This window comes from Bison bison, unplaced genomic scaffold, assembly GCF_000754665.1.
Source record: "Bison bison bison isolate TAMUID 2011002044 unplaced genomic scaffold, Bison_UMD1.0 scf7180017858048, whole genome shotgun sequence".
NCBI classification, from domain to species: Eukaryota; Metazoa; Chordata; class Mammalia; order Artiodactyla; family Bovidae; genus Bison; species Bison bison.
The window spans coordinates 27,943-100,031 of NW_011488621.1; the positions used below are offsets into that span (position 1 = coordinate 27,943).

General features: G+C 37.5%; 1 protein-coding gene across 1 annotated transcript; it reads left to right on the forward strand.

The window, feature by feature from the left end:
- Window positions 1-4,151: 4,151 nt before the first annotated feature.
- On the forward strand, window positions 4,152-19,076 carry TRIQK (triple QxxK/R motif containing). Its single transcript, XM_010861915.1, is given in 3 exon segments — window positions 4,152-4,209; window positions 10,619-10,704; window positions 15,953-19,076. Coding segments are annotated over 3 exon segments (258 nt in total). The 3' UTR covers window positions 16,067-19,076.
- Window positions 19,077-72,089: the final 53,013 nt, after the last annotated feature.

Here is a 72,089-nt window from a genome sequence, read left to right on the forward strand (position 1 = left end):
CAGCAGCCTGCAGTCACTGGAGAAGGTGGAATGGGTCTGGGGCCACCCCAAATCCCATCCTCTGAGAACTGTCACTATTTGACCCATCCAGCAACTCACTGCATATCCCCATTTTCAGAACTTGTCTTTTTTTTTTTTTAATTTAAATTTATTTATTTTAATTGGAGGCTAATTACTTTACAATATTGAATTGATTTTGCCATACATCAACATGAATCCTCCACAGGTGTACACGTGTTCCCCATCCTGAACCCCCCTCCCATCTCCCTCCCCGTACCATCCCTCTGGGTCATCTCAGTGCACCAGCCCCAAGCATCCTGTATCCTGCATCAAACCTGGACTGGCGTTTCGTTTCTTATATGATATTATACGTGTTTCAATGCCATTCTCCCAAATCATCCCACCCTCTCCCTCTCCCACAGAGTCCAAAAGACTGTTCTATACATCTGTGTCTCTTTTGCTTTCTCGCATATAGGGTTGTCATTACCATTTTTCTAAATTCCATATATATGCATTAGTATACTGTATTGGTGTTTTTCTTTCTGGCTTACTTCACTCTGTATAATAGGCTCCAGTTTCATCCACCTCATTAGAAGTGATTCAAATGTGTTCTTTTTAATGGCTGAGTAATACTCCATTGTGTATATGTACCACAGTTTTCTTATCCATTCATCTGCTGATGGACATCTAGGTTGCTTCCATGTCCTGGCTATTATAAATAGTGCTGTGATGAACATTGGGGTACACATGTATCTTTCAATTCTGGTTTCCTCGGTGTGTATGCCCAGCAGTGGGATTGCTGGGTCATAAGGCAGTTCTATTTCCAGTTTTTTAAGGAATCTCCACACTGTTCTCCATAGTGGCTGTACTAGTTTGCATTCCCACAAACAGTGTAAGAGAGTTCCCTTTTTTCCACATCCTCTCCAGCATTTATTGCTTATAGACTTTTGGATCACAGCCACTCTGACTGGCGTGAAATGGTCCCTCCTAGTGGTTTTGATTTGCATTTCTCTGATAATGAGTAATGTTGAGCATCTTTTCATGTGTTTGTTAGCCATCTGTGTGTTATCTTTGGATAAATGTCTGTTTAGTTCTTTGGCCCATTTTTTGATTGGGTCGTTTATTTTTCTGGAGTTGAGCTGTAGGAGTTGCTTGTATATTTTTGAGATTAGTTGTTTGTCAGTTGCTTCATTTGCTATTATTTTCTCCCATTCTGAAGGCTGTCTTTTCATCTTGATTATAGTTTGCTTTGTTGTGCAGAAGCTTTTAATTTTAATTTGGTCTCATTTGTTTATTTTTGTTTTTATTTTCAGTATTCTGGGAGGTGGGTCATAGCGGATCCTGCTGTGATTTATGTCAGAGAGTGTTTTGCCTATGTTCTCCTCTAGGAGTTTTATAGCTTCTGGTCTTATGTTTAGATCTTTAATCCATTTTGAGTTTATTTTTGTGTCTGGTGTTAGAAAGTGTTCGTTTTGTTCTTTTACAAGTGGTTGACCAGTTTTCCCAGCACCACTTGTTAAAGAGACTGTCTTTTCTCCATTGTATATTCTTGCCTCCTTTGTCAAAGATAAGGTGTCCATAGGTGTGTGGATTTATCTCTGGGCTTTCTATTTAGTTCCATTGGTCTATATTTCTGTCTTTGTGCCAGTATCATACTGTCTTGATGACTGTGGCTTTGTAGTAGAGCCTGAAGTCAGGCAGATTGGTGCTTCCAATTCTATTCTTCTTTCTCAAGATTGCTTTGGCTATTCGAGGTTTTTTGTATTTCCATACAAATTGTGAAATTATTCTTCTAGCTCTGTGAAGAATACTGTTGGTAGCTTGATAGGGATTGCATTGAATCTATAAATTGCTTTGGGTAGTATACTCATTTTCACTATATTGATTCTTCTGATCCATGAACATGGTATATTTCTCCATCTATTAGTGTCTTCTTTGATTTCTTTCACCAGTGTTTTATAGTTTTCTATATATAGGTCTTTAGTCTCTTTAGGTAGATATATTCCTAAGTATTTTATTCTTTTTGTTGTAATGGTGAATGGAATTGTTTCCTTAATTTCTCTTTCTATTTTCTCATTATTAGTGTATAGGAATGCAAGGGATTTCTGTGTGTTGATTTTATATCCTGCAACTTTACTATATTCATTGATTAGCTCTAGTAATTTTCTGCTACAGTCAGGAACAAGACAAGGGTGCCCACTTTCACCACTACTATTCAACATAGTTTTGGAAGTTTTGGCCACAGCAATCAGAGCAGAAAAAGAAATAAAAGGAATCCAAATTGGAAAAGAAGAAGTAAAACTCTCACTGTTTGCAGATGACATCATCCTCTACATAGAAAACCCTAAAGACTCCACCAGAAAATTATTAGAGCTAATCAAAGAACTTGTTTTTATTTGACCTTGTCTTTATTTGGCAGGTCAAATAAACTCTTCATTCTGTGTGAAGAGTCCTTTCCTGATGGCATTTGGGAAATACAATCCATGGCAAGCATTAAATATCACAACTGCCTGAGGCAGCATTACTAGCATGAGGCTGACCTAAAAAAAATTGTTTGTTTTTTTTTAGACCAGATAATGAGATGATCATAGTGTCTTTGAAAATCCCTGATAGATTCTTGGGGATCTAGAAGTCATGAACCTGTGGAGGGCTATGCCATGTCCAGTAAAGACCTGGGCAAGCTATAAACTCTCACTTCTTGCTGATCTTGAGGAAGCTAGCAGGAAGTGAAGGCTAAGGCAGAAGTATAAAGTCCTGTTAAAGCATGAAACATCTCTTCAACAAACCTGGAAGATTTACTGGTTCAAGACATTTAAGACAATATCTATCCAGTTTCTAGATGAACATTTAGGGAAGTGATTCCATATGACAAAGAATACAGACTCTATAGAATTAGCCCATTAAAGTCACTAAACAAACAGACAAACACTAACACCAACAAAAGAAGAACAAAGACCAGTAACAACAAATTCTAGGGGAGGTGTGTTTTGCAGAGTTGCCATTTTACATTATTTAACTGTTGCCACATAACATTATTTTGTAGAAAACTGTTTTCTACAAAAAGTATGAAAAAAAATTAGCAAATTATGGTCCATGCACAGAAAAAGGATAGAAAGTGTCCCTAAAGAAGCTCAAACTTTGAACTTACTAGACAAAGACTTTAAATCATTCATTTTAAATATGTTCAAAAAACTAAAGAAAACCATGTCTAAAGACTTGATGTATGTAAATGATGTCTCAATAAATAGAGAATAATATTATAGAAATGTAAATTATGTATAGAAGGGAATAGAAATTCTAGAGTTGAAAAAATATAATAATAAATATAAAAATTTCACTTAAAGAGCTTCACAGTAGGTTTTACCTTATAGGAGAAACAGGAAACATGAAGAGAGGTTATTGAGATTATCCAGTTTGAAAAACATTACATAAAAATAATGAATGAGATGTGGTTAAATAGGAACAGAGCCATAGATACCTGCAGGACTCTATCCAGACTACAAGTCTATGCATAATAATAGTTCTAGAATAAGAGGAAGAAGAGAGAGGGTCAAAAATAATATTTGAAAAAATAACGTCCAAAACTTTCTCTGATATGATGAAAAACTTTAATTTGTATATTCAAGAACCTCACAAAATTTTGAGTAAGAAAAACTGAAAGAGATCCACACCTGACCACATGATAATAAAATTGTTGAGAATCAGACATAAAGAGTGAATTGATGTGATGAAAGCAAAGGAGTGCCAATCAAGAATTCTGTACCAAGCAAAACTATCCTTTAAAAAATGGAGAAATTAATGTGTTCTTGGATAAACAAAACCAGAAAATCCATCAGTAGCACACTTGCCCTATAAGAAACACTTGAGGAAGTTTTGTAGGCTAAAATCAAAATCCATAAGACAGTAGTTAGAATCCACAAAGAAAAAATAAGCTAACATCAATAAAAGTGACTGCATAGGTAAATATATCTACAAGTGTTTTTGTATATATTTTTTTCTTCTCCTTTATGACTTATGAGATGCTGATAAAGCAGTATTTAGATGTAAATTTATACCTGTTAATGACATTATTAATAAAAAAGATTTAAAATCAATAACCTTTATCTCTATCTAAAAAAATAGAAAAAGAAGAGCAAACTGAACTCAAAGCAATGTGAAGGAAGGAAATAAGAAAGATTAGAGTGGAAATACAATACGAAAAAAAAATCTGTAGAAAGAAATCAATAAAACCCAAATGTTGTTATTTAGAAAGACAGATGAAATTGAAAAATCTTTAGTTAGACTATCTAAGGGAGGAAAAAAAAAATAGTACTAATACCAATAATAAAATAAGCCAGAATACTATCAATCTTATAACTATACCATGGATTATAAGTGAATATGAGCTTTCTTAATAGTTCAGTTGGTAAAGAATCCACCTGCAATGCAGGAGACCCCAGTTCAGTTCCTGGGTTGGGAAGCTCTCCAACAAACTTGGAGAGCTGGAAAGGGGAAAGGCTACCTGCCGGGGTCCAGACCCGGCTGACCCAGGGTATTCGAAGGAGAGACGGCATAGGCGACCTATTTATTTAAATATTTATCAAAGATATAAAGAGTAATAGGATGAGGATAGCTCAGTAGGAAAATTCAGTGGAGAAAAGAGGCTGAGTAGCTTGGTTTATGCGGGAGACCAATAAAACTTCAAGACAAGAAGTTTGCACCACTTACGTAGGCCGCAGGCGTCCTTCCGTTCTCCCGAAGGAGAGGAGACACTGAGGCCTCCCCGGTCAGATCTTAGAAGCCCAGGCATAATTAGCAAGCATGGCGGGTTCTGCGCTCCAGATGGAGACTCAGCCAGAATTTGGGAGAGAGAGCGACATGGGGAGACCAAGTTTTGGTGAACAAGGCCCGCACTTTATTTTCCAAAGTAGTTTTTATACCTTAAATTGTGCATAGAGGATAATCGGGGAAGGGGTGGAATCATGCAAGGATAGCAGCTCCTGGTCCTAGTCGAAGCCAGGCTTTCAAACTTATCATATGCAAAAGTTCAGGTGAATTACATCATCTTCTGGCCAGGAGGCCTGATAACATTTTAAGAACCTTATCTTTCTCTAAAGGTGATTATTCCAAAGTCAGGCACCAGCCTCCAAAAAAGTATTGGACAAAGCTGCATCCCTATAGGGCAAAGGTGAGGTGGGCTCAATCAAGAAAAGACAACTCAAGGGTCCAAGGTTACAAACATTGAGGCTACTACTTACATTTCTATACACCCATTCTATCAATCAATACACTGCCAAGGACACAGTAGGTAAGGAGTATGGAGACTTAGCAGCAAACATTGGCCCAATAAGTGAAAAACCCTTCACCAATACAATTTCTAATCAATCTTTTAACTACTCAAAGGAATCTGTTTTTAGACAGTTTAGAACATCTCCTGCCTCTCACAGTTGGGAGGCTGTTAACAATCACATGTGGCCGGAAAAACCTATTCAGGCAGGCTAGAGGATTTCCAAAGGAATTTGTAGGTTAAACACTGTCACACCCAGGAATTATTAACTGGAGCTGTAAGCTAACTCTTTTTTCAGAGAGAGGTAGTGGGGGACAGCTCCCCGTAAAGTCAGAGGTGTAGGTGAAAGCACAAAGCAGAAAGTAGGCAGACTTTGGTTTTGGGGGTAGATGCTTGAGAATTTCCAGGGAGACCCCTGAGGCTTGATCCCGCCTTTGCGTATGCCGAGCCTCCTTCCTCATGACCTTTGTCATGGGCGGAGTTCCTCACGCTGGCTCCCGGCAGTGATAGAATTCCAGTTGAGCTATTCCAGATCCTGAAAGATGATGCTGTGGAAAGTGCTGCACTCAATATGCAATATGCAATATGCACTCAATATACAATATGCCGGCTCCCGGCAGCTACCCATTGCAGTATTCTAGCCTGGAGGATTCCATGGTCTATATAGTCCGTGGGGTCGCAAAGAGTCAGACACGACTGAATGACTTGCACTTTAATAAGGGAATAGTACGGGCAATTATACACTGAAAAATTAGATAACCTAGATAAAATAATACCAAGTGCTAGTGGTGATGAAAAACTATCAGAACTCTAATTTGTTGTTGGTGCGAATGCAACCACACTGAAAGATGGTTTGGCAATTTTTTAAAAGGTAAATATGATCACTCACCTAGAGCCAGACATCCTGGAATGCAAAGTCAAGTGGGCCTTAGGAAGCATCACTACAAAGCTAGTGGAGGTGATGGAATTCCAGCTGAGCTATTTCAAATCCTAAAAGATGATGCTTTTAAAGTGCTGCGCTCAATATGCCAGCAAATTTGGAAAACTCAGGACTGGAAAAGGTCAGTTTTCATTCCAATCCCAAAGAAAGGCAATGCCAAAGAATGCTTAAACTACTGCACAATTGCACTCATCTCACATGCTAGCAAAATAATGCTCAAAATTCTCCAAGCCAGGCTTCAGCAGTACGAGAACCGTGTAGTTCCAGATGTTCAAGCTGGTTTTAGAAAAGGCAGAGGAACCAGAGATCAGATTGGCAACAGCCGTTGGATCATTGAAAAAGCAAGAGAGTTCCAGAAAAACATCTATTTCTGCTTTATTGATTAAGCCTTTGACTGTGTGGATCATAATAAACTGGAAAATTCTTCAAGAGGTGAGAATACCAGACCACCTGACCTGCCTCCTCAGAAATCTGTATGCAGGTCAGCAAGCAACAGTTAGAACTGGACATGGAACAACAGACTGGTTCCAAATCAGGAAAGGAGTATGTTAAGACTGTATATTGTCACCATGCTTATGCAGAGTAGTACATCATGAGAAACGCTGGGCTGGATTAAGCACAAGCTGGAATCAAGGTTGCTGGGAGAAGTATCAGTAACCTCAGATATGCAGATGACACCACCCTTAAGGCAGAAAGTGAAGAAGAACTAAAGAGACTTTTGATGAAAGTGAAAGAGGAGAGTGAAAAAGCTGGCTTAAAACTCAACATTCAGAAAACTAAGATCATGACATCTGGTCCCATCACTTCATGGGAAATAGATGGGGAAACAATAGAAACAGTGAAAAACTTTATTTTCTTTGGCTGCAGCCATGAAATTAAAAGATGCTTGCTCCTTGGAAGAAAAGCTATGACCAACCTAGACAGCATATTAAAAAGCAGAGACTTGACTTTGCCAACAAAGATCTGTCTAGTCAAAGCCATAGCTTTTCCAGTAGTCATGCATGAATGTGCAAATTGGGCCATAAAGAATGCTGAGCACCGAAGAATTGATGCTTTTGAACTGTGGTGTTGGAGAAGATTCTTGAGAGTCCCTTGGACTGCAAGGAGATAAAACCAGTCAATTTTAAAGGAAATCAGTCCTGAATATTCATTGGAAGGACTGATGCTGAAGCTGAAACTCCAATACTTTGGCCACCTGATGGGAAGAACTTACTCATTAGAAAAGATCCTAATGCTGGGAAGGGTGAAGGCAGGAGGAGAAGGGGATGACAGAGGATGAGATGGTTGGATGGCATCACCAACTAGGTGGACATGAGTTTGAGTAAGCTCCAGGAGTAAGTGATGGACAGGGAAGCCTAGCGTGCTGCGGTTCATGGGGTCGCAAAGAATCAGACATGACTGAGGAACTGAACTGAACTGAATTGATGCTGAATAAAAAAACCTTTGTCACATTATTGCCACATTATTGAAAAGACAAAGCTAGATAAATAGACAATAGATCAGTGATTGCCAGGAATTATGGGTTGGAGGGAGGTTGAGTATAGAAGGATAGTGCCAGAGAGTTTTCTGTAAGATGTTATAGACAAATACAAATGAAGGTTTTGGCCAACCCAATATAAATTTTCTATATCTAGACTGTAGTAGTAATTACATGAATCTGTATATAAGCATTAAAATTGATATAACTGTACACCAAAAGAAAAAATTGTTGACTTTACTGTATGATAATTTAAAAATAAAATGAAATAATAGGCTTATATTGGAGAGAGACATAAATCAGTCCATCAGAAATTAAGGAGATGCTTTTGTTGGGGGAGAAAACTTTTGCTACTTAAACTGTATCATGGGAAATTCAAATATGGAAATGTGATGAATAGTGAAAATGAGAAGAGAAAAGTGAGATGATTGAGACCCTGTATTAGCTTAGTGGGCTTAAATTTCCCTAATATAAAATATAATGAGCAATTGCTAAGTTGCTACTTTGATTATTGTGTTACTGATGTAATCAGAATCAGATCCAATTGGATTTCAGAATTTGCCTACATATAAAATCTAGATTATATAAAAGTGTTTTTTCCTAGATGTAAGTAAGCAAAGTCAAGAGCTTCTTTTTTATATTTTTATGATCATGTGGGCATAGGTATTTTTTGAAGCCATAAAAAAATGTTAAAATTCTCATTGGATATAAAGGAAAGATCTGGTTTTAGTTACAAAGAACTTAGCAGATGTCCCTGTAAATGTTTTCCCTTAGCAGAATGAAACCACATTTTGCAGTATATACTTTTGGATATCATAGTCGGCAAAGAGAATGCTACATTAATGACAGATGTACTTTTTGAGGTATGAGGTGTGCAATAATTTTTAAAACTATTTATTATAAATATAGCTTCAAATGTATCAACTTTAATATAAATCTATAAATATTATTCTTTAAGAAATTATAGTTGAATTGAAATAGAATGCATTATTTAGCCAACGGCAAGTGAAGTAGAATGATAAAATCCCACTTTAACATTAACTCTTTTAGGCATTTTTTAATCTATTTTATGACAGACACATCATCCAAAATACTGTATGTCTATGAAAAGCAAATGGGTTAAGATAATTCTTTTTTGTTTATTTATTTTGTCCCTCTTGCACCCAGAGTTTATTATAAGGCATATATAAGATAATATAAGAAATGACTCCTTGGCTTCATATACATAATAATGAAATTTCTTTTTAGATTCTCATTAAAAATTTGTTTTGTAACCATGAGTGGAGACATTTGATGTGTCACCAGTTTCATTGTTCTGAACTGTTTATATCTCAGCAGGAATAATGACATGAATAGTTTGACTACTGAGAATGTGAAATCTGAGTGAACACTTGTCAAGGTTTTTTTTCAGCAAAATTAAATGTTGCTAATTTAAAATGGGTCAGAGTAATATTTTTCTGTATTTTGTTCATTGTATAGTTTAAATTTAGATCATTTGATATGCATTCTTACAATTGGCTCATTTCTGGATCATTAAGCTCTATCATCAAATAATATTTATTAGACTTCTGCATGCTCATAGATCCAGAATGACTGCTATACCATACAGTTAAGAAAATAGCATACACTCTTCTTTAATAAAAACATAATTCTTCAGCCAAACAAATACTTTTCTGTGTCTAACAAACACAAATATGGCATTTCTTCGTTATTCCAGTCTATTTGTCTCACTTCTCCCTGCCATTTCTAATTCTAAAAATCTAATAGAATTTTAAAGATATTTTTGAACCATTAGCAAACACATTAAGAAATACATTGCACATTACACTTTGATGATATACTTTAGATAAACTGCTTTCAGGCTTACTTCAGTGTGGCCAAATAAGAGAATATAAAATACTCAAAGAGATTATTTGGTCAAATGTTAATTCCCACTCAGAATGACATATGCTTATATTTGACCCTCATTTGACTCAATTCTTAGCTAAGAGTTTGGTTAACAAAAATATGTATATTATTCTAGTCAGTGTTTTTGTTGTTGTTATTGTTGTTAAATCTATTTTCCTCACAGGCTGTGTAATAGCTCTTTTGTTACTCATTAGTGGGGTCACCAGATGGTACACAGCAAAAAGCAAATTTTGTGACTCTAACTCAATTTTGTTCATTTCTGGTTGTTAAATTTGGAAAAGAAGATTGAAACTAATATTTCAATATAGCTACCCTGGATCATTTATCAAGCCATATTTATTCTGTCCTCCATTGATAACAAACAGAAGTTAAATATTTTTTTCTAATGAATTGAAAGTTAATTATTTACAGATCAGTCTTCAATATCTTACCTAGAGAAAGCTTGAGAATATTTCTCAAATTGATTATTGAATATTTGATATATCCATAATAAAATTTCTAATAAACTGTTACTCTTCAGTTACCAAGACAAAATTGTTTCCCTGCATGCTAAGTCACTTCAGTTGTCTCCAACTCTTGTGACTCCATGGACTGTAGCCGCCAGGCTCCTCTGTCCATGGGCATTCTCCAGGCAAGAATTCTGGAGTGGGTTGCCATGCCCCTCTCCAGGATGAAGATGTATGACCTTACCTATTTGATGGGATCTTATGTATATTCATTTATTTCCATATTTGTCTCCAAATGCTCCAGATGGCCTTTGCTTTAAACATCTTATTCTCTAAAGGGATTTTTTTTTTTAATCTTTGTTGATATTCACTTCACAGGAAACTGAATATGTCTGTCAAGTCGTCTTCCTGAAAAAGTAGGAGAAAGAAAAGTTGACCTTTTAGGGTGACCAGTTTATGGTTTCTGTAACTGGGAATTACTTTGCAACTTTGTGTTCCAGGTTTACTCTACAAGTTCTTTGACATTTCAGATGCTGTTAAACTTGAATTATAGCTCATTGTCTGAAATTATTTCTTTTTAGGTAAACAGGATTATAAAAAAACCAAACCTATTTTACGAGCAACTAAATTAAAAGCAGAAGCAAAGAAAACAGCAATTGGCATAAAGGTACCTATATTTGATAACTTTAAAATTTGATATATTGCCTGCCACTTCATTTTCTAAAATGGATTGCATAAATATTGAATTCTAAATGTTTTATGACATTTCAAAATCTAAGTCAAATGCCGGAATTAAAGGCTTTTGAAAAGAATTTACTTAATGAGAAACATCCTTCCCATTCTAAGATTTTATCAGGTCTTAGATTAAGACCCAATATCACTTAAGAGAACCAGTTACACTTAAAGTTGCAACTTACTTTTTCTGTAGCTTCTGTTTCACTTCAGTGATATATGTGGCCTGGATCAAAAACTTTTCTCATTTGCAAAAAATTGCACTTTATGGTTGTTTATATTTCAATTATAATTGTATACACTTAGGTCACTAATATATGTAATTTTGCTCATGTATTGGTTTAGTTGTCAGTACTCTCGATGATGAAATTCTAATGATGTTCCCAGATGATGTTCTTTTAAAAAACCAGTGTTTTTACTGCTTAAGAAGGATAAAAGCTATTGAGAATGATGTTAACAGATAATCCAATGTGCTATCACAATGAAGTTCAACAAAATTACATTTACATTATTACTCATGTCAACTCTGCCAAGTATTTAGAGTAAAATTAAACTATAAATAGAAAAATTATTTTGGTGGCTCCACTGTCAAATGTGTAAAAGTGGCTAGTACATATATTTTATTTAAATATTAAAATGTTAAAAGGAGATTTTGGTTTTTATCTGGCAGATGAAAAATCAATTTTTCTAAGTTATAGCTTATAGCAAATGCCAAGGTATTACTACCAAGCTGTAACAGCTGTTGAACTGCCAGATGATATATTTGGTTGTCTTCCAGAATTTGCTATTATAATCACAAAACACGGCCTTCTTTTTACTCCTGGTTGCTGATTTAGATCAAGCATTGCTGTGTGCTGTGTTGTGTTTTCACAATAGTCTCCTCAGTTAGTTCTGTGTGTCGGTTTTTAATGAAAAAAAAGAAAAGTGAATTACCTTTTTATTTAAAAGAGAGAGATTAATCTTTTGACATTTTCTTCTAATTTCACATGAAATTTCATTCATCTTTAAAATTATTTCTATGACATGAACTTTCTAAAACCAGTGCTTATTTCCTTATTTTGCAGTTAGTTACCTGATGATTGTCTTTTGTAGTGAGAGCATGGTCTTGTCATTTTCCAGGAAAGGAATGTGTCATTTACTTTTATCTTTCATAATACAGTACTTTGCTTTTGTTTTGTCAGAAAAATATCGGGATAGCACACTCTACTTGCGGCACAATATAATGAGAAACTAAATTAGAATTTGAAAAACAGTGCAGCCCTGCATTTATTGATGTATACCACTTTCCCATACACTTCCTTTTTCATTGGCTCTTATAATTTTTGCTATGGTTTTACCCGGAGGAAATAACCATATTTCTAGTATAAGTCTACTTTACAGTACAGTCATTTAAAGTATTTTTTCAAAACAATGTAGAATTTATCTCTTATGAGAAAAAAATTGTTCGTAGATTTCATTTATGATTTAAAGCACGTACAGAAAAGTTTTTGACCTCAAAAACGTAGCTCCTTTTTAATAAACTAGCAAAGCATTTTGATTTGTAAACCTGTGAAAAACAAAAACCTTAGCCTTAAACATCATTTACTTTGCTTGAAAATTTATGTGAAAACCTCATTAAAATGATAGGAAACTTTTTAGAATCAGAACCATGGAGGTGTTTTACATTTCAAATCTAGCATCCTAATTAGCTTGCCCTGTCAAACTTTGATTGCCTTGTCATTTTAGTATAGTATTTTAAATAACGAAGTTTCTTTCAGGATTGCCATTTAATGCTATTTAATTTCCCTGGTGAGTGATTTTATCCATAGCGATAATGTCAGAGAAGCAACTAAGGACTAACGAACATCAGACATGTTTGACTCTTAGCTGGTTAATACAGGATGACTGTAATGGTATCTTTTATCACTTGACTACTTAGTTTTTAGAGGGAATCATAGTTACGTTCTTCAAGTAATGTAAATCTATAGAACATATGAACAACTGCATGGAATAGAAAAATAACAGCAATGATAAAATTGAACACAGAATAAAGAGGCCTAGAATCACTTGCTTCTTTCCTCTACTGTTATAGTGATGCAGACTCTAAGATAGCACATTTGTAAAACGGATTTTATGCCATTTACCTCACAGAATAGTTGGGAGAATTAAATAATACAATGATACAATGAAAACACTTAAATATGTGTTTGAAGTAGCTATTACTGGTTTGCATAAATAAGACTTTCCTTGGATGCTTGTCATTGGCCTAAAGATCCCCTACTTCAACTAAGTCTGCCTTGTGTGACTGTACTACATATTACAAAACGTTCTTAGTTTTGTTGTGAAGATAGTATTGTGGATGTTATTGCGGTAAAGTTTTCAAAGCAGTCTATAATTTTAATATATACCTTGCGTATGAATTATATAAATCTGACTCAATCCTTCATTATTTATTTAGAAATTGTATTACCACATTGTAGAACCTGTGAAAGGAAAGAAAAGGCATCATTGTTTTGGAGAAATTTTTACAAGAAACCACTTCCAGATTTCAGTACCATCTAAAATCAATTGATTGAGGAATCATGGATATGAGATATAAAAATTACACAGTAGGGTACCTTACCCTCAGGGGCTTCCAGTGTGTTTTAATAAATGAATGTTTAGCAACAGAAAAATTCAAGAAACAGTAATGATTTAGAATAAGACATGAATATGGCTACTTCAAAATGTGAACTAATTTCTATTGTGAAGCTATTTTTGGTTCCTGTCTCTTACCAATGTAAACAAAATAATTAATGACCCAGTAAAGTGTACCACCTACAAAATATTTGCATGACTAATATTTGCTCTTTGGTTGCTGTTCAACTTGAAAACTTTTTTCAAGAATTGCAAATTAGTAAAAAAAAATTTTAGAATGCAAATACCTGTTTCCTAGTATTTACAAGGAAAAAATCTATATTTATTAAGTGGTTTATTAAGTTTATTTGAAAAATAATTATAATAAAATAATAAGGATCAAAATTTGATTTATCTGTTATATAAATGACATATTCAAATGTCAACCAGATCTTGCTAACATGAGCCACCTGGAATTATTATTTTTATTCTTTTTTGTTATTTCTGATCTAAAGCCAAAAATGGCCAAGGGCAAGGAGAGTCATAAATGTCTTAGGGGTACAGGTTATGATTAGCATAACCAGCATTCTGAAGGCAGTGTTTTCCAATTTTACCACAGTTTTAACCTTCCAAACATGCAGTCCCCACAGTAATAACCTCTTTAACAGAAAAGGGACATTTTGACAAAAATGACTTGCTGTACTTCCTCATCCAGTACTTCTTGAGCCTCACCTGCATAACATAGTATAGTGAATAGACTTAATTGAATTAATAGGTCCTTTGAAGTTGTATTCTATGAATGTTCTCCACTTTCTACCTTTAAACCTCTTTTTTATGCCTCTGGATATTCTAAAAATGTACAATGAAGGTGAAACAGTGTTGCTTGAAAGGATAAGGAGGAGTTGAAAAGCAGCAATTAGAGGTGATTATTAGTGAGAATGAGAATCATGGCCTCCAATCAAGAGTAAAAACTTTATTCTTGTGTTAAGCGAATGTGAATGGTGACTGCTGTTGAACAGTTCTGTTGTCCACTATACAGAACAGATGGAGTTTGCAGTTGTGTGTCACTTGTTTATTACAGCCTCTTAAAATTAGTAGCTGTGTAACCAGATGGGTCTGGGAGCACAGCTGTGGATACGAGAAAATAAATGAAACCTGTCTGATGCTGCCGTGCCCTTTTGAGATGCCAAAGTATTCCAACTGCAACAGAGAAACATTCACTTTAATTTGACATTATATTGATAGAGTAATTTTTGTTTTGTTTTGATTTCATTAAAGTAGATTTAAAAATCAAATCTTAGCAAAAATAGTTGACACTAAATCTTTCAACCCCATGATTTTCATTAATATTTATTTTTATAGTTTTCAGATCCAAAAAAATGTAATTATAAAGCTAAAAATTTATATAAAATATCCAGTTGTAATTTCAAAATTCAGGTAAAAATGAAATGTTTATTATAAACCAAATTGATTTTGTTGTCTTTAAAGTTTATTAAGTGGCTTATGAAAGCTACATTTGTATTAAGTGCAAATAAATGGTTTCTCCATAAAATAGTATCAGGAAGGGGTGTGATATGAAAGTGAAAATTAGAAGGGAATATTTAAGCCCTTTAGGATACTGTACTGGCATTATTTGTTCTTTTTTCTGTTTAGCCAAGTGATATGCTAATATTGAGAAAATTCCTTCATGATATGTCTCTATATCAATACAAAAAGTTTATAGATTTTCTAAAAAATAATATGATTTTGCTCTTGTGTATGTGGTAAACTTCCTGGCTATTATTTCAACGTAATCAATATAATCTGCATCAGATCACTAAGTGAAGTACCCAGGACCATCCTTCATAGTTGTGATAATTCTGTCATATCATATCATGCTTCATGACCCAAGAGTATTCAGTTTTGTTCTGCCACATTGTAAACTATAGAAGTTAAAAATAAGAGTTTTAACAAAATAATATTTAATAAGGATGTTTATGGGCTTCCCAGGTGGCACAAGTGCAGAGACATAATCTAGAAACTTGTTATAGTTGTTTCTTTCCATTAGAAAAGGAGTGATCATTTTAGAATCTGTGTCCAATTGCTATAACTAATATAAATGTGTTGAAGCAAGAAATACAGAGAAAGATAAACTGTGTAGGTACAAACTACACTGCTTGCATCCAACAGTTTGATATCTAAACTATGAAAATATATTAAAATTGTAAATGTTAATGTTATTATTAGAAAGACACAAGCTAAATAAAAGTAATAACAAGTATGAATATACTTCTGTTATTATACCCACTGATGTTGTTGTTTAGTCACTAAGTCATATCTGACTCTTCTGCGACCCCATGGATTGTAGCCCACCAGGCTCCTCTGTCCGTGGGATTTTCCAGGCCACCAGGGAAGCCCACCCACTGATGTACTTGCCATTATAATAGGTGTCCTCAACCACAAAATAAGTTTCTTTGCTTAATGACAGAAAGTGTTAAACAAAAAGAATGTGATCATTCTAGACTTTTTTTTTTTATGTCATGAAACTGATAACATTAACCAATCGCATTTCATGAATTTCAAATCTACTTTTTTTTTTCCTTCCTCAGGAAGTTGGCCTTGTGCTTGCAGCTATACTGGCCCTCCTGCTGGCTTTCTATGCTTTCTTTTATCTCAGACTGTCCACAGATGTTGACCCTGATCTGGAACCAGATGAAGAATAGTTGAGCAGCAATCAATGCATGAAAAGGAAATAATTTTATAAAAGCACCTCTAGGGACCAATACTTTCTGAAGTACTGAGACAGCAAGATCTTGAATTTTTTTCTGCTGGTATTTTCAGTTTGCAGAAATATCTTTTTAAGTAGTTGCGTAGGATATCAAGAAAAGAACCTTACCTAGCAATGTAGTATAATATGTGTGCTACCAGATACTCCTATAAATCTTTCTACTTTGACAGGCAACCTATTCATGGTGCATTTTGATAAAATGGGAAACAGATCCTAAACTCTTCGGATGTCTTAGGCAATTTATGTGTATAACTCCATCACATGCAGATCACCAAATCTGTTTCGTTCCATATACATCATGAGTGGGAGTATATATCCTCATTTCCAGAAGCATTCTCTAGTCACACTGAGCGCCTAAGAAGGGATGAAAAGTCATGGGAAATTTTTCATTTTACAGAGAAGCCCTGCTTTCTTTCCAGACGTATTTTATATCATTAGAGAGACTATCTGCACATACATCTCCCGTAATCTTTTTCCTTCCTTGCCAACTGTTCAGTGCACATGTGCTCCATCAGAAATGGCACCTGGATGACAGAAGCTCAAAGAGTCACATATGTCTCGAAAATAGAGTTCCTTTCCTCTTGGGCTGTCTGAACTGGTGTACATAGAAAGTTCAGTTGATCTTGATTTTAATTAACTTATTACTCTACTAATATAAACTTGGAATCCTTTTTTAATTATGTTGTTCTGGCTGCTTGCTGTATCAGTTTGCCCCTCTCGTTAGTGAGTAACAATCTGTCATCTAACTGTGCAGTCTTTTTCATACAACAGTCATAGCAGAAGTCCTACCTACTCAGAGGCACTTTCTTGGGTTGTCTCATATCTGAACAATGCAGACTTGTTTTACAAAATTGTACTTTGCCTCTTGGGAATTAAATCAATTAAGACTCTTGTGAAAAGCAAGTAACAGAAGAAAATATGTGTCTTATATTACCTGCATATGGAGTTTTTTGTTTATATGATTTTTCAAGGTATTTTACATTTGTTGGGTTATAATGACTAATGTATTCAATATTTTTTACTGGTAGTGGATTTTTAAAATATTTTTACAGCACACAAATACATTAAGCTTATAAAATGGAAAAATATGTGTCCACAGCAGAGTCGTTAGTTACTACCTTATATAAATGTGTATAGAAAATGAATAGTTTGCAACATGTTCTTAAGGTGTTTTATAGTGTATTTATAAAGAGTAAATAAAATGTTAAAGATTGTTTCCATACTCACCAAGAGAACAAAGTTTTGATAAATATCTTTGAGACTTTTGCAGATTTGAATGTGGCTGTATAGCATTTTGTTCTATAGAATTTTTTCAAGTGGTTTAATTTATTTCATTAGATGCAAATAGCCAAAAGATCCAGTATCCTCATAGATCCTTTTTGTCAAACAGCTGAGGGCAGAATTTAGCCAATGCTATTTACTGGATTCTTCCCCTTGAAATCACAAACTTAAGAGACAGACCAAGAGTTCCTATATACTCACCACAGTGGACCAATCCAAGTGGCATTTTTAGGAAAGGTTGCAGCATTTAATGCCATGTGGTATGTCTGTTTGTGAAGTGGGTGGCAAGGGAATATCCAAGCTGGCATTTTGGATATGATGGGTCTTTTACTTTCCTGAGTGACATGCCACATGTCAAGAAATACTGTTTTCCCTTACTCCTATCACATTTACGTGAACAATTTTCATTTAGTTTTTTTCCCTCCCATCTGGTGCTAAATGCAGTTGTATTAAATAAAGATTATTTCTAATTTCAGTGGTAATTTAAATGCAAGGATATGTAATACTTGTTTATTAGATACCTATCCAAGTGAGATATAACAGAATTTATAGTATTTAAAATACATGATTATACTCTTAGAAATGTTTGAAAATTCATTACCCTGAAAATATAATTTATTATCCTGTTCTACCATTGAGGTATTCTTTGGGAGAAAATGTTGTTTTTGATAATAATGAATATTAGGCTAAACATAGTATGATTATAGGCAAGTTTCATTACATAGTTTTACCAATACTCTGAGTCTATGGCTGGTCTGTTTGTATGACTGACTGACTTATGGTAAGTTCTAAGAGCTAAATTCTGATTTTAATAAATAGCAGGTAAAGTGAGACAGTGTATGTTTACAATACACTATTTTCGTGAAGTCCACATTTTTCAAACTCACCTTAGTTAGAAAGCAGCAGTTTTTTATAGAGAAATCCCCGGTTGAAGTCTAGTTTGAATCTTTGAGGTCAGAGAGGTGTTATCCTGCTTACGGTTTTCAGGGCACTACACTTTTGAATAGTGAGGGGTATTTGGTGTAAGTCTGAGACTGGCACCAGACAGATTTTAGGAGTGGGTTTTTCCCCTGCAATAATTCATCGCTCAGAGTAATTCAGAAGACAAAAACAGAAAAATTTAATTACTTTTCAGAATATTAGAATCTGTTAACATGCTGTTTCTGCAGGAAAAAATAATTTCAACTAATGCAGCTGGACTTAATGTACAACCTAGGAAATGTTGTGAATGAAGTGAAAATGGTTACTGCATCTTATCTTGCATGCAAAATAAAGAAAATGTAAATTCATCTGAGAGGAGATGTAAAAATATTACCTCATCTAGAATTTCTTTTGAAACAAATGTACTAAAAGCCTATTTTAGTACTAGTATGAGGTTTGTTGTTTTAAGGTGACAAAATACTTGAAGATTTTCTAACCTTTTTCAATTTTTCATAAAATAGAAATATTTCCATTTCAACTGATGATTACAAAGTCCTGAGAATATATTCTTATTTTTCTGTAATTTCAGTAGTGTGGTGATCTGCATATATTTAATAAATGCATGTTAAAATTAATCTCTTTTAGTCTTCTCAGAGCCTGGCACAGTTTTTGCATGTGATATATGGTCAAAAATTATTTGTATTTAATAAATAAAACTTAAAATTACAATATTTTTCAACTCAGCACTTAGCGTTTATGATCTTTGCTTGTATTGGGGCACATATACATTTAACCCTAGTTTTCTTGAAGATCAAGACAACTAGCATTAGATCTATTGTAAAACAGAAATATTGCTCTTTTCCAGGAAGTCAAATACGTTATTCTGATCTTAATTATCATTCAAAATCATACTCATTGTTTGAAATTTAACTTAGTCTAAATCTTCACTCTTACTGAAAGTAAAACTAAATTTTCATTATAATGTTTATATTTATGTGAAAATGAAGATGCTTTATTTTTCCAGATTCTGAAATTATATAGTCATGATAATTCAGTAGAACAAGTTATACTTTAGATAAGCTTCAGAAATAAACTTCTAGAACTTAAACAGATTTTAAATGTTAATGTATTTCATCTATAAATAAGGTTGTTGAGCCAGAGGCTATCTAAGATAAGCTTTTATTTTCTTGTTACCAGCAATTAGGCTTCTTTACACTTACCTGAGGCTTCTCTGGGGAGATTCACACCGCTTCTCCCTTAGCAGCACTGCCTTCTTTTATTAGAATTGCTCCAGTGCAGTCTGGTTAGGATGTTTGCTAGATTTTGTTCCACTGACACCATATCTAAAATCAGTATAACCTACAGAAAATATCGTAGCAGATGAATCCAGTGGATACAGAAACACTTTGCTATTTTGTATAGGTTTTAGCTATATAGGTAAATATAGAGGGAACTGGGAGAGTTGCTTAAAGAACTATACCAATGTGGAAATATCTATAGTGGGTCAGTAAATGTATTTAAAACAATTGAACTGCTGTCATATTCAGCACTGTGCCTCCTTGTTAAACAAATTTTTTTTTATCCCTAGCAACAGACATGAGATCGTATTTCAAGAAAAATAAGATACTTCACTTGCCAGAAGATTTTTTGATGACAGTACCCCCTCCTATTCTTCATTTTTTAAAACAACAACCAAATTGGTGGGGAGGCAGCCAAAATTTGAGGTACCAATGCCTCTCGAACAGATGTCGCACCATTATTTTTTAGCTCGTTTAGATGAATAAACATGTTAAACTGTGAAGTATTACATTTTAGATTTTTTCATTAAAAAAAGAGACAATCTGTTTACTGTCCTAATTGAGACAACAATCCTTGTGGTTGCCAGTTTTGGCAGTCATAACAATGAACTATAAATATTTGGACCTACCAAGTAAATGGTGGCTATAAAGGCTATAGCATGTGTAAAGTTCTGTTTTCATGGGCACCCGTCTTAGTATGGCATTTTTTTTTCTGACTTCTTCAAATACAATTGTTTGTGTAAATGTGAAGTTTCATGGTAAGCCTAAAAGAAATTGATTTCAATATCTAATTTTGTTCCAGTTTATCATCCTTTTCAGTGTTCAACTATCCATCTGCTGGTAACAAATTGCTTCTGCAGTTGCTCTATTGAATGTGACAAGGCAGGTCTTCATTGGCTTGTCTTCTCTGTACATCCTAGGATAACACAAAATTCAGAGGCCTCTTTTTTTTTCCTATTCTCATATTTATAAAGTGAAGGTAAAGGCATCTTTAAAACTCTCTCAAATTGTAGCAGTTTTTTAAAAGAAAGTTTTATAAATAATAAAACATGACCAAATATAACTCTTGGTATAATGAGCAATGATGGAGGTCATAGTCTTAGCCCATATTAGTATGCTGTACATAAAACAACAGGAGAGAGAAGCTGGTGGACCAAAGAGAAGTGACCCAGACATTAAAAACTTATTTATTGCACTAGCTCCTCCACATCTGTGATCAAGATAGTGCCCGTCTCGGCATCTTATTTGAGTTCTCTTGTTCACTTACTCTTCACCGTCTCTCCTATCTGCCTCAGTTCTAAATTCTTGGCAGTCTTGAACATTCCTTCTCTGTTTGTATGAACCTCACATGTACTTTGTCATACTTGGTGCGTACTATATTAACTGCCTCTACATATCTACCATTTTACTTAGAAATATCACTGATCCTTCACTTTTTTTTTCAATTGTCTTTCTTCTTACCTGCTTTCTTTATCTGTCGCTTTCTTTATCTGTCACTAAATACAAGTATTACACAAAGCTCGAGAGAAGAGTACAGTGAACCTCAATCTACCCATCACCTAGTTTCAACAACTACCAATGTTTTGCCACTCTTTTTATATACTCCACCCATTCTCTTCTGTAACCTGAGGTATTTTAAAGCAAATTTCAAATATGCTGACATTTTTACCTGCAAGTATGCATTCCTGAAAGTACTTTGGTATTTTGTTTTTGTTTTCTGTTAGGTTTTTTTTTTTTTCTTTAGTTACTAAGAAGCTAATCAAATTAAATAATTCGTTCCTCATATCACTTAATACCAAGGCAAGAGTCAAATGTCCTTAATTGTCTCTAAGATAGCTATTTAAGGTAGGTTTTGAATCAAGATCTGTATTACCTTTGTTTGCATGTCTCTTAAATTCTTTTAAAGCTGACCCTTGAACAATATGGGGACTAATTGCCTCTAACTTATAGTCAGCCCTCCATATTCCTGGTTCCTCCACATCTGAAGATTCAGCCAACCATAGATTGTGTAGTAGTATTTACTTTTGAAAAATATCCGCATGTAAGTGGGCGCCTGCAGTTCAAACCCACGTTGTTCAGGAGTCAACTGTATTCAGCAACAAACCTCTCTTTCTTTCATGCCATTGATTGTTGAAAAAACCAAGTTATTGGTCCTTTTGAACATTCAACTTTCTAGATTTGGCCTTTTCCATTTTATTATTCATTTTTTCCTTCTATTTTTCCTATTTTCTGTAAAATATAAGTTAAGTTCTAAGTTAGGTTAGATCCAGACAATTTTGTTGTTGTCATTTGTTTTTAAAGCAAGGGTATTTCATAATTCCTAATGAGACACATGATATCTGCTTGTCTCACTTACAGCAATGCCAAAATTTGTCACCGGATTCATGTGCTAGTAACCTGATTCCCTCCAAAATAAGGTTTTACATCAAAGTTTTACCTAAAGCTTTTTAATCCATTCATAATTGTTTCCTAGGTTATTAATCTCATTAGGCATTTCAAACTGGTGATTTTCCATCATTCCTTTAGCATATGTTAAGTGAAATTATTAAAAACAATTTTTACCAATTATTTGGTTAGCTTAAACAGCTTAAAGAAATCCAAATTTCAGAGTAATGATTTAGTACTCTTAACTGTGGCCAATGAAGAGGTACCATTGTTGTCCCTGTTGTTTATTTATTATCATTATAAAGGCACAGATTTTACATATGTGATATGATTCAATCCATTGCAATCTTTGTTCTCTTCAGTACTGAAATGAGAATTACGTTATCATGCTTCATATTATTAAAATCATGAAAGCTTTATGCTTTTATACTATTTTAAGTTATTCTGAAAGTGAAATTAGTTCGTCAGATTTTAAAAACAACAGGAATAAGTAGTAAATGTGGGGAAAAGTATAATATTTGCATATTATATGATGGACTAGAAAACTAAGAAAATATTAAGATTTATGTAGCATGCTCTTTTAGAAAAATATTTGTGAAATAAATAGCTTTATCTATCTATACAATAATTAGCTAAATAGCATAGAAATATCTTTTACAATTGCAATCTAAACTATAGAATTATCTAGAAGAAAATCAGCAAAAGTATGAAGAGAATTCATTGGATAAAACAATGTTACAGGGTGACAATAAAGCTTTAGAAAAGGAATTAATAAAAATAGTCTTCTGCTCTGGAAATAGAAAAGAGAACCTTAACCCATCAGATATTAAAGTGTATTATAAAGTTATAATACATAAAATAATATCATTGTCAAGGAAAAGTAGATAAACCAATAGAAAAAGTGCAATGTCCAGAAGTAGATCAAAACATGAATATTCATTTAATGTTTCCTATACGTCATGAGGATAGGTAAGTTATTTATTAAATACACTAACTGAATATCCATCTGGAAATTAAAAGATGCCTAGACCATGACTTAAAGTTAATTTCTGATGGAATTTGATTTCTGTATGAAAATGAAATGATAAAAAGTATTAGAAATTATAGACATTTTTAGAAGCTCTTAGTAGGGAAATTATTTCTGGGCATTGATTTATGAATCAGAAGCCATAAAGGAAATACTGTTGGTTTATAACACATTAAATTAAAATCTAACACACAAGCCAGTACCCAGTGTTAATTAAAGATGTGAAAAAACAGTCTCTTTAATATACTGCTTGGGGGAATAGTAACCTCACACACTTTCTGGAAGGGACTTTTGCAGTGTACTTTAAAACTTCTTAAATTTGATGTATACTTTAAGCATTCTTCATAATGTCAAAAAAACAAAGAAACAATTAAAGCTATGTAAATGTCCAATATAGGAGTCTTTTTACTTATCTTGTTACTTCTATAAAATAAAATGTGATGGATTCACTAAAATAGCATGTATTATACTTAACTGCAGAGAAGGCAATGGCACCCCACTCCAGTACTCTTGCCTGGAAAATCCCATGGACAGAGGAGCCTGGTAGGCTGCAGTCCATGGGGTCCCTAAGAGTTGGGCACGACTGAGTGACTTCACTTTCGCTTTTCACTTTCATGCACTGGAGAAGGAAATGGCAACCCACTCCAGTGTTCTTGCCTGGAGAATCCCAGGGACGGAGGAGCCTGGTGGGCTGCTGTCTATGGGGTCGCACAGGGTCGGACACGACTGAAGCGACTTAGCAGCAGCAGCAGCATACTTAAATGACATGGAGAGAGGTCAAAAAAGTTATAAAGGATTACAAGTGATTGTGATACAGTTCTCTTCTGTTTGAATGTATGTCTTGGGCTCCCCTGGTGGATCAGTAGTAAAGAATCTGCCTGCAATGTGGGAGACACAGGAGACACGGGTTGGATCCCTGGGTTGGAAAATCCCCTGGCAGAGCCTGGGGGACTGTGCTTCATGGGGTTGCAAAGAGTCGGACGTGACCAAAGCAACTGAGTACAGAACATGTCTCTGTGTTGTACATGTGTTTGTGTGTTGGAAGAATATTTAGCAAGAATTAAAGAGTATTTCAGAAAAGAACTGATACTGTAATAGGCAAGAATATTTTGTATCCCTTTACCAGTTAATAACTAGAGATATTGCCTATAAGGTTAAGTTATACATAATGACTCATCTCTGGGAATCCTGCCTCCCAGGTAACGAGTGTTAAGCTAAATTACCCTTTGTTTAGCTCATAGTTTCCCTGGTGGCTGAGATGGTAAAGAGTCTGCCTGCAATGCAGGAGATACAAGAGGCAGGTTCAATCCCTGGGTTGGGAAGATCCCCTGGAGAAGGAAATGGCAACCCCCTCCAGTATTCTTGCCTGGAGAACTCCATGGACAGAAGAGCCTGGTGGGCTACAGTCCATGGGGTCACAAAGAGTCAGACAGGACTGAGTGGAAAGATTTTAGCTCAACAAGAAACATCCTGACCAGACCCACCTGTGAATGACTAGACAAAAGAAGAAATTAACACATCTCTTCTGGAGGCTGATGAAAAAATCAGGAAATACTGCACTTTACTCCTTCCCCTTTTAGTATAAAAGAAGCCTAAATTCTAACTCAGGCAATGTGGTTCTTTGAGGCATGAGCCCACCATCTTCTTGGTTTGCTGGCTTTCCAGATAAAGTTGTTGTTCCTTGCCCCAACAACTCGAGTCTCCATTATTGGCCTGTCACGTGGCAAGCAGTATGAGCTTAGACTTGGTAACGATTTGGGGTTTATTCACTTGTTCATTTGAAAAAAATGAACATTTGCTACATGCCAGAATTGTTTTTGTGCTTGCAACATATCCGTAAACGTTAAGAAGCAAAAAGAAACAAAAATAATACTCTTGCTTTCGTGACATGATCTTGAGAGATGGAGATGGTGATGGTTTCATCAAACAGAGTGGAAAGTGTCTTCTAAAGCAAGAGAAAACCACTGAAAGAGGATAAAGATATACTAGCGCTTGGCCTGTTGCAGCCAAGAGTGGCTGGAACACAGAGGGCATGAGGTAGATGGAGTGAGAGGTCATTTGTTAACGTCCCTTTGTACTCACTGTCACCTTTCTTTCCTCTGCCTAAAACTATTTCCTTATATTTAATCTTGGAAAATGCCTACCTATCTATCCTTGAAGACCTCTCTGTTCCCCGATTTGCCTGGCCTTTCCCCTTCCAGTCCCCATCCCTTCCAACTCACGGATAGGTGAGGTGATGATTCTTTGTCTTTCAGAGAATTTATTCCATGACAATTATTCATTTATATAATTCTCCAACTGGACTCTGAGGTCATTCAGTGAGGATTCTGAGTTTTATTGCTGTATCTCAAATGCCAAGAATGCCTGTAGACCCATGGTTTTTGCCACAGTAAATATTTTTGAATGAATAAATACTACACCCCATTCCCTAGAATAGGGTTTCTCAGTGTTGGCACCGTTGACATTTTGGGCCAGATCATTCTGTGGTGGGGCTTCTGTCCTGTGCATTGGAGGATGCTTAGCCATGTACTCTACCCTGTATGCAAGTCTATGCCAGTAGGACCTCCTCCTGCCATAGTTATTATTGGAGGACGTCATCAAGAAGGTGTGACCACTCGTTGATCCATCAGTTAGACTAGGGCAACTTTGTATTTTCTGTTGTTTTTGCTTTTTGAGCATGGTTGCTCTGTTATCTGGTGTCTTGTTATTTGGTGTATTGATATTCAAAGTTATTAAATCTTGATTATGAGTTTTGGCTTTTAGCATGTCTTTGTAGACATGTCTTTGATGCTTTTATATCTGAGTTCTGCAGTTTTTTTTAATAAAAATGTCACGATGCTTGCAGACTTAGTTTTTTTTATATATTCTTTCTATAACTATAATTTCAACCTTCTGAATCACTGTATGTTAGGTGTGCCCTTTACATAGAATTAACAATCGCAGAGTTCAGATTTGTTTTATGAGCCGATTTGGAATTTTTTTGGAAATAGCTAAGTGAAACCCATTCACATTTTTCAATATTATCAATGCTGCAAATAATTTTATAACTTTACAGTCATCAAATGTATTGACATATATATGTTACTGTATTTAATGTGTCTTTGCTTCTAAAAAATTTGGTATTTTTGAACATTGGTATTTTTATCTAGAGATTTCACTTATATTCATACATTTTTAATACACTTAATATACATTTTCACAAATAATCTGTTACTCAGTGGACGGTCAAGCTTACATGATACCCTTGACCTTCGTCTATTACCTATACAGCAGTCAGTAATCTTAGACTGCTTTCTCCTTTGTCTTTCCCTTCATCCATCTCTAGTTGTTTTCTCTCTACTTTTCTAGAGTGTATTCATCTACCCTTTTTGGTATTTTACTCTTAAATTTAACTCTAGAATTAAAAATGTATGAAATGCTTATCATCAGTTCTTTTGCCAAAATTTTCTAGGTTATCTCCTAGTTGAATGAAGCTCAGCCAGCTAAGGAAGGGCTCATCTATAAAGTATTCCCTGGATCCATGAACCTTTTAAGTATTTTTTTTCTATTGCCTTTACACTTGAGGCAATATGGTTATTATAAAATACTTGACTTGCACTTTTTTTCCTTCAATTTCTTCAAAATGTTGCCACAATATTGCTTTGTTTTTGTTGTTGTTGCTGCCCTTGAAAAGCTTAATGCCATTCTTTCCCAGTTCCCCCTCCATGGGCAAGTAACTTGATCTTACTGCCTGTATACCCTGAATTCTAATTGTTTTTCTAGGATATGTCTCTCTCTCTCTATTTTTTTTAGTTTCCTGGGCACACAGTGGGCCCTTTAAATATGTAAAAATAATATTTTCTTTGTTCTGAAAAGTTTTCAATTATACTTTCATGTCAGTTAGAGAATGTTTTGTTTTCCTTCTTCAGACACTTCAACTATATGTATTTTGAATTCTCTTTTCACGTCTTCCATTTCACCAGATTTTCCTTTGACCCTTTTACTTACTACTTTATTTCACTTTTATCTTCTTGGTTTTCCTGCTTTTCTTGAGTCTCAGTAAATTTTGCTACAATCTATTATATACCTTGGGTACCTTTCAATGTATTCTCTGTTTGTGAGTTGGGCTTTTTTTTCCAGTTTCTTTGCTGAGATCGATCAGCTCCTACTGCATTATTCCACATTTTGTCACTGTGGTCTTAAGCTTTAAAATTTCTATTTCTAGTTTATATCTGCATCTACATTTACATCTGCATCTCTACATATCTACATCTAATTTCCAAATGTTTATTTGAGCATTTTTAGTTCAGTTAAAAATTGTGTTAGCATTCTTCTGATTTGTGTTTTGTTGTTGTTGTTTTTTGGTATGGAACAATTCTTCAGCTGAAGTGTTTTGATTTGAATTTTCTGTTTTATTCTTCCATTAGCTTTGTATGTAGTTGGCTTGATTTTTTTCTCTATTTCTAGTCATTTTAGGAATTGAGTCTGTAGTCCAGGATTCTCTCTTTACAACAACCTGCTGAAGACAGTTTCTTTGATGAATGCTCTCAGTGGTAGGGGAGACAGGCAGGATTGGCATGCCTGATTTCTTTTTCATTTCTGACAGATCCTCAGTTTTTCTTTTACCTTCTTTCTCATTTCTGCTACTTCCTCAAGAGCATAATCTTTTCTCTACTTTTATGATTCTTTATAGGAAGCTATGCACTTTTGATGCTGCTAACTTCTTCCAGTATTACTCATTTTCAAACCTTTCTCCTATAGCTGGTACTGTGAAGTGCCAAATACCAGACCTCAAATGTTGGCACTTAGTATTATTTCCTTTCTCTGGGGTCCATGACTTATTGATGTGCTCCACTTTTTAATGGTGTGTCTTAAGCAATCCTGAAGGAAATTAGTCCTGAATATTCATTGGAAGGACTGATGCTGAAGCTGAAACTCCAATACTTTGGCCACCTGATGGGAAGGACTGACTCATTGGAAAAGATCCTGATGCTGGGAAAGATTGAAAACAGGAGAAGGGAACGACAGAGGATGAGATGGTTGGATGGCATCACTGACTCAATGGACATGAGTTTGAGCAAGCTCCTGGAGTTGGTGATGGGCAGGGAGGCCTGGAGTACTACAGTCCATGGGGTTGCAAAGAGTCAGACATGACTGAGTGACTGAATTGAAGCTTCCTAATTTTGGAACCCACAGGTTTACAGTAGTCTTTTTAAAAATATTTATTTGACTGCACTGGATCTTGGTTGTAGCATGTGGGATCTTTCATTGTGGTGCACAGACTCCAGTAGTGTGCAGGCTCAGTAATTTAGTAGTTGAGATTTAGTTACTTCACAATATGTGAAATCTTAGTTCCCTGACCAGGGATCAACTTTCATCCCCTGTATTGCAAGGCAGATTCTTAACCACTGTATCACTAGGGCAATCTCTTACAGTAGTCATAAGATGCCTATTGGACTGTGGTATTTATGTTTCTGTTTGATTTTGGTATTTTCTACTTCCTAGGAAGGCTTAATGCTTGAGCCATTTGTGATTGTATTTGCAGTCATATTTTGATATCATTGGGTAGAAGACTTGAGAAATTTCACTTCAGGAGGATTTCATTATCTCAATTCCCACGGTTTTTAAATAAATCTTGAAATTGCTCATTTTCTAGGTTAAATGTGCAAAGCCACCTTTGATTTGGTTTCTATAGACCTTATTATATTTTTATTTTTAAAATGTTTTTGTGTCTTCTAATTGTATACCCCTAAATGGACTTTATAATTTGGACTTTTATAATTTAATATAATTCAAATTATATTCATTTGAATCTGATTCATCCTGATACCTGGTATACTTTTCATACACATAATAGTTTCTCTATTAACTGTTTAGTTATTACAACTATCATTTATCAATATAAGAAAACCTTTTTATATAAGAAGTTCTAAGCAAAATATTTGGGTTCCCTATACATCTTTTCAAAAAGATGTGTTAGATAAACCCGAGAAATATCTTCTAAAAGCTATTACTTAAAATATCTTGAGAATTTCTCTAAAAGAAGCCATGTTTTAAAAGAAACACAAATATGTTCACATATTCTCACGAAAAAGATGGAAATAATAGAGACTAAGTAGTTTCTCCAATTTATTTTTTTTCAATAATTTCTCTGTAAAACATAAGTGGAAACCTATAAATTTTGTTCATTTTAACATGTGTAAAAATTAAAGCAGCAAGCAATAAGAAAATATAACACATTTTTGTAATCTCTGCTATTTATTAATTCATTTAATTTAAATGCAAATTATATGTTTTAATAATCATAAATTTCTTGGCATCAGGTTGTTCCTAGTAATGAGCAGTTCAAGAGATGGCACTTTTTTGAAATTCTAATAAAGCATTCCACGGAGCCCTTTTCCTTTGTGAGCATGGTTGCCCCCTTGAAACATCCTGCAATACAGAGCTGAAATAATTTAAAACCTCAGAAGAAGGTTTTTAAGGTTGGAATAGGAAGCCACTCTTGGCTTCATGGCCAGATCTGAACCACTGAAGTTAAGAAGTAATTTCAAATCAATCTGTAGAAAGATTTTACCTCTGATCATGAGCAAACAGAAGCCTTCTCTCCAGTAGGTGTCAGGAGTCATGTGATGGACACTAATGATGTCTGCTGCCTTTTATCATCTGTCAGGGACGACGCACATTTATTTCCACACAGGCAGTGAGAACATTTAATGAAACAAAACAGCATTATCGAGCTCCAGGTTTGCCAATTCTCTTTGGTGCTAGAAATGAAGCTCTAGGTTCATTAAATTGTGGCTTGTGGAGGTATACTACAATTATAATCCACCGAACCAAAAATTATAATAAGATACCAAAGCGAGGCTTTAATATACACAGACCTCCTCTATTTCAAAAGTTTAAGTTAATTCAGCAAATATCACAGGCTTAGAATATATATATATATAGAAAAAATAATTATAGGAAAAATGCAAAAACAAAAAACCAAAATCATATTGTCCATAAATATACCCTAATAACATCTATTCATTAATTAGTTTGCTTTTAGCCTTCTAGACTTTATTCTTTCATATTATAAAATATGCAATATATTTGTTCACAGATCTCAATAGCCTGTAACTACAGTAATACCCAAATTTTTGCTGTCTTTAATGAAAAGATACACAAATGTAGACATATACAGGCCTGCCATGTTGCTTTATTCTTGTTTATTCATTCTTTCAACAAATATTTACTATATTTCTACTAGAAGTAAGGCACTTTTTAGCAACTGGAAATATAGCAGTGAGCCAAAAATGATAAAATCTAGGTCCACATAGAGCGCATATTCTGGAGGAGTAAGTGAGCAGAAATAGAAAATGAACAAATTAAAAAATATGTACAAATATATAAACATAATATGCCAGGTGATAAGAAGTGCTGTGGAGAAAAAGAAGGTCAGGGGCTTGGCAAAGGAGTGTCTCTTCACTCAACTTGCTCTACCAAAGCCACAATTCAGGCTCTTCCTGATTTGACCAAACACACTTCCACCAGAGGGCCTTTGCACTGACTTACGTCTATTGACTTTTTCCTTCATCTCTAATCTTTGCTCAAATGACACCTTCTCAATGAGGCCGACCCTAACTAGTCTACTTAAAATTGCAACCTGATACCATATCCTCTCCCCAGTGCTTCTAAACTGCCACTGTATTTGGTCACTCCCTAGCCTACTTTTTCACCTCTCCTGATTTTTTGCAGCCTCCCCTTTCTCTCTCTGCCCTTAACAGGCCAGTGTTCCTCAGAGGTCCATTTGTGATCCTCTCAGCACTCCTCTGTCTTTAATCTGAGTCCCTGGTTCCAATCTAATTAAATTGAATGAAATTCATTCATTCCCCAATGCTCACCTATGTTTTTCTTCTCTGCTTTTTGGCCACACTGTCCTTACTTTCTGGATTCTTTTTCTGCTTTCACCATCAACCCACTATCAGATCTGTAGTACTGATTCTTTCAGACTCAACTGGAATAGCCAGTCCCTTCCTCCCCAGAGCATCTCAGCTTCAGTAAGGTGCTGACCACAGCCCAGCAAGCATTAGCATTCATCATACATTCTATCATCCCCCTGTAGGCTGGCCACATGTCTGATTCATCTTTTCCTGCACTGGCTTTATATAGCAGAGATTCAGTAAATGGGCTGATATTATAATGGCACAATAATAATCACTAGGAAAATGCCACTTAGTTAGCAACTTCCTGAATACCTAACATACTCTGAAATTAAGAAGTGAGCACACTAATTCCTGTCCTGTTGAAAACATTGTGCTTGATGAAACCACTCAGTGAGTGATGGGTACAGCACAGCATCACTGAGAAGCAGGTATCTTTTTCATATTCTGTAAAACCAGACATGAAAATATAGGAAAATATATATATTTATAGAAAATATATAAAACAGATTTACAAATATGCAAATTATAGTGGTTATCTTTTCTTCAGTTAGTTTCAATGAACTATATGTACATCAATACTGTTATTTCACATGTTTTTATAATGTTTTACACATCTATTATGTATGACTTCACAGTTCTCTGAGTACCTTGGAAGAGCTCACTCTGAAATAAAATTAACATTAATGATTACTAATAACAATTTAATGAGGCATTATATTAACGTGAGAAGATTAGGACTTATTACTAATAGTCCTCATATGATAATTTCTTTGACGGTTTTAAAATTTGTCATGTTATTGTATTGACCCCTTTTCCTTAAGCATTGCTTTGGCTTACAACTACCAAGATGGCAACATTTTACTAGCTAGTTATAATAGTAACAATAAAAGCTACCATTTACTGAGCACTGTGCCAGTGAAGTCTACTGGTAGGCACTTCGTGTGTATCATTTTCTTTGATCCTTACAGAACCCCAGGAGGCAAACCATATTGTTATCCCCATTTTGCATTGAAACTGAGGCTTAGAAAAGTGAAGTGATTTTTCAAGGTCGTGATCTGGAAGTAATGAATCTAAGTTTTCAAAATAAAAATGTCTGATTTTAGAGCCAGTCTTTAAACCGTGCTTATTCAGCTTCTAAATATCTTTGCTGTCAGTAAGACATATTTGTATAAACAATGCCACTTCTACTGAGTCTGCCAGTTTTTGTATTTAACATCTGTAAGGTCATGCTGTACTTTGCTCTAGGAAAAAAACAAGTGTTCCCAGATAAGGAACTTATTAAACACATTATGGTATGAGATATGATTACTGCATTTCCATAATATTTTATAAATGAAAATAAACCTGATATAAGTTCTTATTGTACAATTTTGCCTTCACTTTCAGTTCAGTTCAGTCGCTCAGTTGTGTCCGACTCTTTGCGACCCCATTAATCGCAGCACTCCAGGCCTCCCTGTCTATCACCAACTCCCAGAGTTCACTCAGACTCACGTCCATCGAGTCAGTGATGCCATCCAGCCATCTCATCCTCTGTCGTCCCCTTCTCCTCCTGCCCCCAATCCTTCCCAGCATCAGAGTCTTTTCCAATGAGTCAGCTCTTCGCATGAGGTGGCCAAAGTACTGGAGTTTCACTTTAAGTGCTCACAAAATACATTTTTAAACAACACATCCTAGACTCTTGACTGGAGTCAAATTCTCTGACCTGCTTTGAAAGAGCAGAGCTAAGTCTGTCCACCTCAAGTCTCTCAAAATTTCACATCTTCATGATTCCGTGTGTGTGTGTGTGTGTGTGCTCAGTTGCTCAGTCATGTCCAACACTTTGTGACCCCCATGAACTGTAGCCTGCCAGTCTCCTGTATTAATGGAATTGTCCAAGCAAGAATACTGGAGTAGATTGCCATTTCTACTTAAAGGGATCTTCCCTACCCAGGGATGGAACCTGAGTCTCTTGTGTCTCCTGCATAGGCAGGTGGATTCTTTACCACTGTGCCCCCTGGGAAGTCTTCATGAGTTCATTGTGTATGTGTGTGTGTGTGTGTGTGTGTGTGTGTGTGTGTGTATGTGTTCAGTTGCTCAGTCGTGTCTGACTCTTTGTGACCCCATGAGTGTGTTAGCTACTCAGTAATGTCCAGCTCTTTAGGACCCCATGGACTACAGCCCACCAGGCTCCTCTGTCCATGGAATTCTCCAGGCAAGAATACTAGAGTGGGTAGCTATTCCCTTCTCTCAGGAATTTTTCCAGACCCAGGGATCGAACCCAGGTCTCCTACACTGCAGGTGGATTATTTACCATCTGAGCCACCAGAGAAGCCCCATGATTCCATAAGGATATCCAAACTAGACTGACGAATTCACACTAAATTTCCTTAAAGTTTTAAATAAGTGATACATGAAAGCTAAGAGACAAATGTAGTTGAGACAAAAATTCTTCTTATGGATCGAAGGCTTTGATTTCCTCTTACAAGCATATGTCCCAGCTTTCCTATCTGAGGATCATCTTCCTTCGACAACCAAGGCAGAAAGAAATGGTTAGCCTTTACCAGGTCTGTTCTCTACTTGTCATCTGTCAGTACTGATACAATAGGACCCAAGCAGCCAGCAATGTGGAACTTCCTTGCTCTTATTTGGAATATAAGTGAAACTTTTTTGTATTTGTCTTTATCAATTTGCTCTCACTTCAATTCATTTAGGAACTTAGAAACTTGAACTTCTTGATGGCATTCTTTAAAGTCTCTGCTACTACTTTTTTGGTATCTGTTCTTTATTTGTGGTAGCAAGTTTTTTCTTTAAAATTTTTGTTGTATTTTTGTTTGTTTTGCTTTTATTGTCAAAACCTGTTTATATTTACAGTGTTTTAAGAAGAAAGATGATGGTAGCATTTTTTTCAAGTGAAGATGGTTAAACTGTATAGTAAACATTAAAAGAAAAAACCTACGGCTTAACAAATCCAACCAGTGAATGATATAAAATATCTTTAGTTTCTCTGGCGATAATATTTCATATTGACAATATTCACTTTAGACAGCCTTCTGGCACATCAAAGAGTAAGGATGGCCCTATTTTCAGGGCAGCAATGGAGATGCAGACCTAGAGAAAGACTTGTGGACGCTTTGGTATAGGAGAGGGTGGGAAGGACAGAGAGAGTAACATTGAAGCTTGTTCATTCAGTCGGTCTAGAACCATCACTTTAGAAGTTACATATGCCTCTAAAGAGAGCTTTCAAGATGTATTAAAGAATAACAAATATTATTTTCAATTTATTCTTCTTTAATATACCTTTTTACATTGAAATCCACCAGAAAGCACCCATTAGAGGTATATGTAACCTCTCAAGTGATGGTTCTAGACCAGTTGAATGAACAAGCTTTGGGGACCTGATGAAAGCTCAAGACACCCACACTCCTTGAATAATGCACCTACAGACTCAAATCTGTAAAGACTTTTCTCATTTTTATCTTTATCAGGATTATCATAATTGTATTGAGGCAGTGAAAATGTAATATAAATAATTTAACTTTTTCACTTTTCCTTCTAATTAATATACAGCACTGTGTAAGTTTGTGTACAGCATAATAATTTAACGTACATACCTCATGAAATAATTATCACAATAAGTTTAAATACCCATCATCTTATACAGATATGAAATTAGGGAAAAAGTTTTTTTCTAGTGATGAAAACTCAGGATTTTCTCTCTACTTTTATATTTAAAACATATAGTGGTATTAATTATATCAACCACATTGTATATTACACCTGTTAGTATGTATTTATCTTATAACTGGAAGTTTGTACTTTTTGACTTTCAACATTATGTTAATTCCTGGTATATAAACAGTGATTCAATATCTCTATTCTATGCATTATAAATGATAACCATGCTAAGTCTAGTTACCATGCAAAATGTCACATTATTTTGGTTATGTTCCCCACATCATGTATTTCATACTCCTGACTTACATATTTTGTAACTGGAAGTTTGTCTCTCTTAATCTGCTTAATCTATTTCCTCTCCTTCAGTCCCTTCCCCTCTGGCAACCACCTGTTTTGTTCTCTGTATTGATGAGTGTTTCTGTTTTGTTATGTTTGCTCATTTATTTTTCAGATACCTTATATCAGTGAAATCATTCAGTATCCATTTTTCTCTGACTTACATTATTTAGCATAATACACTCCAGATCCATACATGTTGTCACAAATGGTAAAATTTCATTATTTTTTATGTCTGAGCAATATTACATTGTGTCTATATATGTATCATATCTTCTTTAGCCATTTATCTATTGATGGGCACTTTGGAGAAGGATATGGCAAGCCACTCCAGTCTTCTTGCCTGGAGAGTCCCCATGGACAGAGGAGCGTGGTGGTCTGCAGTCCATGGGGTCACAAAGAGTCAGACATGACTGACCAACTAAGCACAGATGGCCTTTAGATTTTGCTGTTATTTTCCTTTGCTGTTCAAAAGACTTTTTGTTTGATGTAGTCCTATTTATTTTTGTTTTTGTTTCCCTTGCCGGAGGAGACAGAGCGAAAAAGCAAATATTGCTAAGGCCGATGTCAAACAGCATGCTGCTTGTGTTTTTTTCTAGGCGTTTTAAGATTTCATGTTTTATGTTTGAGTTTTTAATCCATTTTAGTTTATTTCTGTATGTAGTATGAGAATATAGTCTAGTTAAATTTTGACAGCATGTAGCTGTCCAGTTTTCCCCAAACCATTTGCTGGGGAGACTATCTTTCCCTCATTGTGTATATTTGCCTCCTTTCTTGTAGGTTAATTGGCTATGTAATTTTGGATTTAGCTCTGGGCCCTCTATTCTGTTCCATTGATTACTGTGTTTGCTTTTGTCCGAGTGGCATATTGTTTGGATTATTGTAGCTCGGTAGTATAATTTGAAGTCAGCGTGCATGATACATCCAGCTTTATCCTTCTTACTCAAGATCGTTTTGGCAGTTGAGGGGCTTTTGTGCTTCCATACAAATTTTACAGTTATTTGTTCAAGTTCTGTGAAAAATGCTGTTTGTATTTTGATAGAGATTTCTTGAATCTGCAGATTGCCTTGGAGAGTATGATGATCATAATATTAATTTTTCCCAATCACAGGCAGGACATATCTTCATATTGTTTGTGTCATCTTCAGTTCCTTACATCAGTGTCTCATAGTTTTCCAAGTACAAGTTTCTTCCTCCTCAGATTTATTCCTCTGTATTTTGTTCTTTTTGATGCAGCTATAAATAGAATTATTTTCTTAATTTCTCTTTCTTATAGTTTTGCTATTTGTGTATAGAAATGCAACAGATTTACAGATATAAATTTTGTATTCTACAACTTTTTCTGCATTCCTTGATGAGCTCTAATAGTCTTGCTGCCTCATTAAGGTTTTCTATATAAAGTACCATGTCATCTGCAAACATTGACAGTTTTTCTTCGTTTTCAATTTGGAATTCTTTTGTCAACTAAAGAAACACACAATGTGTTGGTTGTGAGTCAAGTTTTATTTGGGACAAAATCGGGACTATAGCCTAAGAGATAGCATTTCAGATAGCTCTGAGAAGCTTCTCCAAAAAGATAAGGGGGTAGGTCAGTGCATATGTGATTTTGGTAAAGGGAAAATACATGAAATTAAGCACACTGTTTTGCAGAAGTCTGCTGCTTGTCTTATGACAGTTACTGCTAATCTCAAGAAATAGACATTACCATTAAAGATTTTAGTACTTTTCTAGATATGAGGAGATGTAAGAATTGGGCTCATAAAATCTCCTCCTGAAAATATCTATCTGAATTCTCTTCTGTGAGCTTTTTCCAAGGCACAGTGATCTCCACCCTCTCCTCCTCTCAGCCTGTGTTGAAGGTCAGCAGTCACAGAAGCTTATGACCTGATCCTTGTAGAGGTAAATGGCAAGTGCCAATTTGTAGTTGATATTTTTATTTCTTTCTCTATTTTTTGTCTGATTGTTGTTCCTAGGACAACATCAATGTGTTATTAGATAACATATTAAATAAAAGTGGCAAGAGTGGGCATCCTTGACTTGTTTCTGTTTTCACCATTGAATACAATGTTAACTGTGGGTCTGTCATATATGACCGTTATTATGTTGAAGTATATTCCCTCTATATCCATTTAGCTGACACTTTAAAAAAAATCACAAATAGATGAATTTTGTCAAAAGCTTTTTCCAAATCTATTGAGACAATCATATAATTTTTATTCTTCAATTTTTAATGTGATGTATCACATTGATTGATTTGCAGATATGAAAACATTCTTGCATCCCTGGGATAAATACCACTTGATTATGGTGGATGATCCTTTTAATGTATTGTTGAAGTTGGTTTTCTAATGTTTTCTTAGGAATTCTTGATCTATGTTCATCAGTGGTATTGGACTATAATTTTTTTTCAAGTATTTTTGTCTGGATTGGGTATCTGAGTGATGCTGGCCTTGTAGAATGAATTAGGAAATCTTCCTTCCTCTGCAATGATTTAGTGTAGTTTGAGAAGGATAGGTATTATCTCTACTCTAAATATTTGGTAGAATTCACCTGTGAGACTGCCTGTCCTGGACTTGCTTGTTGGAAGTTTTTAAAGTTACTGATTCAGTTTCATTACTGATCTGTTCATGTTTTCTATTTCTTCCTGGTTAAGTCATAGAAAATCGTACATTTCCAAGATCTGGTAGTTTTTTTAGGTGGTTCATTTTATTGATATGTAATTGTTTGTATGTCTTTGTCTTTCTGTGGCGTCAGTTGTAAGTTTTCTGTTTTAAATAATTTAATTTTAAAAATATTTATTTTAGGGTCTGACACCACCAGTTTACAGATGTCTAATTTTGAAGACCGTTCTCATAAGATTTGTTTACCACCTTAATTTTCTCCCAGAGCTGTTTTTTTATTTATTCAACTAAGGCAATGTATGTAGTGGAAAAATACAAGGCTTTGATATATAACGTTAATCAAGGTATTTAATATCTCTAAGCTACAGTATTTCCATGTGCTAAATGCGATTAACATCTACTTCATTGATTGTTTGCTTTTTGTTGGGTGAGAAATAGATGAGAATCTCAGCTCCTCAACAGAAAAAGTGTCATTGATTTTGTTAATTGTGGTTCCTCAGCACTGGTTCAGAACAGCACCTGGCACATAATAGTTGCTGAATGAATATTTACTTAAAGACTCAATAAAGTATGCAATATTGGACTTGTGTTGTCATGATGTCATTCTGAAATTTAAAATTAAGTACTAAGGACATACCATCTGCTAAGAATATGAGAGAGGAGAAACAAGAATAAGAAATTAATGAGAAAGACAGAAGCTACAAAAGAGACTATGAGAGAGAATAAAAAGACATCCAGAAATAAGAGAAAGGAGTATGTACATAAAGTTAGTCACTCAGTTGTGCCCGACTCTGTGACCCCATAGACTGTAGCCCACCAGGCTCCTCTGTCCATGGAATTGTCCAGGCAAGAATAGTAGAGTAGGTTGCCATTCCCTTCTCCAGGGGATCTTCCCAACCCAAGGATCAAACCCAGGTCTCCTGCATTGCAGGCAGACTTTACTGACTGAGCCACCAGGGAAGCCAGTGTGTACATAAAGACTAGTTAACTGAAAAGACCAATCTCTGTACTATTTTACAAGCATGTGAATTTTTAAAAAATTACTCTCCTTTGGCAGCAAGAAGCTTCCTGCAGAAGCAGTACATTCGAAGCAAATTTTTATACCTGCTGCTTAGCATTGACTGGATATATAATACAGGTTTATTCAATTTCTTAGACTATCTTAGAGTCCCTAAGTATGTCTTCAATTATTTACTGATAGAATTTAACCAACAAGCTAGTATCCTAGAGCTTCCATAGCATTTTCTTTGGTTGTTCTCAGCATCTATTTGCATGGCATCATTATACATTCCCTGTGAAGCACGCCAAGGAACGGCCACAGGTGCCTGGCACATTCTGACTATGTCCAGGAGACCCATATCATTAGGATAATGACCACGAGTCATCCTGCCGGGCTATGTGTTGGAAATCAAAACAAGAGGCAAAATCAACATAAGTATAGTTAATTTAAGGTACTTTCTCTCTATTTATTAAAGCTAATTTCAAGTCTGTTTCACATACAATGATTGCCCAAGGGATTAAAATGTCCACGTCATATAACAGAGTTGCTCTCACACTGCCCCTGGCTTTAGTACTTCCAGGAACGGATTTCACTGCTTGTGACATTATTGCTGGAAAGAGTCCTACTGTAAAATAAGTATCAATGATGTCTTGGCAATGCCAAAGCAATTTATGAGTTTTATGACCATCTATACTGGTGTCTAGTATTAAAGCAATACAGCTGGAGGCTAATTAATGGGTACAGGTAGGATGCTCCATCCTGTAAGAGGGAGGCCGCCTGTTCCCTCACCGGCTGCTGGCTGCAGCTCTCATACTGATAGCATGTTGTTGCCAGTGTTGCCACCTCATTAGAAAATTAGCTTTTAATTAACTTTGGAAGCTGTTGCATGGGTTTCAATAGGAGGCATACATTTGTACACATCTTGTTGCAGAATTAAACCGCCCCTCCATGCTTCTAATGGGCCTCTCCTGCCTCGCAGAAAACCAGCAGTCTAGCCGCTTGCAGGCAGCAGCTCCATGGGTAGCAGTGGCCACGCAGCTCCAGCTTGCTCCCAATTACAAAGAGATGTCCCTTAGTGCCCTTGTGAGCAGCCCCTTACGCCAAGGCCACTTGAGACATTAAGCGGCAACAGAGAGGACCGCGATCCCAGATGCTCCCCTTTCATGCTTCTGACCCCCAACCTGGCTTTAATGGCACATAGTCTGGCAAAAATGTGCCTTACCTCATTTTTATATTTAAGCATCTCTGCCTGAGCGCAGTGGTGATAAACCTACAGACAAGATAAATAGCTAGATGATCACTCTTCTCCCCAGGGGAAAGTCATGCTGTCAATTAGGCTAATGGGGGTTCCAGGTTCAGCTTTGGCATGCCCTAACACTAGGGAAGGCTTTTTGCCCTGCATCGCTGCAAAGCCCAAAGATGGATTTGAAATGTAGCTACAACCCTAGGGTGGCCAGTCAGCAAAGAGGGAAGTCAAGAATCTGATGATTAATCATCTGCCGCAACAATAGCAGAACAGAGAGGATGAGGCCCACGAGACCAGATCTTTTGAGCTCTATTATAATTATACACCGTCTCTTTGAATTCTATTTGGTGGCTTAAAAGGAGATATGGGTGTTTCCTCTTGAAGTGAGGCTCCATCCTTTACTAAAAATAAGTGTTCTTTTGTCATACTTTTTCAAAGCACTTACTCTGACATCTCATTTGATCTTACTACCAATCTTGGAAGGACTTAGGGCAAGTGGCATTTTTCTCATTTTCCAGCTGATGGAACTGTGCAACACAGCAGAGTTTAGTGATTTGCCTGTGATCACACAGCCAGCCGGTGATGGCGTCAGGACGACAAGCCAAATAATCTAACTCTCCTAAATTTTTATATGGTTCTCTACTGCATCATACCTCATTCTCCAGTCACAGAAATTAAATTATGAACTGCTGACAAATGATTTTTTCAATTGTATCTGTTACATTATTTGTCATGCATTGAAGTATAACCTAAAAAGTAGCACCTCTTGGCAAATACAGTCTGCTAAACAAAGAAATAATTTATTTAATCCAGAATTAGAAAGCATAGGGTTAGCACTGATTTATTGAACAATTGGGGGAAATTGAGATCATATTTTTTTTAGATACTAGCAGAAAATGACAGACTGTGCAATATTGGGATTTTCCATTCCAAAGACTGCCTTTTTGCAGTATTAACGTTAAATTATAAGCAGGGCGACCATGTAGTCTCCTGATTTACCTGGGCAGATCCCAGTTTTCAGCTGGGAAGCTCCGGGCTTCCCAGGTGGCGCTAGTGGTAAAGAACCAGCCTGCCAGTTCAGGAGACATAAGAGACTCAGGTTTGATCCCTGGGTTGGGGAGATTCTCTGGAGGATGGCATGGCAACCCACTCCAGTATTCTTGCCTGGAGAATCCCATGGACAGAGGAACTACAGTCCACAGCATCGCAAAGAGCTGGACACGACTGAAGCGACTGAGTACGCACAGCATGCAAGCCCTCTGAAATAGTTACCATTATTACCCATAGTTCACACAGGAAGACACTGAGGCTCACAGTAACCAAGTAACCAGCTCCAGATCCAACAGTAAGTAAGGGGCAAAGCCAGGACTTGAGTTCAAGTCCTCCTGGCTTCAAAGCCCAGACTCGGAACAGCGATGATCTTTCAGCGTAGGCAAAGTCTCAGTCCAGGTATGTCCACAGCGTGTCTGACTCCTAAAAAGGGGAAAGCCCACAGCACTGTCTTAGGTCTCCCAAGTCCTTTTCATTAACCTAAATATTTTCCTCTCATGCTTTAACAGGAACAAGAATCACGTGAGGTGCTTTGTTGAACTGCTGGGCCTTGTTTCAGAGATTGACTTGGTAGACTATAGGAATTTTCCTTTTTATTAAACTCTTTGGGTAATTCTGATGCTCAGTGACTTTTTCAACTATACTTTGGGTAACATTGATCTATATACTTTTACCTATTGGAAAGTTTGGATCTGAAGAGAGATCACCAAATAGGCTGGGAGAAGCAAACGTAGACCATCTATTTCACTGAAAATCCCTGAAAAGGAGAACAACTAAAATGGCGAATATTAGCTACTGGGTTTGCACCAGACACATTGACATTTTATTGCATTTAACCTTTATAACAATCTGGTTGTGTGTGCAAACATTGTTTACCAATAATAAAATTAAGATGGCTAAAGGTGAAATGTCTAAATTACTAAATTATGCATCTTGGTGATGGTAGTGTCAGGATACAAACTTGAATGGTTAATACAACTCTAATACTTACGTTTTTTATATGGACTGAAATACATCAAAACTTTAAAAAATGTAATAGTATCTACTGCATCTACGTTCTGACAGTTTTTGTCTTTTTTTTAGTAGCTTATATTTTCTAAGTTACTTTCAGTAGGCAAGTGTGATTTTTATAATCAGAAAACAGTAGCAAAATAAAAATATTCTTTTTTCACTGGTTGGCTCTCCCACCAGTACACTTTAAAACAAGGATTTGAACACAAGTAGTTTATTTAAGAAGTGACCACAAGAAGCACTAGCAGGGAGTGCAGAAAGGAGGCAGGAAAGAGACTGATGCCCACACAGGGTACGCATGGACAGATAACCACGTGTGCAACTGGGACTCAGTCCTCCTGGGGACAGCTGGAAAACTGCACAGAGTGTTACTCAGGGCTATGCACCAGGGGGTTGAGAAAGTGAGGCTTTTCATCTTCCAACTGCTGTCCATCATTGTTACTCAGCATTTCCAATCTGCCCATCACACACAGTATGAGAATGCTCCTGTGGTCAGCTCAGCTACTGGGCAAGGAGCTGCAAGTGTTTCCACTAGAAGGTCATTGGGCTCAGGGAAACTGACTGAGTAGGCTACATTATGGAAGCAAAGCAGATGAAGCTCCAGTAAATAAACAAACAAACAGACAAACAACTAGTGTGTCTCCAGAAAGAATTATAGTTTGACTTATTCCGGTGTTTCAGAAGTATACAGCTCTCCTGATCATTCACTTTTCCTATTTAAAAATGCATAGATAAGATAAACTTAAGCTTTGACTTTTGTCTAGATTATAGGCTACACATAGGTTTATTTTTCTGTTACTAAGATTTTTATTTTCACTATCTTGTTAAAAAGATATACCATCATTTTAAGAAAGGAATCAGCTTCTATTCATTGTGTTGGCTTTCTGCACTGCACAGGATAAACTTACGTTTGAATTCCCAGGTTTCTTAGGACCATGAAAAAATGAAGCGAGGGAGATCTGGAATGTTGCATGTGATATTTCTTCCTCGTAGAAAAGGATGGAAGATCTATGCCACACCCACTGCTTTGGACACCCCAAAGGAGAGCTCAATATTATTGATCCAAGGAACTGACAGTTAGAACCTGACAATCCCCATCCGTCATAACTAAATCAGCTGAAATGCTGCCACTGCTCTTTGGGGAACAGTAGTCCAGCAGAGAAAATCACCTTTGCTAATTGAGCCTCTTCTGGGGGAATTGCCAAGTTTGTGCTAAAAGCAGCTGTCCCTGTTCTTCACTCCAGAAAAGGACAAAGGAGGTGGATCAGAGGACAATACATAGTGGGTTGCCATCATGTCCCTGTATGTTCCTATTGCCTGCACAAATTCACATCAAGGTAAACTCTGGGCTGTATAATAGGAAATAAAACTCCATCTCTTCATTCTTCTGTTTCTAGCTATAGAAATTCAAAGATAAGCAAAGGTTAAAAACTAGCAAAAAATGACAATATTTTCGAAAATTTGTCTAATGTGGAGAAATGAAAATAGGAGCAAAAGAATGTGAGGTAGTCTGCCTCAAAAAGCTGCTATTATTTTCAGCTGTGCAACAGGAAATGTCTACTTCTCTTCACTCTGTATTCTGGTCAAAGGATAAAAGAATACTCTCTATAAAAGAATACTCCTCTTTGCTCCTGTCCAACATATCCATTGCTTGAGATCTCTGAGACTGTTAACTAAAACATTTTCTTCTTGAGATTCATTCTCTTTTTCTAAGTCTCTCAGATGATCTGCTATAAGGAGGAGGTGTGGGTCCTAAATACCAGATCCTTAAGGCAACATACATACAACTGGTCCTAGATAGGAGACTGCATATAAATGCTTAAAGAATAATAAATAAGGGTAAGGGGAAAGTCCAAAGACAGAAGAATATGGAGATGCAGATCAGGACTTCACATTTGTCCAAGTTTCTCAGTAGTTTTTTCTGGGCTGGGCTCCTCAACAGCATGCCTACTGCTTTTGGTGTGGAGGACCAGAGATTTTTCAGAGAGCAGCCTCCTCTGTTGGCTCTATATTTAACTCTCCCCATGTGGATTTTTGTCGCTGTTTTGTTGTTGTTGCTTTAATTTTTCTGGAGTATAGTTGATTAACAATATGTCTGATTCACTTTGTGTACACCCAAAATTTCAGTTCAGTTCAGTCGCTCAGTTATGTCCGACTCTTTGTGACCCCATGAACCACAGCATGCCAGGCCTCCCTGTTCATTACCAACTCCCAGAGTTTACTCAAACTCATGTCCATTGAGTCAGTGCCATCCAGCCATCTCATCCTCTGTCATCCCCTTCTTCTCCTGCCCCCAATCCCTCCCAACATCAGGGTCTTTTCCAATGAGTCAACTCTTCACATGAGGTGGCCAAAGTATTGGAGTTTCAGCCTCAGCATCAGTCCTTCCAATGAATATTCAGGACCAATTTCCTTTAGGATGGACTGGTTGAATCTCCTTACAGTCCAAAGGACTCTCAAGACTCTTCTCCACAGTTCAAAAGCATCAATTCTTCGGCACTCAGCTTACTTTATAGTCCAAATTTCACATCCATCCATGACTACTGGAGAAACCATAACCTTGACTAGATGGACTTTGTTGATAAAGTAATGTCTCTGCTTTTGAATATGCTGTCTAGCTTGGTCATAACTTTCCTTCCAAGGAGTAAGCATCTTCTAATTTCATGGCTGCAGTCACCATCTGCAGTGATTTTGGAGCCCCCCAAAATAAGGTCAGCCACTGTTTCCACTGTTTCCCCATCCATTTGCCATGAAGTGATGGGACAAGATGCCATGATCTTAGTTTTCTGAATGTTGAGCTTTAAGCCAACTTTTTCACTCTCCTTTTTCACTTTCCTCAAGAGGCTCTTTGGTTCTTCTTCACGTTCTTCCTAAGGGTGGTGTCATCTGCATATCTGATATAAATCTTTGATCATCACTTGAACTTGAAAAGACTAAAACATCAGTTGATTGAGTGGTATTAAGAAATTTTAGTTTGAGCATATGATTCTCTGCAAATGTTTATTTCTGAGGTTTTATTTATGTAGTCATGTCTGTATGTATGCATCTGACAACTGTTATTTTGAGGAAATAAAGTAGAGGTTAAGGTCCAGCCATCCTCAGCTGTTCGAAGCTAATATTATGTTAACAGATGCACCAGAAAACACTTTATCACTTTGTTTACACCTGAATTGGGGAGGGAGATAAAGAAGCACAATGTAAATAAGCATAATGTTTTCAAGGAGCATAAACGTTAAAACCAAGTGGTTAATTGCTTTTAGGGAAGAATACCTGACTATTCTTCACATCTGACTTGAATTCCTTCTCTTAATTAATTAGGCAACAAAAGCATTAACATAACTGTTCAAGCAGAGGTTTAATGGCTATTCTTCAGGGATATTGTAAAAAGAATTGCTGCTTTATTGAGTTTGGACACAATTTAGTTTAATAATTTGGTTTCCTGAAATCCTGGGGGTAAGTCAAAGTCAACAAGTTTAAATGGTTGGGTAGTTTGGAGATAGGGCTGGAAAGACAGGTTGATTTTTTTGGCAAAACTCCAACTACTAGGACACAATTAAGACTGCCTCTGGGGGTGGGAAAAAAAAGTGGAAGACTAGAAAGGCAGAAATTGGGAAAGAGAAAGATCTCCCAAAGACAGTGGAAGAATTGGAACTCCTCGGGACACAATCTCTTTAGACCAGTGTGTTCTAAACTTCAGTTCATAATCCATTTGTAAATCTTGAACTAACATCAAGAGATAATTTTTAAACAATATTTAATCTTTCTGTGTGATGTGTTATCTAACACTTCTTGATGGCATTTTTCTTTTCTTTATTTTTATTCTGTTTAAAAAACTTTGTCCATGACTTCCACAGTCTCTTCCTTAGGCTTTCACTTTTTAGTTTCTCTTTCACACACATGGCAAAGAGGTAAAACAAAGTAAGAAGAAAAATTGCTGCAGATAATCCGTGAGCTGCCATCTTATCCTGGGCTGCTGCATCTGTTACCTTGTTTTGTTTTTCCCTTTAGCCCTATCTCTTACCAGGTTTTCTGCCTTTTAAAGAAAAGTCAAACCGTCTGGCCCTCTATTAAACCAACAATATAGTTACACATTTTCATGAATTGTAATGCCTAAAGTCTAAAATATTAAGTACTAAAGGTATAAATGATGTTGTCTGATTCACAAATTCTACTAACCCATTGTATTTGCATGAATATTGATGAGAATTCTCTAACAGAGCACCAATCCACTTAATTTTCTTCAAGCAGGAAGGGACTTTCTACAATGAGTAGATGGGTTACAAAGTCATCCTGAGAGCTGAGGAAATGGACACTTGGTAGAGCTCTCAAGAATGATCCTGAAAAGCCACACCACAGAACTAGGTCATCAAAGAAACTACACCCATAAGCAAAACAAATGAGAGAAATTTAGTCTTTCTTGATACCCCTATGCATAGTCCAGAGGCTGGCAAGGTTATGGTTAGGAACAGTGACAGCCCGGACCCTAGGTCTGTCTCATCCCTTCGGTGTCTGTGTTCCCACCATTCTGTGTTCAGGAGAGCTCGACTACTGGCCTCCTCTGTCTTTTTTGTCAACTGACATGTTCTCTGTGAGACTTAAATTCCTGATCCATAAAATGGAACTAATACACCCTCCTGTAAAGTTCTTTTAGAATCACGAAAGCAAACTCTTGCACAAGACCTGGCGTAATGAATGTTAATTCCATTTCTTTTTTAAAAAGCTTATTATCAGCATGCAACATCTTATATAGGAGTGTTTTATTCTGAAGTAGTCAACTTGATGGATTGGAAAAAATTGAAGAACTGTTGCCTTTTTGAATCACAGAGGTATTTGTAATCATAAACCCATGCATGCCTTTGAGTCAGCGTGATTGAACTGAAATTAGTGTGATCCCTCCCCACAGATATAGTGCTGATAGGTGGCAGTGGACTAGAATCTAAATAGCTTAGACTTTCTGTACAAATGAAGCACAAATGATAGTTTGATGAGTGTAGCTTTTTTCTTACATGATAATAGTTTAGTGGAAAAAATCATAGACTGAGTTGGCTTGAGTCCCTGCAGCATGATCTGTGAACTTCCTGATCTTTCTGTTAGGTAGTTAGAATAGGAAAAAGGAGTCCAGAATGGTGGTGGCCAAAAGACAAAGAAGGGAACAGCCCACGAAAATAGAACAAAGGAAGGTCCAAGAACTGGAGTGAGGACCTCAGGTAAAACAAACAGCCCTCCTGGCTAGCCCAATTTACAATTTACATAGGGCAGGCTCAGGGGAGGAGAAAAAACAGATAAAAAGAGGAGCCAACATTGGGCCGGGGGCTCCTCTTCTCTTCGGTCTTTGGGTCAGCCTGCCCTCATGCCTCGAGGATGTATTTTCCTTAGCTTGCCAGTAAAACTGAGCTGTAACACTGGTCCATCCGAGGAAATTACACAGGTCTGTCACACTGGTCCATCCGTTGCTTCAAATTTTTGTTGCGATGAGACTGAACCGAGGAAATCACAAACTCCCCTGACATTACTAATGTCCTTAACCTCTAGCAGCTTTGGTTTATTTATTTGCTAAAGCATTTGGGTGAATCTGTAAAGCACCTGACACATAATGCCAGCACAGTTTGGTGGAGAAAGTATAACTGAAATGCATGCTCTTCCTTTTGGAAAGCATTAAACCTTATATAGTCATCATCTTTCTTCTTTGCTTAGAATCTGACCTTTGGTCAATAGATCCTTGAGTGCTGCACTCTCCTCTAGGAAGTAGTCCTTTTGCCATCTCTAAGTTCCCAACTACTGAGCATCACTCCATTTTCCCAAGTAAAAGCAAAAGAAAGTGCTTATCTTCTGCTATTTCTGAGAGAAAAAAACTGGTGTGTTACATAGCCCTAGGAAATAATATTGCTAATTGACCTTCACTATGGTTGCTTTAAGAAAGGAATACCTCAAAGAAAGGAATACTTAAATGTTCCATAAGCAAAACGTTAACTTTTGAAATTAACAAGGAAGTCAGAATCCACTTGTTCTAAATAGGTGCGGGAGAACTGGATAAATAATCCAAGCTTTTGCTCGCTTTGATGGTAAATTTAATAAGGCAAAAAAAGAAAGAAGGAAAAAAAAAAGAAACAAGAGTTTTTAAATTGGGGATTGGTTGGAGATAAAACAGATCCTGGCAAGTCATTTTACTGTGTAAAATAGATTGTTATGTCATATTCACTGCCGATAGATATTCGAGGCACTCCACACATACTAAATAATAACATCTCACAGTATACATCAATTACAAAATTAGTCTTGGCTTGCTTTTGAATGGTAAAAATCCCTTTTCAAAATATAAGTATTGTGACAAAATCTGTGGGTGTAGTAAGCCCTTGGGTATCAGTGTGTCTGAACTATCAAGGGAACAAAAGACACACAGCCTATATTTTCTCAGGGAGTGAATAGTGCCAAACATAAATATTGCAGCATTTAACATAAAACACCCTATGCAAAAATATAGACCTTGTTTGTTTGATTCCCCTAATGCTTTAAAAAAGCTTACATCAAGGGTACTATAAGTACTATATTTAAGAATCTAATTCAACTTAAGGGGTTCTACACTGCCTATAAATTTTTTTTTCTATTGAATTCCTGCCTATTTTCAATTCAAGGCAATGCATTGTTCTATGCCAACAAACCTTGTTAGGGACTTAATAATAGCAATAATATACAAGGAGGGACTAAAGTGCTTGTGGAAAAATTAGTCATTATTAGTAATTACTGGCAACTTCTTCCCATTGGAGTTCAGATGTATAGTTCAAGGACTATTCTGACTTTTTCAGCTAATTTTATGAAATACCTGCTACGTATATAACCATGTTCAGGAGCCTTCCAGGTACACTTCCTTTAATCATTTTACCAGTCCTGCCAGGTGGATTTTTCAGGGAGGAATCCTTCTCCTCTATTTTTATATTTCCATGGAAGGAGCCTTTAAGGGGAATTTTAAGGGGGGACATTTCTGGCTCTATTCTCTCCTCTCCATACGTGCTCCTCCCAGGCCTGTGGAGAGCCTAACAGTCAGTGCTTCTCATCCCAACTGTCTCACACATGGTTGTCCCTCAGTCGTGGGTACAGACTCCATCTTGGTTCTCTTGAGCTCTTTGTTTAGCTGAAGAGAATTAAGATGAGGTTTTTCCTCAGCTCCCTCTGCCCTTGAACTCACAGACCCAGGACATGTTATAGAGCTCACTGTGCTCTGCTGAGCCCACTGGGGCTCCCCTCTAGGCATATAGTAAGCGTCGCTGCTGTTACCCTGAGGCAGAGCTACTCTCCAAGCAGCAGACATGGAGCAGGCATCTGAGGCTGTTTGCAGACCACGTTCTTCCCCATTTCTGAGGTCTAGACCTGGGCAAGGAGTCAAGGGTGGGCATGGGGATGGGGCTGGGGAGAGGGCAGGAGACAGCCATGTTGACCTCAGTTATCAATCATGTATCTTTGTTATGAATTATTATACTTTTGAAGTGATGCACATCCCTAAATAGGCTGAGGCTTTGATTTTCAACCATCTCCCTGTTCCACTCCTTACCATTAGGCTTATGACCGACCTAGACAGCACATTAAAAAGCAGAGACGTTACTTTGCCAACCATGGTCCATCTACTCAAAGCTATGGTTTTTCCAGTAGTCTTGTATGGATGTGAGAGTTGGACTGTGAAGAAAGCTGATCACCAAAGAATTGATGCTTTTGAACTGTGGTGTTGGAGAGTCCCTTGGACTGCAAGGAGATCCAACCAGTCCATCTTAAAGGAAATCAGTCCTGAATATTCATTGGAAGGACTGATGCTGAAGCTGAAACTCCAATACTTTGGCCACCTGATGTGAAGAGCTGACTCATTTGCAAAGATCCTGATGCTGGGAAAGATTGAAGGCGGGAAGAGAAGGGGATGACAGAGGATGAGATGGTTGGATGGCATCACCGACTCAGTGGACATGAGTTTGAGTAAGCTCCAGGAGTTGGTGATGGACAGGGAAGCCTGGTCTGTTTCAGTCCATGGGGTCTCAAAGAGTCAGACATGACTGAGTGACTGAACTGAACTGATTAGGCTTTGAAGGAGAAGAGCACTGTGTAATTTGGACCCTAAACTACAACAGGAATGATTTTATTTTTAACTGGGAGATGACTGAGATGCAGAGAGGTGAATAAGTTGCCCTAATTGACCATATAAATAGGTGTGATTTAGAGTAGTGGTCATCAAAGTGTGATGCACAAGATGATTTGCTGGGTTTGCAAAGAAAATGTTATAAGCTGTCTTTGTATTTTTTATATGAAAATGATCACGATATTAAACTCAATTAATATTTAACATGGGGCCTAAAAATAACACCTCTGTTCAGCATATTGTATATCAGGCAGTCATTTATCTGTAAATATACAGGGTTCGTCTACAACACGAAGAGGCATGCAGCCTTGCCCTCATTTGCTTTCAAGGTATTGCAATGTATTGGGCTGCTATGTGCCTCATTAAACTGATTTAAAGAATATATTTTCTTGTTTTAAGTAAATGAGCATTGCCACAAAACAGATAAATGCCTTCTAAAGATTCCTTGTTGTGCTATTGTTTAGTTGCTACATTGTGTCTGATTCTTTTGTGACTCCATTGATGGTAGCCCCCCTAGGCTCCTCTGTCCATGGAATTTCCCAGGCTAGAATACTGGAATGGCTTGCCATTTCCTTCTCCAGGAATTCTTGGAGAGAATCGAATAAGCATCTCCTGCATTGCGGGTTTGTATTCTTTATCACTGAGCCACCAGGGAAGCCCAGAAATAAAAAACAACAACAACAAAAAACATTGAAGACAATACTGATAGCATGAAGACAATACTAATAGCATAAATACACGTGAACAATAGGAAAATGGCAAAGCTGAGACTTCTTACATATTAGGACAGGATTTTGTTGGTCATATTTGAAAGAATAATCATGGTAATCTAATCAAATCCCCAAAGAATTTGAAAAATATTTAGAAACTATTATGAACAGTATTCAATATGTAGATCTTATCTGCTATAACTAATAAACCTTATCTTGCCTTGAGATATTAACGACAATATAAACTAATAATAAAAAGACTTTTAAAATTAAGGCATCTAACTTTTGAAGCAAGCCTATTTTTTTTTTCTTAACATTTAAAGTTATTTGAAACTCATCTTAGTATTATACATAATTTAATTAAAGGTGATGATAAATATTAAAAAATTTTTTGAGTTTGTTAATGAAATAATGCCATAATAATGCATGTAATGGAGAAGGAAATGGAAACCCACTCCAGTATTCTTGCCTGGAAAATCCCATGGATGAAGGAGCCTGGTGGGCTACCACCCATTGGATCGCAAAGAGTTGGATATAACTGAAGTGACTTCATTTCATTTATATATATATATGTTGGGGGAGTTTGTAATTTCCTCAGTTCTGTCTCATTGCAACAAAAATTTGAAGCAATGGACGGACCAGTGTTACAGCTTTGTGTTACAGTTCAGTTTTATTTAGAAAGCAAAGGAAAATACATCCTCGAGACATGAGGGCAGGCCCACCCAAAAGACGCAAAGAGAAGAGAATCCCCCAGCTCAACTTTGGCTCCTCTTTTTATATGTTTTTTCTCCTCCCCCTGAGCCTGCCCTGTGTAAATCGAGCTAGCCAGGAGCCCTGTTTGTTCTACCTGAAGTCTGCACTCCGGTCCTCAGACCTTCCTTTGTTCTATTTTCATGGGTTTTTCCCTTCTTTGTCTTTTAGCCACCGCCACTGTGAACTCTGTTTTCCTATTCTAACTACCTAACATATATATTGGAGAAGGCAATGGCAACCCACTCCAGTACTCTTGCCTGGAAAATCCCTTGGACAGAGGAGCCTGGTAGGCTGCAGTCCATGGGGTCGCTAAGAGTTGGACACGACTGAAGTGACTTCACTTTCACTTTTCACTTTTATGCACTGGAGAAGGAAATGACAACCCGCTCCAGTGTTCTTGCCTGGAGAATCCCAGGGACGGGGGAGCCTGGTGGGCTGCTGTCTATGGGGTCTCACAGAGTTGGACACGACTGAAATGACTTAGCAGCAGCAGCAACATATATATACATATAATATATATGTAGCACTTTGAGTCTTTCAATTATCTTTTTATTATGGTGGTGGGATTTCAAAAATGTCTGGAGACTCCTGGACCAGAGAATTAGTGCAAGCCTACAGGAAAATTTTAGGAGGCATACTAGAAAATGTGTTAGCATATTTTGCAAATGGGCTTCCCTCATAGCTCAGTTGGTAAAGAATCCACCTGCAATGCAGGAGACCTGGGTTCAATCCCTGGGTTGGGAAGATCCCCTGGAGAAGGGAAAGGCTACCCACTCCAATATTCTGGCCTGGAGAATTCCATGGACTATACAGTCCATGGGGTCGCAAAGAGTCGGATATGACCGAGTGACTTTTACTTCACTTCACTTCAAGCAACATAAACCTGAAAGGTATCTCATTCTAATTAAGATAGTGGGATAAACCAGTTGATTGAAGCAATGGATTCAATTCAACTATAATATATTTAAAAAGATAAAGTTTAAGTGCTACTCTTTGAACTTTATCTTTTTAAATGTATATTCGATAATGAAAATTTCCAGTCCTCTACTGCAGGATGGGTAAACAGCAGTGTAAGAAAAGAAACAACTTAGCAGTTTCTCAAGACAGAATGTGATACATGTGCCATAAAAGACAATTTTTTTTGGCAGTATGGACAGAATCCTTTATCTAGAATGTAGAACAGTCTAGTCAGACACCAGGGATACAGTTTGTAGTAAAAGAAGTCATTTTTTTAAGTACCTCCTGAAAAAAAATTTTTTTTAATTGGGGTATAGTTGATTTACGGTGTCATGTTAGTTTCAGGTGTACAGCAAAGTGAATCGGTTATACATGTACATATATCCTTTTTAAATAGACCAGAAGTAAATATTAATAGAAGAGCTACCAAAGGAGAGGGCTTCCCTGGTGGCTCAGAGGTTAAAGCGTCTGCCTCCAGTGCGGGAGACTGGGGTTCAATCCCTGGGTTGGGAAGATCCCCTGGAGAAGGAAATGGCATCCCACTCCAGTACTCTTGCCTGGAGAATCCCATGGACGGAGGAGCCTGGTAGGCTACAGTCCACGGGGTCGCAAAGAGTCGGACACGACTGAGCGACTTCACTTTCACTTTACCGAAGGAGAGGCAGACAAAAGGATTCGGTCTTAGGAATTGAGGGTATCAACTTTAAAAACCCTCAAAGTTGTCATGAGCCTACTAATATTTAAAGGATGACTATGTGAAAAGAGAATCACCGTTTGCATGATCCCAAGGCAGTCCTGCACCATTCAGTCCACAGCACAGCAGCTGCTTCCACCACGCCACGCTCTGTGAGCTGGCTACAGTCCGGGTTGACGCCTGGGATCTGATGGCCTTTACACCCCACAGGTGGGCCTGCCCTTGAGGACACACCCCTCTATTTTTAGATTCAAATGTAGGGATTGGAATCTGACTCCCCAGGACCATCTGAGGGCCAACCATGGCAACCTGAGGATAGAGGAGAGTTAGGATAGGTCATCCTTGACCTATAAAGAAGGTGGTCTGAGGAAGTTTGGCAGATAACTTCCCTTCCTCTATCCCCTGTGTGACCCACTCATTTTGAGTGGGGGTGTAACTCTGCTGTATCTCCATCTGGCTCCCTGTAAAGTGGCAGCTGACACATTCTACCCCTGCCTGCTTCACATCCTCTTTAGTGTCATCTGGGCTTGTAAAAGTGAAGTCGCTCAGTTGTGTCCAACTCTCTGCAGCTCCGTGGACTGTAGCTCACCAGGATCCTCTGTCCATGGGATTTTCCAGGCAAGAGTACTGGAGTGGGTTGCCATTTGCTTCTCTGGGCTTGTACCTTCTACATATATTACCTCCACTTTTCCCTTGGCTCAAGCTTTCATTTTTAGAGGATCTACACAAAGACAACCAGTTCCTAGAATGTTAACATGCAATGTGATGATAATCAAAATAGACAAACACTTCGTGGTCAAGTATATTTGGAGAACTTTGCATTAAATAAAAATAGATTCACTTACTACAAAACTTCTTTAATGAGGTGGATATTATGCAGGCTTTTTTTTTTTCATATTTCTTGGAAATCTCTTTCCAGAGAGCACATGTAATGTCAGCATAATATAGAAAGAATTTGCGGAGTGCTGTTTTAGTTGGCAAAATAAGGAGCTATTTTCTAGCTCAACTTCAAGCACAGAGTTGTCTTATTGTCAAAGACAAAGAATTGTACAAAGGTAGAATCAAGGAGCCCTGGAAGACTGATAGTTCTGATTGTTACATTCCCGGTATGCACAGGGAATACCCTGATGTTAAAGAGATGAAGCGGCAACAAACCATCTGATGATTTCTGAGGCTCATTCTAGTATTCCAAGTCTACTGCTTCACACTGTTAATCTGGCGTTTTTAGTTTAAAGACAGGAATGTCTTTGCCATTATTTATAGTAGATCATATGGACACTCCATTTACAATTAGTATTTAGGTGTTTCTCTGAAAGAGTTGTTCACCTCCTCTACCTGAGCTTGCCCACCTCGGTATACTACATAGCAGTCACACACCAAAAGCAGCTAGAACAATTTCTCATACATAACTGGTGTCAAATAAATCAGAGTTTTCATATTTCTCATGAGAAGGAAATTTGACCATATTTGGTAAATAATTCAAAATCCTTTAGAGCTGCTGCTGTTTAGTCGCTAAGCTGTGTCTGATTTTTTGTGACCCCCCATGGACTGTAGTCCACCAGGTACCTCTGTCCGTGGGATTTCCCAGGCAAGAATACTGGAGTGGGTTTCTATTTTTCTCCAGGGGATCTTCCTGACCCAGGAATCAAACCCGTGTCTCCTGTTTGGCAGGCAGCTGGGGAAGCCCAAAATCCTTTAGAAAGGATCAGCTAAATAAACGTCAAAGATTTAATTCTTGGTGACCAGGCCTTTCTCTTCACGCTTGGAAATATTGGGTCTTTTATAATTGGTGTCATGCTCATGCCAGGTTCTTACGTACTCTGCTCTACTGTAGGTCCAGTCTCTTCTCTCTGTACTTTCTCGACCTGCCATACTGCCTAGGAATAACTACTTATCTTTTAGGTATCAATGCAAAATACACTTCTCTAACTTCCCCAGACAGAACTAGCAGCCTTGTCTTATGCTTCTACAACAAGGTAGCGTCTTGGCAGAAAGCCCTCCAGCTGGTTCAAATCAAGAAACTATTTACAAAGGAACAAGCAAATGCCTTCAGAGACTAGAAATGAAAATTAATTACCAACTCTAGAGATGAAAGAGGGACGGAGGAGCCTGGTGGGCTGCAGTCCATGGGGTCGCAAAGAGTCGGACACGACTGAGCGACTTCACTTTCACTTTTCACTTTCATGCATTGGAGAAGGAAATGGCAACCCACTCCAGTGTTCTTGCCTGGAGAATCCCAGGGACGGCAGAGCCTGGTGGGCTGCCGTCTATGGGGTCGCACAGAGTCGGACACGACTGAAGCGACTTAGCAGCAGCAGAGATGAAAGAGTAAGGGGAGAAAGGAGGGTTACTAGGAGCAGTGAGAGTGGAGCTCTGGAGGAGGAGCACTTCCATTCTGGAGGAGCTCTGCTATTGCCAGAGATGTGCACCTTAGCAGCCTCTCATTGGCCAGAATAAATTGCAAGTCAGGTGGCAAGAGAGTCTGAAGAATGTATTCTCAGAGGCATGCCCATCCGCTGTGGTACAGGGAGAAGGATGGATGTAGGAGAAAGGGGGGATAAGTGGAGAATAACCTTTTTGACACTTTAGCCAACTTATCAATTAGATTTACTTTGTTCATGTGTCTATCTTTCCTCTGCTTTGACAAAGAGATAAGTATGCTTTGTTTCGTTGTGTTGTATTATGTACATATCCTTAGTAGGCAATAGTGCAGCAGTAAATGTAAGTTGGAGGAAAGGAAGAGAGGGAGGGAGAGAAAGGGAGGAAGGGAGGAGTGATTTGTGTTTATATGAAGCATGTTTAATACAAAGTAGCAGTTCAATCCCAGTGAGACGTTCTAAGAGGCAGCAGGAATGGAAGGTCTAGAAGCAAGTGGCTCCAAGTAGTGACTCGGGAAACAAACAGTGCATCATGTGCACTGTGTGCTCCCAAATTAGGCAGACTTCCTTTTGGCTTTGCACCACGCTGGATTTTAACTTTGTGTGTTAGCTTTAAACCTTAAGTGGTAATGGCCCTTCACACAGGTCATTTATATTAGAGGTACCATAACTTTATCATCATATTACAATACATTAGAGGTAGTTTTGAAATAAATTTTTGAACTGAGGTTGCTTATTACTTTATACTGATTTTACTATCCTAATATCCTGATTTGGTCATTTTAAGCATTTTAAAGCATTTGCTTTTCTGTTCATTATCAAATTCTCCTACTTCTTGGTGACCAGTTACTATTAAAAAGATTTTTTTTTTTTTTTACCAGATCTAAAGATGGAGATAAGCCTTCTGGAAATATCAATATTTGTTATTGTTCAGTTGCGACCCCATGCATGGACTGCAGCACATCAGGCCTCCCTATCCATCACCAGCTTCCAGAGCTTGCTCAAATTCATGTCCACTGAGTCAGTGATGCCATCCAAACATCTCCTCTGTTGTCCCCTTCTCCTCCTGCCTTCAGTCTTTCCTAGTATCAGGGTCTTTTCCAGTGAGTCTGCTCTTTGCATCAGTTGACCAAAGTATGGAGTTTTAACTTCACCCTCAGTCCTTCCAATGAATATTCAGGACTGTTTTCCTTTAGGATGGACTGGTTGGATCTCCTTGCAGTCCAAGAGACTCTCAAGAGTCTTCTCCAGCTCCACAGTTCAAAAGCATCAATTCTTTGGCTCTCAGCCTTTTTCATTGTTCAGCTCTCACATCCATACATGACTACTGGAAAAAAACATAGCTTCAACTAGATGGACCTTTGTCGGCAAAATAATGTCTTTGCTTTTTAATATGCTGTCTAGGTTGGTCATAGCTTTTCTTCCAAGGAGCAAACGTCTTTTAGTTTCATAACTGCAGTCACCATCTGCAAAGATTTTAGAGCCCAAGAAAATAAAGTCTTTCACTGTTTCCATTGTTTCCCCATCTATTTGCCATAAAGTGATGGGACCAGATGCCATGGTCTTTGTTTTTTGAATGTTGAGTTTTAAGCCAGCTTCTTCACTCTCCTCTTTCACCTTCATCAAGAGGCTGTTTAATTCGTCTTTGCTTGAGGGTGGTGTCATCTGCATAGCTGAGGTTATTGATATTTCTCCCTGCAGTCTTGATTCCAACTTGTTCTTCATCCAGCCTGGCATTTCGAATGATGTATTCTGCATATGAGTTTAATTTCAGGATGACAATATACAGCCTTGACATGATCCTTTCCCCATGTTGAATCAGTTTGTTTTCCAATGTCCGGTTGCTTCTTGACCTGTATACAGGTTTTGCATATGATGATGGCTAAATATTAAGTGTTCCTGAAACAGTTGCAGTATTCAGTGCAAATACTGAACATTTATGTAAGTGGTTTAAAAAATAGCTTTCAGTGTTTAGAAAATACCCTTAAGCTATAAGGAGGGGAAGGAGGATGGAGAAGAAAGGGAGATAGATAGATGGGGTAGGTATAGATTCTAAAGTATGTGTTTATTTTGTACTTTGCCTCTAGTGTTTTTGAAATATTGAAATTATGAGAAATTTTTAAGATAATCAAATTTGTACCTTTTGAAAGGAAAATATGCAAACTTGTTTTATGAAATTTGATCTTCTTTATTTAGTAATATTCAATTACTAGGCATTCATTCTGATTTAAGGGTAAATGCTCTTAGTAACTTTCCATTTCTAATCTGACACTTTCCAGGGAAAGTGTCAGATATGGGGCTTCCCAGGTGGCACAGTTGGTAAAGAATCCGCCTGCCAATGCAGGAGACACAAGAGACACACGTTCAATCTCTGGGCAGCAAGATCCCCTGGAGGAGGAAATGGCAACCGCTCCAGTATTCTTGCCTGGAGAATTCCATGGACAGAGAAGCCTGGTGAGCTATGGTCCATGGGGTTACACAGAATCAGACACGACTGACGGACTAACACACACACACACCCTATTAGTTACTCTTGGTTCCTACCACTAATATCTTCTTACCACCATCTCTGAATGTCTTACATGTTATTTGGCCTCATAAATATTTATCAGCTTATGTAGTGGGTAGGATGTACTGATGTAAATATGAACAATAGGGCCCTGTAATGTAAGAGTGCCTACTCTTTCTTATTGGTGGAAAGGATGTGACAATAAATGACTACTGTATATCCCTGTGAGCAGTAAGTGGAGCTATTTACAAAATGCTAGGTGAGCAGCAGAAGATGGTAGTATTGACATTAGTTTGGAAGAGTTGTGAAAAATAAAAACCAACTTGTTTCGGCTGAGTCTTGAAGAATTAAATAAATCATTGTATTTATTTAATTATTACCAGGAAGTGGGAACAAAATTGTACCAGAGTCACTGGTACAATTAAGAATCCTAAAAAGAGTTTTCCATAATGTTTTATGATGCCCAAGCTGCCACATCACTGAGGCCCACTCTACACTAATTTCTCAGGGGAACTTTCTATGACACGAAAGGGAGAAATAGTGACTTAGACACCCAGTCACTTAGACGCCTTCTAAAATCCCCACATACTAGCTATAAAAGCTTGTAAAAATATTTCATAAACTTTTCCCCAAGTAATCAGTTACTTTCTAAAGGAAATTAGTATCATTTCATGTAGGTATAGCCATTGCTTCAATTTTTCAGAAAGCTAGGAAAGAGTATTTTCTTCCCAGGAAGGAAAAAAATAAATATGTTAAGGCAAAAATCAAACAATAGACATTTAAAATTACTGTATTTAAAGTGTTAGCATTGAGATAATTTGATTTCTTTATTGGAAAGAGCAAAAATTAATTTAATTTAATCTACATAATTAGTATTATGTAGTTAACACTGGGGTAACAAAGACCAGATTTGCCGTACTGACTCATACAACCGAAAAACAGGAAAACTATAAGAAACAATGGTTTTAAGATACCGGATATCCTAACTGGATAACAAAGGGCAGCAGTCCTGATGAGAAACAGAAGTAAGCCCTCTAACTGTCCTAGCTTGTTGCCTTGAGAGAGCTTCCAGGCCACTGTAGTGCCTGCATGCTAAGCCGCTTCAGTCATGTCCAACTCTGTGACCCTATGGGCTGCAGCCCGCCACGCTGCTCTGACCATGGGATTCTCCAGGCAAGAATACTGGAGTGGGTTGGTGTGCACGCCTCAAGGGGATCTTCTCGACCCAGGGATCGAATCCACGTCTATTACATCTCCTGCACTGGGAGGCAGGTTCTTTACCAGTAGGGACATCTGGGAAGACCAGAACAGGGAAAGGAAACCCAAGCAAAATGTACAGGTTCTTTGAAGTGAGGAGACAGAATTGAGATTCTGAAGAGACCAACACAGCCAGTGTTTTCAAGATAGAGAACCACAGAGGAAAGAAGGAACTGCACACAGAGAGAGCTCCAGGGACCTGCAGAAACCCCCTCTCAAGTATTCAGCTGAGTACTGTTCAGCACATCCCTGTGAGAAAGCTCACTACTCAGAGCTGGGGAAAGAACCACTCAAATGCATGAGAAGCAACAGTGCAAGGAGCTCGCACAGGCCGAGGAACAGCGCTTATTCCCAGAAGTCGGAGTAGAGAAATTTCTAATTCACAGGTCAGTGACTAGGATTCCAATAACCCTAGACTAAAACTGCTTTGGTTCCAACCTAACAAATCATAAAAACAAGACCCAGCATGATCATACTGTTTCCAAGTAGCTCCACCTGTTCCAGAATACAACTCAAGTATATTTGTAGCAATATATAAATATCCAACAAGACGTCCAATAAAAAATTACCAGACATGCAAAGTAGCAGGAAAATACAATCCATAATGAGGAAAAAAATCAGTCAAAATTGACTGACACAGATGTTAGAATTGGCAGACAAATTATAACAGCATTCCATATTTTCAAAATTTAGAGGTAAGATCGAATGTGTTAAGCCAAGACATGGAAGATATAAAAAGGACCCAAATCCTTCTTCTACTGATTAAAACTGTAATGTGTGAGATGATAAAATAAATTTAAAAGCAAATATAAAAGACTGGATTAGATACTTGTTGAAGAAAAGATTAATGAACTTGAAGACAACAGTGGAAATTACTCAAAACATAGAGAAAAAAAAGAAGCTAAAATAAATGAATATAGCATCAGGAAGCTTTGGAAAATTTCAAACAGCCTAACAATAAGCATATTGTTTATTAAGGAATGTCTAAGGGAGAGGCAGATTAAAAGCTCAAGAAATAAGGGTCAAATTATTTCAAACTGGATGACATTGTAAACCTACAGATCTAAGAAGCTCAACAAGCTCTTGAGCTCAAGAAATGAAGAAAGCTATACCACAGACCATCATAATCAAATTGCTTCAAACCCACTAAAGAAAAGTCTTAGAAAGAGTCGGGGGGAAACTGGATAAGAGCAGAGCTCTCTTTGGAAAGAAGGCAGGTGAGGAGACAATGGCTGCCATCTTCAGCAAAGGAAAAGAAAAAAATTTCACCTGTCAACTTACATTTTCTAGCCAGTGAAAATGTTTTCCTCAATGAAGACAAAATGAAGACGTTCAGACATACAAATGCTAAAGGGATCCATCCCCAGCATACCCATACTGTGAACAGTGTTAAAGGAAAGCATTTAGGCAGATTGAAAATGGTACCAGAAGCAAACATGGCCATACACAAGGAGGGAAAAGCATGGGAAACGGTGGCTATACTGGGTTAACGCACAAGATTATTTTCTTCGTTTCAAACCTCTTTTTTTTTTTTTTTTAAGAAAAAAAGGTGGGCTGAATAAAAATAAAAAGTGTAGGATGAAGCTTATAGTACATGGAGAACTAAAATCTGTGGCAACAATAACACAAAGACCAGGAAGGAAGAAATAGAAGCACACTGTTGCAAGATTCTTATACTGTAAGTGAAGCATCATAAGAAGATGGAGTGATATGGTAAAGATGTATGCTGTAAACCCTAAAACAACCACTCAAGTAGCAAAATAGTCACAGCTGTATATTAAACCAACAAAAGAGCTAAAGTGGAATCATAAAAATACCCAATCTAAAATTAATGTATTTTATAAGACAACAACATTGTTATTACCCCGTATGAAAGCAGAAGGCTTCATATGCATTGTAGAAATATTTTCACCAAGGGAAATTAATGTCATTTATATTGTTTCCCTCTGGTGTCTTAACTCGATAAAGGTATAGATAGAGCCTGAGAGAATAACACAGTAAATATATTTTCTATGCCAGAAATCCTTTACCACTTTTTGCCACAACCACAGAAAGGATGTTTTTTAACAAGGGTGATGCATTTCCATTGCCGGAGAAATGCATGTGTAGATGTGTTGCTAAATCACCTGTCCTTTCTCTACCATATAAGAAAGAATTTAAAAACGTGTGAGTGAAAGCTACAATATTGACCTCCAGTCTTTAGTTTATATCAAAGTTATATTCATATATTCCAGTTATTTCTTACTAGCAATGACCAATGATACATCTCACAGCCTACGTAGAACCCAGTCTGTCTGTCTATAGTTAAGAATAGCTGTCTTGAACCTAATTCCCAAACTCAAATCCAACTCTGGCAAGAACACTCTTGCTACAAAATGGTTGCTTCCCCTCAGCCCCATCCTCAGTAACTTGATTGCTTCTCTCCTGTTCCCCCTTTTGCCTAAATCATTGTGTCCATGTAAAAATTTGGAAAGTTGGCAAGTTTATAGAATAATTCAAGTTAGAAAACATTGCCTTAGGCACTGTCTTTCAAATATAATTTTTTAGCTGTCTTTTCAATGGGAATGGATGGCAGCCAGGACAAGATGTAATTTACTAATGAGATTAAAGTTCAGTTCAGGTCAGTTCAGTTCAGTCGCTCAGTCCTGTCTGACTCTTTATGACCCCACTGACTGCAGCACACCAGGCCTCCATGTCCATCACCAACTCCTGGAGCTTACTCAAACTCATATCCATTGAGTCAGTGATGCCCTCCAACCGTCTCATCCTCTGTCGTCCCCTTCTCCTGTCTTTAATTTTTTCTAGCATCACGGTATTTTCAAATGAGTCAGTTTATCACATCACATGGCCAAAGTATTCAGCTTCAGCATCAGTCCCTCCAGTGAATATTCAGGGCTGATTTCCTTTAGGATGGACTGATTTGATCTCCTTGCAGTCCAAGGGACTCAAGAGTCTTCTCCAACACCACAGTTCAAAAGCATCAATTCTTCAGCACTCAGCTTTCTTTACATTCCAACTCTCACATACATGACTACTGGGAAAAACAGCAAAGTACAGGCATGTCGTGTTCTTGATTGAGACGAGATCAACCTTTCAGGTTCTCAATAGTCCAGTACCAGTGAAAGACTGACTCTATGTGAAGGGGTGTAAAGTCCATGAAGATATTGAATGACTGCTCTTACCACACACTGGGCTCAACTCTGGTGAGCTAGACAAATAGCAGGCTCTTCCACAGCACTGCCTGGCACACAAGAGCTGTGTGTCCTGTGCTCAGTCTCTCAGTCGTGTCCAACTTTGCAACCCCATGGACTGTAGTCCTCCAGGCTCCTCTGTCCATGGGATTCTCCAGGCAAGAATGCTGGAGTGGCTTGTCATTTCCTCCTCTAGGGGATCTTCTTGACTCAAGGATTGCATCTGCAGCTCCTGCAGCTCCTGCTTTGGCAGGTGGATTCTTTATCACTGAGCCACCCAGGAAACCCCCCAGCAAACACTGGTTGAGGTGAAATCCTAGCGGGGAAAGACAGCATTGAGCAAATGTGTGTGTTAAAAAGTCACGTTGTGGGAATTTCTGGAAGTAGTTGGGGAAGATAATACATAAATGTTCCGTTTCACACTACTCTAAGTTTTGAATTTTAAGTCCCTGAGTTACTGTTGTAACAAAAACTGTGTATTTTGAAATTACTATTTTTGTTTCTCCTCCTCTTCTTTTTGTTGCTCTGCTTGTGTTACTCTGATATTTTGTAATTGCTACTTTATTTCTAATTTTAGGAAGTTGGTATTTGAAAGAGGGTTTCTGAAAGGGTAAGTATTTTTCCCCCAAATAAGAAAGACTTTGGGAATATGGAAATGACAACCCACTCCAGTATTCTTGCCTGTGGAATTATGTACACAGAGGTGCCTGTATCGAATGAGGACCCCGCAGTCCATGGGGTTGCAAAGAGTCAAATGTGACTGAGGGACTAACACACACAATTTTTTTTTACCCAAAATAAGAAAGACTTCGGGGATATACTCAATAACTATGTCATATCTTTGTATGGTGACATAATGTAACTAAACTTATTGTGATCATTTAAAAATGTCTAGAAATATACAATCATTATGTTTTGTAACAGGAACTAACATAGTGTTGTAGATCAATTATACTTCAGAAAAAAAAAAAAAAAAACAAACTCATGGAGAAAGAAACTAGACTTGTACATAACAGGAGTGGGAGACAAGGGAAAGAGAAAAGTGATGAAGGAGGTCAAATAGTAAAAACTACCAGATATAAGACAGATCAGTCTGAAGCGATGTAATGGACAACATGATAAATGTGATTACTACTGCTGTATGCTTTCTATGAAAGTGTTAGTAAATCCTGTTCCTGGAAAAAGAAAAAAAAATTGAGTTCTTTAATTTTGTATTAATATCTCTATGAGATAATAGACATTTACTAAATGTATTGTGATAATTGTTGAGTGGTATATGAAACTCAAACCAGTGTACTATATACCTTAAACTTATACAGTGCTGTATGTCAATTATATCTCAATAAAACTGGAAGAAAAATACTATGTATGTGTTGTGTGCGTGTGTGCACATAATGGTGTGTGCGCATGTCTCTGTGTGTGTGTTAGTGTATGTTGATAGCAGAGGAGATGAAATTGTCATACTTCTTATAGTCTGTAGCCTCAGTAGAATTAAAATGGTGCTTACATGTAAGGGGCAGTGATAGGGGCGGTTCTTTAATATCATTTACTGTTTGTTTGTTTTTTCCAAAGATGCTGCCCTTCAGTTGGATGCTTAGGGCAAACCGCTGATTTTATGTAGCTCAGTGTTTCATGTTTAGAACTTGGCCTCCAAACTCAGATAGACTGGCTGAAGGCCAGCTGACAGGTGGAGCCCACCATGTACTCACGGCAGCCAGACCCTGAGCCTGGCCTGTCACCTGCCAGGTGGAATCTGCTGATGAATTTGGGGTCTTTTTAGCAGCACACCCCACTTTTTCAGCCAGCCAGCCAGCCTCACAACCTTCTGTATGACTCCAGAGTGCCGTGGAATAAGCCATTTCTAAAGGTTCCCCCCGAAAGCAATGCAGTTCTCAGAAACCCCCCCCACAAGCTAGTAAACGAACAGCCATAACTTCATTTGTACTTCCTAACTCCAGACTTCTTCTCCTGAATGACAGATCACCTTTCCTGGAGTGGAGCAGTGTAAAGAGAGTGATGGTGACAGCTGACAGGTGAGGTGGGTCCTTCTGCAAGGCAAGCAAGCTTTCTGATCTTGGGCCAGTGGGTCTCACCTGTCAGCAACTGCTGACAGCCCAGGGCTCCCTGCCAAGAGCAGGAGCCCTGTGATTTTGACATGGCAGATGGGAGTCAAATATAATAGCTGACAAGTGAGATGGGCAACCCAGGGATTGTTCCCCTGCATGTTCCAGGGTCAGAGTCTATGCAAAAGATCCGTGGTGTTGCCAAGCTTGCTCAGTGGCTAGACCACCTTCTGTAGCCCATCGAAAGGGCAGGAACGGAACCTCTCAAGTAATAATAAGAACATAGTGCCTATTGTGTTGCAGATATTTACAAATATTTTCTGTCTCCAGAGCAACCGTCCAAGGGGATGGTCACTGTGTTACAGATGGGAAACCGAAAGCCAGTTGAATGAGCGTCTCGGGGCCACACAGCTTGGTGTGAGAAGAGCTGGGATCAGACAGAGATGAGCCCAGCTCCCACGCTGGGCCATTTCCAAAATTCTGTTGCTGGTTTCCCAGCGATTTCCTGTTTCTGTAGGCCAGTCAGTCATTTCTATTTCACTTTTGTAGTGAAAAGGAAGAATGAATAATAATAGGAAGAAAGTATAAGTGAAAAAACATTAGAAAGAATGCAATACATTCATTTTACTGTGGACAATGATTGGCTTATTACAAAGTTAAATGTTTTTTCTAAACTTAACACATCCCAGGAAACTGGCACAGTGCTTGCAAGTACCAGACCTGAACATGAACAGGAATAAGTTTAGGAATCCCCTTAGAAGTGCATGTAATTCATAAGTAATACAAATATAGTTAGAACAAAGGACAGTGCAGAATTTTTTACATTCTCGGGACTGGCAGAATTTATTCTGGGATGAAAAACTGCTCTTTTGTTTAGTAAAGCATCTTATTAGAACTTTTGAGTATACCATGATACTGTTAGGAATGAGGAAGTTAAAAACAGTTAAATTGTGTGATTTAAACAGATAGGCTCCTTGAGGCTGTGGAAGGTATGAGGTGTAGGGGCTGGGCTGGGAGCAGAGAGGACTGAGGAATGGAGATGAGGTTTTGCAGCAACTGATAGAGAGCAGTATCTGTTACCCTTGCTCAGGAGGGAGGAAAGTTCCAGAAGACTCAGATGATGTCCTTTGGAAGTGATGATAGTGGACATTGATTTTTGTTTCCTTTTTCTGTAACATAACTTCCTTATGATGGGTGCTGGTGTTTGACAGTCCTCTTAACATACAACCAGTGTGTTACCAGGGCCTTTGACTCAAATAAGGAAGGAAGGAGGTTGTATTCATGCTCAGAAAAAGCCAGTAAATGGAGGGCCAACACAACTCACACTCTGAGACTAACATGATGCCAGTGGCTTCTGTGCAAGAAAATCCTGGAATCCTTTGTGAGTTTCAGGAAGTGATCAGTTGTCAAGATCACCACCTTTCAGAGTGGAGCTGAGATGGAAGTTACTGCTGTGAAGCAAGACATCTTGTCGTTACATCGTCTCTTCTGTATGAAAATTACTCCCCTGGTGATCTCATCCTGTCTCATGACTTTAAATGTCATCCTCATATTGACGATAACTTAAAGCTAATGTTTATCTCCAACCTCTCCCTCACCCACCTAACCTCTCCACTTGGGCATCCAACAAACATCTCAGACTTGATGTGTCCAATGCTCCCCTCTGATTTACTAATTCTTCCCCAGCCCATCTCTCTTAATGTTTGTCATCCCAGTAAATGGTACCGCCGCTCATCCTCAAGCCAACCGAAACACCCTGTTTTCATCCTCAACTCCTTGTTAGGATATGGATCCCACTTCTGTCTCAAATGCGACTACTTCTCATAATCTTCACAAATAATGCTCTAGCCAAGTGACTGACTTAAGCCCTGGCACAATGGACACTGAGAGAGTCCCTGACCTCATTCTTGCCCCCTGTCCTGGCCATCTGTCCTGAGTCTATTCTTTATGCAGCAGTGAGAATGAGCCAATTACAATGTAACTCAGAGCAGTTCTCCTGTACTCGTTGCCCTTTGATAACCTTCCTGAGCAGGTGTGGTCAGCTCTTGTCTTGTGTCTCAGTGGCTAATACAGTGCCTAGCAGAGAGTGTTTAAGAACGTCAGTCTGTTCACAGACTAGAGAAATACAGTGTTCTTCTACCCAAATAGGAAAGCAGTGGGAATTGGGGAGGTGTGTACTACTGAAGAAGGTGCTATGTACTCTTCAGCAGCTTTCTTTTCAAGGCTAATTTCACAGCAAACATGGGATTATGTTTTAACAGTTTCTGAGAAATGATAGCAAATGGCAGGAAATCTGTACATTAGCAACATAGACAACTTCATGGCTCAGAAAATGAGAAAATGCAAAATTGTGATAGCATAAATAGGGGGTTTTCTGTATATATAGCTTCCTCTTAGCCCAATCTTGTGTTTATTGAATATTCATTGGGGTATGTTAGAACAGTGAACAATATTTTATGAGCTTGGCAAAAGGATAAATTGCTGAATGGCTTACATTTTTTTGCTACCAAGAAAGCCCCACAGAATCTGTCCAAAGTGGATTTTTACCAGTCAAAGGTGGCTGAAAAAGAAATTTATTTAATTGCTCCTATCAGTTCAGCTTCCTGTATTTGCTGAATTCTCTTATTTTGTACTCCTCAATGACTATCAACATCACTTTTATAAAGGTTTGTCCCTTTATATATGTCTTCAATCTCTTTCTTTACATAGGCATCCTGATCTCTTCTAATAACCACATTTCCCTCAACAGCCTTATGTTTTCAACTATTGTTTCCAATAGTCTCATTTATTTCAGAACATTATAGAAAAAGTCTAAATCTCTTTATTGCTGGACAAAATGTTGGGCACTGTTCTCCTGATGTTCTTACACTTCATTCTGAATTAAGACCTAAGGGACTTTGCTTGATGCCCTTAATCCAGTGGAATTTATTTGTTCTACTAAAAGAAAAGTCATAGTAAAAAGTTACTATTTCTATCTGTTAACAATTTATTGAAGGATTTTTAAAGATATGATAACAGCCCCTGTGAAAACAATGAAGCAAAGTTTCTAGCACATAGTAGGCCAATAAAAATTTTCTTAAGAATGAACAAAATGACTGTGAGTGATTAAGCGATTAAGTATGTTATTTAGTAGCGTTTAGACTTGATATACTAGTTCATAGGCAGATGTGAAATTTGAATACAATTTGAATATGATGTTTTAAGTAGCCAATAATTTTAATATTGTAATACATTTCAGAATGGTTTATGATGCAGGCTATAATACTGTCACAAAACATATGATCATCACCTAATATAGTGTTTGAAATCTTGCCAGCCAAAATTATCAATAAATAATTTTTATCCTAATTAAAAGCTAACTTTATGTTTATAACCATTGTATCATAATTGCTTAAAGAGATGTTAACAGATTTAATCATTTATCTAAAAATATTATCCTACATTTCTGAAAGGAATAAAATTCAGGAGAGCAATCTTTTAAATTTGCAAAAATGTATGTTTTTTCTCAGTTAATTGAATAGCTGAATGTCATGATCAAACCAGAGACATTACTTTGGTAATGGACTAACAAATGGACTGACAAAAGTCCATTTAGTCAAGGCTATGGTTTTACCAGTAGTCATGTGTGGATGTGAGAGTTGGACTATAAAGAAAGCTGAGCACCGAAGAATTGATGCTTTTGAACTGTGGTGTTGGAGAAGACTCTTGAAAGTCCCTTGGACTGCAAGGAGATCCAACCAGTCCATCCTAGAGGAGATCAGTCCTTACTATTCCTTGGAAGGACTGATGTTGAAGCTGAAACTCCAATACTCTGGCCACCTGATGTGAAGAACTGACTCATTGGAAAAGACCCTGATGCTGGGAAATATTGAAGGCAGGAGAAGGGGACACCAGAGGATGAGATGGTTGGGTGGCATCACTGACTCAATGGACATGAGTTTGAATAAACTCCGGGAGTTGGTGATGGACAGGGAGGCTTGGTGTGCTGCGGTCCATAGGATCGCAAAGAGTCGGACATGACTGAGAAACTGAACTGCACTGAACTGATGTCATGATCAACTTATGCTCAAATTAGTCTGGGAAGAATTTTCTTGTTTTCTCTTTCTCCTCTGTCAGTGCTCACCTCTCGCTGTTAAAACTTCTTTCCCAAAGACTTTCAGTTTTGTTTCCTCACCTATTACTTTATCTCAGATCTTTCATTTTCCTTTAATAAAGTCTGCTTTTTAATCAGTATATCACTCCTGTTATTATCATGTTTTTGCTTCTTTTTAATAATAACTGTGGGCCACGTGGTGCCTTAAAATACATGATATAAATGTGCATAGCTCCCTGTGGCAGATTTTGTTACTCGCCCAGATGCTTCACTCCTCCTGGTACCACCTCCGGGACCTCAGGCAAATGGAAATGTGTAGCTCTTTGTTAAAATGTGATTAAAAATTTCAAGACAGCAATAGCAAAGCATTAAACTAACCATGGATCCTTAGAAGCTTGTGGCTCTGCCTGTACAAATAACATGAAGGCAGTCCTGTTCCAGCCTTTGCCAGGTGACCTTCCAGTTTCTTCCCCTAGAGTCACTGTGTCTCCATCCTGTGGATATTGGGTGCAATGGTCTGAAGTCTGTGTCCCCCAAAAAAGTTCATATGCTGATATCTTAGCCTCCAAGATAATGGTATTAGGAGGCGAGGGCTTTGGAAAGTGAGGGATCATGAGGGTGTGTCCCACATGGATGGGATTAGTGCCCTTATAAAGTGAAAGTCACTCAGTTGTGTCTGACTCTGCAACCCCATGGACTAGGGCCCTCCAGGCTCCTCTGTCCATAGAGTTCTCCAGGCAAAAGTACTGGAGTAGGTAGCCATCCCCTTCAGCAGAGAATCTTCTCTTTACTGCCTGAGCTACCAGGGAAACCCTTATAAAAGAAGTTCCCAAAACATCTTTGCCCCTTCTTCCATGTGAGGTCATAGTGGGAAAATGGTCTACAATGCGAAAACAGACTCTCATCAGATATCAAATCTGGTGGTGCCATCACTTTGCACTTCTTAACCTTTAGAACTCTGAGAAATACATTTTTGTTGCTTATACGCCACCTGGTTCATCATATGTTTGTGATGGCAGCCCGAGTGGACTAAGACATTGGGCTTGACCAGGTGATTTGCTTCAGCCAGGGGAATGTGGGTGGGAATGACGTGCACCAGGTCTGCCTCAGCCCTTTGAAGGCATCAGGCGTCTCTGCTTGCCCCTCTGTTTTTTGGTGATAGCCACATGAGGGGTATGTCTCAACCAACCCATCAGGATATAAGAGACTCAACCCACCATACAAAGTTAAGCCCACCTGAGCCCAACCTCTTTCAGTTAACTTCAGCCAACCTCCAGGCCCATCAGTGAGAATAAATGATAAGCAGTTAGATCTCGTGAATCTTGGAGTAATTTGTTACACAGCAGAAACCAACTAATACACTACACGAAACCAGTTGTCTAAGAGGCCCTAGCGGGCAAACTGGTTTTTAGCTGTTGATCCTGGCTCCTTCTCTCTAATACCCCACTGGCCCAGCTCAGATTGTGACCCCATTGGTTGCCATATCAAGACCCTGATTGTGCTTTTCCCTCCAAACCAACCCCTTTAACTGCACTCTAAACTCTACACAAACTGCCTCCCCAGCTCCACTCTTGGCTCTGACAGGGCTTAGCATCCCCACCTGCTAGGGATGTGTCACACATACAAAAAGCACTGTTAACTCAAGGTATCTGTCGTGACTGTGCCTTTTATCTGCTCTCCCTACTTTCCCTTTCAGTGGTTTTCCATCCTGTGGTCACAGTGACCTTTGGAAAGCAAGAATCAGTGCACACCATCCCATGCTTACACCTTCTTTGGCAACATTTGATATTGGAGTAAGATCTAAACTTCTTATACTGCCTACGTTCTTGATTTCACTTCCCGCCATTCCTCTGTTGTGCGTTATCTTCCAGTCGCAATAGCTTTCCTGAAAAATGCCATGCCTATTTCCATCTCAGAACCTTTAGTCATTCTAATAAAACCCCTCTCGCTACCCCATCTTCAAGTCCTTCCTAAGTGCAGAGTGCTCCTACCAGTTGAGTCTCATTACTGTCCTATAATATTCTGGAAGATGTTTGTCTGGAAGGATACTGAAAATTAGGTGAAAAGGGAATAGCATGATGCACAACTTACAAAAAGTAATATCAAAGAAAAGAGATCTGTGACCAGATCAGGGGTCATTATATGCTCTGAGCTTTGAACGAAGGAAACAAGGTTCCTTCCTACACTCTCTCAAATAGAAGAATCCTAAGAAGGACTTCCACTGTTTCCTGCACTTTTTAATGAGATCAAACATGAGATGTCTATTAACAAGTTTTTTATATTCCTGCCACCTTATATTTGTATTTGATGAAATATTCCTGAACTCCACATATCTTGATTTGGGATAATAGTACTAATTATAAAAAAAAATTCTTTCTTTATATATTTTAAAGGCAATTTTAGGGAGACTTTATCAAAAGCTATTAAGCAGATACTTTTAAACTGGAATTTAACTGCATTCTTTGTCATTTCATTGACTTTATCTTTCCAAAATTGACCTCATGTCTCCATTTTTCATTCACAAATCAGCATGCATGAAGATAAATTCTTATAAAATTTTGTTAGATTTTTTTATATTCTTGACCCAGGAAGAATAATTATGAACTTTAATTGTCGTTTAAAAAGGAACAACCAATAATATCATTGCTTATAGCATTCCCCTGGTCACTCAGATGGCAAAGACTCTGCCTTCAATGGGTGAGACCTGGGTTTGATCCTTGGGCAGGAAGATCTCCTAGGGAAGGGAATGGCTACTGACTCCAGTATTCTTGCCTGGAGAATTCCATGGACAGAGGAACCTGGCAGGCTTACAATTCATGGGGTCACAAAGAGTCAGACACAACTGAGCAACTAATACTTTCACTGTTAATATGGACAATGTAAGAATATGTAAAGGATAAAGAAATATCATCCAAAACTATGATTATGAGGGACTTATGTGCAAAGCGTATGAGCCACAAACAAGGTCAACAGGAATAATGATTAGAACTGTGAGTTTGACCAAAGCAAGGGACTGCTATGTGAAAATGCAATAAAGCTTTGTTAAGCTTAGGGAAGATTATAATAGAGAAGGTGAACAGAGTGAAGTGGAAATGGGTCCCATCCATTCATGGCCAAGGATGAGACTGAAAGATTCCATGTGCAATTATAAGCAGTTGGGAAGAGTTGAGCTGTACATTCATCATGTGATATATTAGGAAAGAATGATGTCCTCCAACAGAGTGGGGAAGTAGAAGCTTTACAGAAGCTGTGTCTGTGTAGCATTAGAGCACTGAAAATATTCCCAGTAAAAGAAGGAGAACAAGTCAGAAAACACAGGAGGGGAAATGAACATTGTATTAATAACTTGAGAGTATCTTGATTCCCAGAAGACACTGGGATATAGCTGGGGAGCAATGCTACTTTCAGGGATAAATGTGGAATACATTGTTTGCTGTGGCTTATATACATTTAAAGAGTACACTGTATTAACCCTAATAAAATATATTAACATTCAATAC